The sequence below is a fragment of the Crocuta crocuta genome, unplaced genomic scaffold, assembly GCF_008692635.1.
Source record: "Crocuta crocuta isolate KB4526 unplaced genomic scaffold, BGI_CrCroc_1.0 scaffold688, whole genome shotgun sequence".
Classification (NCBI taxonomy): Eukaryota; Metazoa; Chordata; class Mammalia; order Carnivora; family Hyaenidae; genus Crocuta; species Crocuta crocuta.
In genome coordinates, this window is record NW_027530550.1 from 1,330,511 (window position 1) to 1,392,436 (window position 61,926).

The window sequence follows — 61,926 nt, forward strand, 5'->3', positions numbered from 1 at the left end:
CTAGTGGCCAAAACCAGAATAGAAGAGAAAATAAGAAATTGATGAGAAGAAGCTAAAGAAGGGAATACAAAGGACTGGAGAAAGAGTGAGAAACGGATTTGCCAGAGAGTTCTTGAAAAGTTTTTTTCTGGGTAGGAAATATAGATCTCCTCCATCCAAGTGCATCAATTCTTACCAGTTTTTGAGAATGATCAAAGTAAATCTTTGTGCTAATTCTAGTAACTTTTTAGATAGGAGGGTTATTTATAGTATGTGTACTCACTTATAGGTTTTAGATCTCAAGGGTTTTTTTTTTTCCATGTGGCCATCGAAGACTGACCATGAGAAGTCAGATTGCATGTATGTATACATTTCATCTGCTCTATAGATCATGACATTGTTGAAAGCAGGATCTTTTTCTGACTCATTATTTTTTTTAATGTCAATTTATTTTGAAAGGAAGATAGAGAGACAGAGAATCCCAAACAGGCTCCACACTGGCAGCACAGAGCCTGACATGGGGTTCCAACTCATGAACTGTGAGATCATGACATGAGCCACTATCAAGAGATGAATGCTTAATAGACTGAGCCACCCAAGTGCCCCTTCCTGACTCTCTATTACATATTTGTTCTACAGGGTTACCATAGGACTTAGACATAGGTTTTCAATGCTCATTTTAAGAAATAGAAAGTGAACAGAGAAGAAATGCAATAGGATGAATGAGAAGGGAAGGCAAGAAGGAACAAACAAGATGAGAAGGAAAGAAGAGGCAAAATTGTATCTTCCGTTTCTTCCTAGAGCCAAATGCAGGCAGATTTTGCACACTGCTCACAGTTTTGGTATGTTGCCCTTGCTCCAGGGGTACCATGCTCATTTTCCCGCATTTACAAAAGAAAATCAAGCCTGTTACATGTTTCATTTCAATTTCTTTTCAACGAGTCTAACTATCCCATTAATTCTATTTTTTACTTGAAAGTTTGGCTCCTTAATCACACAGCTGTTTCGCACCAACCCCACAGTGATTTCACTCACACATACTCGCTATCTCTCTTGCTGGGGTCACATTCCTGCTATGAGGCTCTTTTGGCAACTGGGGAGTAGAGCCAGTTTCCAAGTGGAATCTGTTTCTGGGCCAAGTTTTCAGACGAGTACATATATTTCTGGCTAAGTACCATCTTTAAAAATATCTAATTTTTTAAAAATCTTGACTCCCAAAAGAGAACCCAGAAATGAAAGGAGCTTCAAAGTTTTACAGAATGATGGTTGACTTGTTGATTGACCTAAAGAGATCAGGTTTGATTCCCATAGGTTCTAGTCCTGGCTAATCATTTGATTTCAGCCATTTATGAAATGGAGCTCACTCCCTTAATTTTCCACTGCCTTTATACTTTTAGTACCTCGTATAGTGTCTGGTACCTAGGTCCTCAGTAATTGCTAAGTGAATGAAAAATATGCATCAATGAAAAACTGTCTTTCCTACCTTACAGTGATTTTTATGACAGTAAAGAGAAAATATAGCTCTGGTTTTATTTGAAAACTCAGAAGAATTTTAAAAGGTGGGCAAGTTATTTTTATTATAACTCATACACTCTCAACTTTAAAAGTAGTAATTATGTATATCTTGTGTAGGCAATTTGCTTGCCTTCTATCATAAGAAGTTAGTACTGAAAGGAGATGAAAGGATAGTTGGTTCAACCTCATTTCTTTTACAAATGAGAAAACTGAGGTCTAGCAATGGGAAATAGTCTAGCTCAAAGCTAGACCCTGTGTGTGTGTGTCTGTGTGTGTGTGTGTGTGTGTGCGCGCGTGCACCAAAATCATATAGTTGGTTACTAACCAAATCGATTAGCTTAACTTAATGACGGGTTTTGTAAAACACTGATTTTCTCTCTAGATGCAAATTTCTTCCTTTTGTGGATTTTTTTAGTATCAGCATCAAACTAGACTCCTCAAACATCTTGACTCCTTTGGGGATGGGAAAAGGTCTGCAGAAGAGTGAGTGGACAAAGTCCCAAAGTCCTTCTGTTGCTTTGCTCAATTATGTTAAGGACTTCTTCCCCCAGCAGTAGGTCTGCTAACTTTGCCTTAAGTGAACTGTGGTTAAATTTCCCTTTTCTGTGAAAGAAGTCCAGGCAGGAAATGTTTGCTAAGGGAATGAGTAAGAAAGGAGATATGGACAATTGAGTGTCTGCTATGGTCTACAAGCCATGTGAGATAGCACTGAGTAGGACCCATCGACCTGTCCTCGAGAGCTCAAAGTCTCATGGGGCAGATTGACACATACACAGAAGAGGTAACTGAAAGAGTGTGTGTCAAAGGGTTTGGTAAAGTCGCACAAGTGATGCTCTGGAAACGTACAGGGAGGGATTCACCCATTCACAGAAGCTGAGGGTTGAGCAGTAAAGGGAAGCAATTAGCAAAGGTCTAATGCAAAATTGTATGCTCAGGAAGTGAGGCAACAGTGTTACCAACAGCTAGGCTCAGAGGCAAAGAAGAATACAACTATGTAACTTCTAATGAAATCCTCTGTCACCACATCTGGCCTCTTAGAGCTCTGTTCTCCAGATGGAGTTTCTTACAAAATCTGTGACACTCTTTCATGGTACAAGGGGCTGTGGGATTCCTTGAAATTGCATGTCTGATATAAGTGAGAGAGAGGAAGAGATATATAAAGATCCCAATAGTCTGATGCTCACATGAGCATTCTCTGACAGCATTCTACTTGAAAAAAAAAACTAAAGCATTCTCAATCTTCCATTTGATGGGAATCATAGTCCATGATGTGATGCCAGCTCTCACAGAAATATGCATAGGCTTCTCATAAGCCAGGATATGAAATGTCAAGGGAAGAGGGCTTTACTGGATAGATTTAAACACGTGTATGGGTTTTATTTATTCTTGACCGACTTTGTTGGAGATATTTGGATGCCTGTATTTGACTCGAATCCTCTTCACTTATCCTTTAATACACATTGATTAGCATGTCTACTGTGTGCCAAGCCTCTGCCTTGGTCTTGTTAAGGAAGGTTGATAGCCTCTATTCCTCAGATGCTCGAGGTACAGTAGAAGAAGTAAGTAAGACAAGTTACTACAACACTATTATAGAAAAGTCTAATAAGACTAGATAGGGTAATTACAATGGTATTTACATAGGGCTCAGTGGGCAAATGAGAGAGTACATAGGAGTAATAATCTTAGGCAAAGATTTGTAGTAAGAAATGACTGGCTTTATTTGGAAAAACATGTAGGTGGATTGTAGTGAAGAATTAGGTAAAACGAGGGGGAATTAACTTGGAGAAATATTGGAAATACTGCTTTATGTGTTGAGAAAAATACCTCCACTAGGGGCGCTGGGGTGGATCAGTTCCTTAACCATCTGACTTCCCTCAGGTCATGATCTCATGGTGTCTGAGTTCTAGCCCTATATCAGGCTCTGTCAGCACAGAGCCAATTTGGATCCTCTGTCCCCCTCTTTCTCTGCCCCTCCCCCACTCATGCATGCTCTCTCTTTCTCTCTAAAATAAACATTTTAAAAAAAGAAAATCTTCACTTAATTTAATGATCAATGAGAAAAAAAAAGCATGGTATAAATATGCCAAAAATTTTCAGGTTTATTTTGTTTTGCTTTTTTTTTTTTAGATGCTAGGGTATGTATTTTTAATCTTGTTCTTTTTCCTACATTTTAAATATTTTATAAATTTTCTTAAGAGAACTTGTGTTTGGTCTATAAAAAATACATATTACACAGATGATAGATTAGATGCTGGTGAAGGCTTCTGAAGGCCATGTATGTGAGAGATGTTAGGGAAATGGAAGAGAGAAAACTAGTCAGATATATTACTCTGACTTTAAATAATTAGAATAAAAAACTAGGATCTCTTCAAGTAAACAAGTTATTATTGATAGAAAATGATGAATCATTTTGGGGGGAAGAAATACATGAATATGATTACTGAGAATACAGCCTTCATCAAAACTGCCCCCAGCTGATGTGCATATTTTTGATGTCCAAGTCAAAAGATGGAAGTAATTCAGCAAATCCACACAGGAGCCATATCTAAATGACAAGCGTCTGATTCTAAAGCTTAAGTGCAGTTATTATGCAAAAATGACCTTTATGCTTTCAAATATGGTAATTCTATATAAATGACACTCCTTTCCAGATTTAGTTATAAGTAAATATTTTCTAATGTAAACCCAAGCCCAAAATCAAACCAAGATATCCCATCTAAATTAAATTGCTCTATTGTTCTTTTTTTAAAGGATTTCTGTTTACTTCAAAGAACCTTTTCTTTTCCCTCAATTTTGAACAGAGAACGCCTTTGTTACATCTGACTGAACTCCTCTGACAAAATTCTCCAGGCAATTGCTCTACTGTCTCTGAATTTACGTGTTTCAGAGGAGAAGTCTGAGGCCAGCAATAGTTTTCTTACTAATTTTGCCTCAATAAATGCAGGATATTGTCTTCTCTATAGTAAATATTGGAAGGGTTTCTCTAGGAATGCATTAATTCTTTTAAATTTATTGGTTCATTTCTTTAAATCTGCATATCTAGTTTTTGTCCAGTTCTGGAAATACACTCGGAATTATTTGTGCCAGCATTTTCCCAATACTTAAGTGGTTTTATTTCACCATTAGGGATGTTAATTGTAGGTTTTTCTGAAGCACTTTATCAAACAATTTTTCTTCTTTATCAAATCACTGAGGATTATCATTAATGGATGCTCAATTTTTTCTGCATATATTGAGATGTTAGGATTTTTCTTCTTTATCCTATTGGATTTTGTCACTTATTTTTTCCTAATGTAGAACCATTCTTGTAAAAAGTTCTTTCTAAATAGTTTCCTAAATTTATTGACTGAATTTTTTTTAGAATTATTACATTTACGTTCTTGAAGGACTTTAATTGGTCATTTTCTTTTTCTTGTAATGATCTATTCAAATTTAGCATCTGGGTGGTTATGCTGTTCTTGTAAAAAAAAAAAAAAAAAAAAGAGTTGGGAAGAATCCCCTTCTCTATTTTCTAAAGAAACACTAGGTAGGGTTGCTATTATTCCTTAAATTTCTGATTGAATTCACTATTCAGCCACCCACATTTTCATTCTTCCTAGGAAGGTTCTTGGCTACAAATACAATTCCTTTAAAAGAAACACAGTTTTTCAGGTTTCCTGTGGTGTAGTTTGGTATTTTTGTTTTTAAAGGAATTGGATTAAGAAAACACATTCTCTACTTTGGACCATCTTATACTAAACTTGAGGAATACTGGAGAAATAATCCTTTCCTAAAATAACTCATAATTTTCCAGGGAAAAGGGAGAATTATTTCTGAGAGAAATATTGTTTTTCAGAGGATTCAAAAGTAAAACATGACTAGGGGTGCCTAAGTGTCTCAGTCCAGTAAGTGCCTGACTCTTGATCTCAGCTCAGGTCATGATCTCACAGTTTGAGTTTCAGCCTGCTTGGGATTCTGGCTCTCCATCTCTTTCTGTCCCTCCCCTGCTTTGTCTCTCTCTCTCTCTCTCTCTCTCTCTCTCTCTCTCTCTCTCTCAAAATAGATAAGAAACTTAACAACAACAAAGTAAAACCTGAGCCAGTTTAGGTCCTGCCACCACAAATACATGGTCCAGCACAAAGCCAATGATGGTCTTGCTTTATTTCGACATCCCTACATCACACCTAGAATGCTGTATTTGTTTCAGGGTGCCCTACATTAAGACAAACATCTTCTAAGTTGGTAACATGAATATTCAAATCTGATAATGAAAGCAAAGCAGAAAAAGTCATTCAGTGGCAAGGCCAGCATTGCAGATGAAGTCAACAGTGTTGCAGACACCTGGCGCATACCCTGTCTTAAAAGGCTAGTCTAGCTGATTATTGTCAATTTCATCAAGATAAGCAAGAAATTGGATTATCACAAAAATTTTGGCCTCTAAGGGAGGAGGGGAAGACTGTAATGGAGACTCTGTCTTTGAGCAACCAATTAGAGGAAGGTGAAAAGCACACAAAAATATACTTTAGGAGAACAACAACTAAGATTTCTATTTCAGAAGGGATAATCTAGAGGGAGTATAATATCTGGATTTAAATATTTGTAAGACCATAAAGTCAGAGGAGGATCTCAAGTATTCTGCATTGGGCATCAGCAGATAAACAGAATACTAGAAATGATAATGAGCACATATATAGCATTACTCTGTGCCAGAGGCTTCAGAACATTTATGACACTGGTGGTTATTTGTATGACTTTATGTTTGAGAAAAGTCAAACAATTAATATTTATATAATTTACTCCAAATAACAGTGTCTAGATGGAAGAGTTGAGATTTGCTGGTGATACCTCCCAAAGGCTCCCAAGACCTGATTGTGTACATCTCTCCCCAATCCTGTACTTAGCAAGGTCATGCTGATAGCCTGAAATTAAACATGAGGGAAATATTTATACCACAGTGTTGCCAGACACAAAAAGTCAACCCCTTCCCTATAGCTTTAACTCGGTTAAGGTTGTTGATCATGTAGCTAACCAGCACTGATTTCATCTACAGAACCTACTCTAAGGTTTGTACTCTTAACTGCTATCTGATGTAGGAATTGCAGACACCCCAAAGTAAGGAAAACTTTTTTTAACAGTAGGTTTCTATTCCCAAAGTAGAGGATGTCTTAGCTATCTCTAACACTGGGATAATCAAACAGAGAGTAGGCAACCACAATTTAGGGCCAAAGCAGAAAATATTAAAGTATCAGGTTGCAATTCCAATGGTTGTAATTCTTCATTCTACAACTGTATACCTTTCTTCATGCACTTTTGAGATATTAAGAGTCTACCACAATGGCATAAATGCCAGCATTAATTTAGATTGGAATACTGTATGGTAAATCAAATTTTAGCTGGTTAAGTTTGAGCCAATATTAAAGTTTAACTTCACAAACATTATTAAAAACTACATTTTGGAAAGTCGAGAAACAACTCTAAAATCTTTGAAGTCTCAACTCAGAAAGCTGACTCATAAACCAAATTAAAAATTTCCTAAAAATGCCATCCAAAGTCTAGAAGGGTCATTTTATTTTTGGGGTGTATATTTGAAAGCAGCATGACATTTTCTTAGAGTCTTGTTTTATGTTGTAAAATATTGAACTAAAATTGAAGTTAAGGTTAACATATTTTAGAGCTCATTCTTTTAAAAAGGAATATATGTCAATTTTGGCCTTTTGTGCAAAATCAAAGCCCCAGAGTACGGAGATAATGTTGTTTAATAAAGGCTAATTTAAATTCATCATGTGCTCAATGCATTCACACAGGAGGGGGTTTAGGGTAAAGGGAAATTTAACAAAAAGTTCCTCTAATCATAATGTAATGAATAACTAGTATTTTTTTTTGAAAATAAGGGAGCATTAGGGCGAACTACAAAACGTTCTTTGATTGCTATTGTTTCATACTGGTAAAATTCTGGTTTTGGCCAGGGGGTGAACTGAGGTCATTTTAAGAACAGTGCCTTTTGATGGGCACCACCAGTGATAAATGCACTTCAACCTTGCTCTTTCCTACTTGAAGTATCTCCAGGTTAGTACATTGAACGTTATTTCACTACTGACCTTGGCCATTCTGATTTGTAGGCAACTGACTGCAGTCATTAGCAGCCGCCTCACAAATCTGCTTTCTCCTTGTGTTTTCTAAGGATAAGTGTGTCTCTATTCATTATGTCACTTGTCATTTATTTTCTTGCACTGAATATATTGTAAGAATCAGGTTTGACAGGATCATAGATGAACTTTGTCACTTAAAAAGTAGCTTTCGATTATCTGCATACTTTCCAAAAGATCTTTTTTTGGATTTTCTTTTTAAATTTTTACATGTTGTAAACAAGTTTGGTGCTAAAAATGATGTGTTTTTTTTCTTTTTCTCAATATGTGCAGAGCAAAGAGAAGCAGCAGCATATGAAGAAGGGAATGGAAAAAGGAAGAAAAGGAGGCATATAAAATATAAATAAAATAAGTGCATATTTGCTAAGTACTATGCTAACTGATTTAATATACGTTTTCCATTTTTATCTTCTTGGCAACTTTTTTTTCTCTGTTCTCCCAGATTTTTTGTGTATAGGTTATACCTCAATAAATTCTAACTTGTTAATGTATACAATTTGGTAAATTTGGACAGATGTATAAATGTATGTTATCATCATCAAAATTGTGTTAATAAATGTATTTATCATCTCCAAAAGATTTCCTGTATCCCTTATTTTAAAAGGAGAGGGGTGATAAGAACACTTAACAAGAGCCCTATTCTTTCAACAAACTTTTAAGCTCACTGTACCTTACTGTTCAATATAAGCATTATGTGATACAGCAAATCTCTGGAACTTACTCATCTAATATAAATTTATACCCATACTATTATTTTCCTAGTAATCACCAGTCTATAGTTTACTGTCTACTTCTGTATCTTTAATAATTGTTGATGCCTCACTAAAGAGGAATTATTCATAATCATTCATCCCTCTGTGACTGACTGACTTCACTTTTCATAATGTCTTACAGGTTCACCCATGTAGTAACAATGGTAAGATTCCCTTATTTTTTAAGGCTAAATATCCTCAGGGTGCCTGGGTGGCTCAGTGGGTTGAGCAGTGGACTTTGGCCCAGGTCATGATCTCACAGTCCATGAGTTTGAGTTCCACGTCTGGCTGAGTGCTAACAACTCTGAGCCTGGAGCCTGCTTCAGATTTTGTGTCCCCCCCTCTCTCTGCCCCTCCTCCTCCTATTCTGTCTCTGTCTCTCGAAAATAAACTTTAAAATTTTTTTTAAACAAAGTGAATATTTCCCTGATGATGAGGGACGCTGAGCATCATTTCATGTGTCTGTTGGCTATCTGGCTGTCCTCTTTGCAGAAGTGTCTGTTCCTATCTTCTGCCCATTTCTTCACTGGATTGTTTGTTCTTCGGGCGTGAAGTTCGGGGAGTTTTTTATAGATTTTGAATACTAGCCCTTTATCTGATATGTCATTTGCAACTATCTTTTCCCATTCCATCGGTTGCCTGTTAGTTGTATTGATTGTTTCCTTTGCCATGCAGAAGCTTTTTATCTTCATGAGGTCCCAGCAGTTCATTTTTGCTCTTGATTTCCTTGCCTTTGGGGATGTGTCAAGTGAGAAGTTGCTGCGGTGGAGGTCAAGGAGGTTGTTTCCTGCTTTCTCCTCTAGGGTTTCCTGTCTCACATTCAGGTCCTTTATCCATTTTGAGTTTATTTTTGTGTTATGGTGTGAGAAAATGATCTCGATATCACCTCATGCTGATGAGAGTGGCTAAAATCAACAAATCAGAACACTCTAGATGCTGGAGAGGATGTGAAGAAACAGGCACCCTCCTACACTGTTGGTGGGAATGTAAACTGGTGCAGCCCCTCTGGAAAACAGTGTGGAGGTTCCTCAAAAAATTAACAATAGAACTCCCCTATGACCCGGGAATAGCACTCCTAGGAATTTACCCAAGGGATACAGGAGTGCTGATGCATAGGAGCACATGTACCCCAATGTACATAGCAGCACTCTCAACAATAGCCAAAACATGGAAAGAGCCTAAGTGTCCATCAACGGATGATTGGATCAAGAAGATGTGGTTTATCTATGCAATGGAATACTACATGGCAATGAGAAAGAATGAAATCTGGCCATGTGTAGCAACATGGATGGACCTTGAGGGTGCTATGCTGAGCGAAGTAAGTTAGGCAGGGAAGGACAGATACCATATGTTTGCATGTATAGGTGGATAAGGAAGAACTTAATGGAGGACCATGGGGGAGAAGAAGAGGAAAAATAGTTGGGGAGAGGGAGGGAAGCAAACCATGAGAGACTCTTGAATGTTGGGAACAAACTGAGGGCTGATGGTGGTGGGAGAGGAGAAAGGATTTGATGGGCATGGAACAGAGCACTTGTTGGGATGAGCACTGGGTGTTAAATGGAAACCAAGTTGACAATAAACTATTTAAGAAAAAGAAGTGAATATAACTCTATACACATACACACATAATTATATATATGTGTGTATGTAAATATATATATATATGTTACACGGTCTTTATTCATCTCTTGATAGACATTTGGGTTGTTTTCACATCCTGGCTCTTTTGATTAAAGCTTCAGTGAACATGGGATACAGATGTGTCTTTGAGGAACTGATTCCAACTCCTTTGGGTGTATAGCCAGAAGTGGGACAGGTGGATCATGTACTAGTTCTATTTTCAAGTTTTGGGTGCACTTCCATATTATTTCCTGTAACAACTGTACCATTTTACATTCTCACCCAAAGTGTAGAAGTGTTTCTGCTCCTCTTCAACCTGATCAACTACTTATCTTTTCCCTTGACGGTTAGTGACGTTCAGGGTCTTCCCACATAACTGCTGGCCATTTGTATGTTTTCTTTGAAGAAATATGTACTCTCAGAAATGTAGCATGTGCCTATTGTTGTAGTCATTTCTGGGATAACAACAGTGAGATTCAAAGGAGCCAAGGGATTTGCCAGTGTTACACAGTCAACACTGAGCATTAGAAACTAATCATTTAACAACACTTAACAGTTGCATGTGCTAAAAATGAAATTTCTATCTTTAGTTTTAAAAAAGTTTGAACTTTCACAATTGATTTGTAAAGAAAATCATATGATAAATTTGCCTTTTAAAGAATGTTAACAATATTGTGCACACACTGCCCACTTTCATCTTCCATCAAAACAAACAAAAACTAAGCCTGTTTTAGAGTAAATCCGAATGTCATTTTCAATTTGCAGTCTTAAATTTCAAGTGGGCTCACACGTATATTTGCTATATATAAAGTATGAAACATACCACCGTAGCAGTCTACATTAATATAGAGAACACATGAGGGAAAAATTCAATTAAGCCAGAAATATACTTATTACCCAGAAAACTGTCAAAAAATATCCTCAGGCCTGATAGTTACAAGAGAACAGTCCTACTTCCATGGCCCAGATTAAGTCTTTATCTCTTCTTTCCTTGAAGGTGATCCTCACAAAAATTTTTCTTCTAGTCTTTATGCTTGATAGCTTTATCCCCTATCTTTCTTTACCCAAAATCTGTTGTGCAGTAGGTAGGACAGAGTTTCCTTCCCTTCCTGTACACATTCTGCTGATGTGCTGTAGCAGTAAGCAGCCTACCGCACTTGTGCTGGCCCTGTCCTAGGCTTCAATATAACTCACTCTAGAGGTAGAGACTGGAAGTAAACGAAAACAGAGAAATAACAAACAAAAATTATTTAAGTGGTCCTTAACTTTTTTCAAGCGTGAGTTGTATGTGTACTGCTTATGTATTGTAGTGACATCCTCTAAATGTTTCAAATACTGTATTTGCTACAGTAAACTGAATACATCATATGAGAACTTTCAAAGAACAGTAGGTCAAAGATCCTTTTAGTCTGCCACCTGACGGTACTGCCTGCCACCCAGCAGTTTGGGTTAGCCTATCCTATATGGATATATTTTTTCCACATCAGCAGAACTTTCCTGCAATTAATCAACAGTTTATTACACTTTAGCCTTGTTACTTAAAATGGAGTAAGAAATAAGACCAATTATGACACCATTCATAAAAAAGGGTTAGGTTTCATGGACAAGAAGCATTTGACGTCTTAATAAAAACTTATTGCATGCCTACAATGATGAATTCAGTCACCATATATTCATGTAAAGAGACCAAGTAAATGAAATGAAAGGATTCAGGATTATTATAGTCATTTGGCTCTCTAGGATGATATAAGGTGTTTATTGCCCAACTTTTCTAATTCTAGCTCTTATGTAAAGTTTTTCATAATTTTTTAAATATTACCAATAAAAAAAAACTAAAAATTTCCAATATATAAACACTTGAAGCCCCTTTATCTATGTGGTCAATTCCTATTCCTAAGGGTGAGATTAATCAAAGCTATCTTCCATTTAACACAGGAATGTTAGAGAGCATTCCTATAGTAATGGCTGCTCTAGAAACAGTAACACTGATAATCAAGAGGATAAGGCAACAATGATAATAATGATAGCAATAAATATTAATACTAAAAAAAAAGCTTTCAGAGAGAGACTTAGGTGAATTAACCAATTTAATCCTCACCATAACACTATTAGGTAAGTAATGCTTATAGCTCAATTTTGCAAATGGGGAGAGAGCTGACATTACCTAGTATTTCTACAACTTAACGTCACATAACTAGTAATACCTTAAGTTATACTTACGTTTATGTCAACCTAAAATCAAAGTTTCAATGGCATATTCTTGTAGAACACAAGGTTTTCACATCACCATTGCCACCATCATTCATACTGTCATCCTCACATCTTGGTATCCCTGATATCTAATCCTCTCCTTTTTAAGAGGTTTATCACCTTTTTAAAAATAATACATATTTATGTATATAATGGATATTATATATAATACATATGACATAAGTAATAGAAAGATACAAAGACAGAAAGTATACATAGAGCTTGAAGAATTTTCACATAGTAGTAACATCCAGGTAGCCACACCCCATACTCAAAGCCAGAATTCAAGAAGCCTCCCTTTTGTATCCCTTCCTCATTACTTGTCCTCCCTTAGCTGGAAGGTAATCACTAATCTGACTCCATCATCAACTGGTAAATTTTGTTTGTTCTTGAAATTTATATAAATAGAACCATGGCTTATGTAGCCTTTAAAATTTTTGTTAATTTGGTTTATTTTGCTTGATATCATACTTGTGAAATTCTTAAAAGCTGGCACATAGCCCTAGTTGATTCCTTTTCCCTATTATATATTCTTTCATTATACAAATGAGCCCCTTTTTTGTTTAATTTCCTCATTGGATTTGGATTGACATGTGGGTTGTTTTACAATGTTTTTGACTCTTTTATATTTATTTTTGAGAGAGACAGAGAGACAGAGAGAGGCAGAGACAGAGATAGGGTGAGTGGGGGATAGGCAGACACAGAATGCGAAGCAGGCTCCAGGCTCTGAGCTGCCAGTACAGAACCCGATGCGGGGCTTAAACTCATGAACCGTGAGATCATGACCTGAGCAGAAGTTGGATGCTCAACAGACTGAGCCACGCAGGTGCCCCGGTTTTTGACTCTTAATGTCAGTAATCCCACAGTATTTGCTGCAGGTACCTTCCAGGGCACATTACTATAGTTTTCTTGGATTTATAGTCAGAAATAGAAATATTGGTCAGAAAACATGCAGAAATGAAACATTTGCAGCTCTTGCCAAACAAGTGTCCAACGTCTTTGTATGAGTCTATACTCCCACCTGCACTGTATCAAAGTACTAATTGATTTAGATCCTTATCAACTTATTACTGTGGGTCATTTTAATTTTAGCCTTTTTAAGTATTTCCTCTGGGTTTGCCACATGGTTAGACAGTAGATTACTACAACTGGGGGGAAAACAAGATTTTATTAAAATTTTCAGTTTTAGTGGTTTTAGTGGTTTTAGTGGTCTTGGTGGTCAGGCAGCCAAATCCAAGTAGAACAAACTATAGTTTGTGGACACTGTAGTGCATTTCTAAGCATCTTGAATTGGATAAAGCATGGAACAAAAACCTAAGGATAAAATATCACAGTAAACATCTTGAGAGTGAGAAGCTTAATGACCTGCACTTCCTAAGTCTTGTCTGACCATGTAAACTGAAGTTATTTTTTTCTCAGAAGACCCCTGTATCTCTTAAAGGGGTAACAGAATTGTGGAATTATATGGGAAACTGGTCCCCTAGCTCTCATTTAACATGAAAGAAATTTAAATCCAAGGTCATTTTTGCATCACAAAATCCAACAGCAGTCTCCATCAAATTCAACGAAATACGTAAAATCTCAAGGTTTTTCACTACTTTACAGCACCTTCGTCGGTCTAGCCATGCATCTGTATTTTACTCGAAGAAAACTGTATTCATTGGAAGACTTAAAAAGACCACATTTTCATTTATGGGTTTCATGAAAGCAGAACTTAGCTTACAATATTTAATGTTGGTGGGGCACCTGGGTGGTTCAATTGGTTAAGCATCCAACTTTGGCTCAGGTGATGATCGCACAACTCATGAGTTCTGGACCCACATTGGACTCTGTGATGACAGCTCTGAGCCTAGAGCCTACTTCAGATTCTGTCTCAGCTCTCTCTGCCCCTCCCCTACTCACTCTCTGTCTCTCTCTCTCAAATATAAATTAAAACATTGAAGAAATTTTTAAATAAAATATTGAGTGTTGGACTTGCAAGCTGATTATAAACAAGACCCGCATGGTCTTTTCCTCAACACTTTTTCTTGTTATGGATTTTACCAGTCTTCATTCAGCCAAGTTTCGACAATATTTGATGACTTAATGTTAGTCTTTTTTAGTAAAGTCTGTGGTTGTTTTTCATCTTTATTTATCACCAATATGTAAAATTCCACAGTTGAATTTCTCTTTTTATCTTTCACCATAAATTCTATAGCTTTTTTATGGTGCCCAACTATTTGGCCTTTAATTTCCTTTGCTGGAATTGTGCCATTTTATAGATTTCTACCCTTGGGTGAATCTAGGATTCAAGAAGCCTTTTATCTCTTACTCGAATCCCACAATATTCTCTAACATTTATTTTCAGATTGGTTTTCCATGTCAGTAAACAAAACAGAGATGACAATTTGAGAAATAAATTAAAAGGACAAGCAATCCATTTTTAGTTTCTGGAGATATTTTGTGTCGAAGTCACAGGCTTCCATTATTCAAGACAAATTAAGATTTATAAAATAGCATTCTATCTAAATGTATGGGCATAATGTTGGCAACTGTGGATTTATGAAATAAAAGAGATGTATTTTCCTTTGGCTCCTAGCAAGGCTGTTTAAATGACAATAAACTGGAATTATCATTTAAAAAGATCTCTTATTTTCCTGTAAAATGACAGCAGCTACCAAAAAAATTTTTTTCTAGCATTGAGAAAAATGATCCATCATTATGGATATATTGAGAATTTTTTTTTTTTTACCTAAGCTAATGAAGGTAACCCTTTTATGTTATAAAAGACTGGTTTTTAAATATCTTTTTACATATAGTTTTTTACATTAAGGTCTATTACATGGATTCATAATTTCAAAAGTATAAAGACTATTTTGCTTAAAAACATAACACACAAAGAGTTTAATAGGCTTTCTCCAAAGTTTAATTTTGAGTTGGTTTGAAAATTAAATCTCAACACTGAACTACTGTATTTAATTGGTTTCCTTTTCAGTTTTAGATTTATACCAGGTGATCAAATGGTCTCACTTCATGCAAAAATAGGAAATTTTTATGTGTAAAAGGGTAACTAACTATAAAACTTTACTCACAGCTTCTTGTTCATGATTTTCCTACCTTTAGAGAAATATGTAATTAATTCATGTTTAATTGTCCCACTTTCTATATAGACCCTATTACTTTCCTCTTATTTAGAAGCCTGCTTTTTATTAAGGTGGCATTAAGACAATTTTGTAAGTACTCCTTGATACTGTATCATAGAAAACACTTTTCTCTCATCTATGTTTTATATACTTTCATCAGAGTCTCTAAATGATAATCTTTGGATAAATTCAGTCTTTCTGTATTCTTGTTAGTAACCACACCCAAACCTGGAAGCAATGTAGTCTGTTTGACCATATTGTGTCAAATACTCTCTAGGAACTAAAGTTCTGAATCAGTTTTAGGCCAATCCAAAAGCCCCTATCAGCACTAGTTTTTGATAAAATTGCTATCAGCTAAAATCAACACTTTTTATTATTTGCTTCTTTTCCTCATTCATTTCTCTATTACCTTGAAACTACCAGATTGTTCCAGCACACATGTATTTTACTCTATTAAATTTTATTGCTGATTTCTGACTCATTATTTTAGTACACTATCAAGATAGTTTTGGATACTGATTTTATCAGAATCCGAAATATAACCATTCCCCACCCCCTCCCCTCCATCTCTCAAACACTTATCGTCCACCTCTGGAATTACTTCTCATTCCACCTATTTTGCAGCCAAGCTCATCAATACTTATGGCATTTCTAAAACCACAACACCTCTTCTGAAGCATCTCTCAAAGTTCAACTGAAAATATATTCTGTGTTTCCCCAATTACAAGATATTAAAGTACATGTATGATTTAAAAATACAAATGTTTACAGTCTGAAATTTTGCTGCTCTATTCTATCCATTTTTGCCCTAATTCTTTTGATATACCATTCAAAATACATATATTATCAATTTTTTTATTTGTGCCTATGAGTATGTCAGAAAAAAGATGTATTTTATAGTAACACACTAATGTTTTTTTCTAAAACATTTTATTATTCCAATACAAGGATATAATTCTTTCAATTACTAATTACATTTTTTGTAATTGCCATATTCTGTAATTTATAAACGCCTAAATTTCAATTTGCAACAAATTCCTGAGATAGTAGGTTTTAAAATACATAGAAGTTCAAAGTGGCTTGTTGTTGTTTTAATGCACACAAAGAGAAAAGAAGTAAATGCTCTTTGGTTTTGTATTTGCATTTTGGTTTCAGAAACCAATATAATTTAGATTCTGCCTCTTTACTCTGTGTACAATTTGCTAGATCTGATTCATCTCCACTATCTAACCTGGGCTAATACCCACATCACATATTTCCTGTAGAGTCAGTATTTCCCTAACCAGTACCTTCTGAGATTCTTCTCTAGGTTTTTTGTTTGTTTGTTTTTTGTTTTTTGTTTTTGTTTTTGTTTTTTTTTTAAGTAAATCTACATTCTCCTTGCTCCTAGCTTTAGCAGGAAATGTCATTGCTTGAAGTGCATATCCCCTCCTGGTTTTCCTAGTAGTCACAAAGTCTATTTTTTTATTGAAGTTTGTTATTTTAGATCACATTAGGTCCTTAAAAAAAAATGAGCAGGAAGTACATGGAGTTCCCATATGTTCTCTGAGCTCCGACATACAGTTTCCTATTATTAACAACTTGCATTAGTGCACCACATTGTTTACACTTGATAGACCAATAGATACATTATTATCAACTAAAGTCCATACTTTATATTAGGATTACCACTTTGTGTTGTACAGATCTAAGGGTTTTTGATAAATGCAAAATACTATGTCTTCAGCATTAGACGATTATACAGAATAATTTTAGTGTCCTAAAAATCCTTTTCTCCACCTCATAATCCCCCTCTCCTGGTAATCTCTGAGCTTTTACTATACAGTTTTGCCTTTCCCAGCTTTTTAGATCTTTGAATCATATCATATGCAGTCTTCTCAGATTGGCATCTTAGCAGTAAGTTTTAAATTTCCTCCATGTCTTTTTATGGCTTGATAGCTCATTTCTTTTTATCAATGAATAATATTACATTGTATGATTTAAGTCATTTTTGTATTCACCTATTGAAAAACATCATGGTTGTTTCTAAGTCTTGGTAAATATGCCTAAGGCTGCTATAAACATTCATGTGCAGATTTTTGAATTTACATGCTTTCAACTCATCTGGATAAATACCTAGTTGATAGGTCTTAATGTTAAGACTGTGTTTAATTTTGTAATAAATTTCCAAATTGTCCTCTAAGGTAGCTTACCATTTTTTATTCCCACCAGCAATGAGTAAGAATTCCTATTCTCCACATTCCCAGTAGCATTTAATGTTAGGGTTTAAGATTGTAGCCATTCTTATAACACTGTCTTATTTGCTGTTTTAATTTGCAATTTCCTAATGACAGAGGATATTGAGCATCTTTTTATATGCGTATTTGCTGTCTGTATCTTCTTTGGTCATGTACCTGTTTAGATCTTTGTCCCTTTTAAAGTTGGCTAATTTGCTTTCTTACAGACCTGCAAATAGCTTTAAAATACAAATTTAAGGTAAAGCCCTTTCTTAAGCACACTCCCACCAGTGGTACTTTTCTGTTTTTCTTTGAAAAGCTCTTTCAATTCTATACATAATTCTATTAAAATGCATTAATAACTGCAATTATTTGCTTATACTTTTGCCTCCCTCATAGATGATTATAAAGTCTACCAGAAGAGTAGTAGATCTGTATTCCCAGCTAGGTACATTTCCAGGTAAAAAAGCGACATTCAATAAATGATTCCGAGTGGGTATCACTACTGAATTCAGCAAAAGCAGGCTCCATAGTTAGTTGTCTAAAAAGACACTGTCCCAAACATATGGTAAAATTCCCTGTTTCTAAAACAGAATGTAACAACTGATGGTTTTGTAGGAAGAAGAAGAAAACATCTGACACATCTGTCAGCCTTTTAAAAAATATTTGATTCTTTGTTACCATTTCATCCCCTACTTTTGTTGTTTTTGTTTAGAGAAAGTGCACATGTGCACACATGTGGCAAGGAGTGGGGACAAAGGAAGAGAGAATCTTAAGCAGACTCCATGACCAGCACAGAGCCCAATCTAGGGCTCCATGTCACAATCCTGAGATCATGAACTGTATGGAAATCAAGAGTCAGACACTTAACCAACTGAGCCACCCAGGTTTCTCCATCCTCTGATTTCCTAACAGTAGCAATACCGAAGAGTTAGACTTTGGCTGTATCATTTGGAAAAAAGAAATCAATTTCTTTTAAGCTGAGCTTTTACTAAGGATCAGGAAAAAGGAAGGTGTAAGCACTTATTGATCAGTTCCAGCTGGTCAGTAATGGATTGTAATGGAAAGATATGAAGAAAGTGGTAGAACATTTTGACCTTCTTAAGTAGATCCAATTCAAGAAAGAAATCACTAATATGATCATTAGTTTACTTCAGAGAGTTAGATATAATTTTGAGCAGTGGGAAAATGAAGGTGCATTTAATAATATCTGGTACAACTGAGAATGTGTATACTTTTTCTGACTCCAAATTCACTTCTAGGCATTCACTCTTTGTTGGATCCCATACAAGACTACAAGTAACCATATATGTTATTTTTAATTGAAAAATACAAGAGGGGTGCCTGGATGTCTCAGCCAGTTTAATGTCCGAGTCCTGGATCAGCTCACGTCATGATCTCAAGGTTGTGGGATTGAGCTCTACCGTGGGCTCCACAGTGAGCATTCAGTGTATTTAAGATTCTTTCTCTCTTTCCCTCTGCCCCTCTCCCTCTGTTCTCTCTCTAAAAAAATAAAAATACAAATAAAATTTAAAAAAGAAAAATACAAATAATAATATAAATGACCACCAATATGTTTACATGACAGAATGCTATACTCGAGAGGAGTTAATGAAGGAAGGAAGGGAGGGAGGACCAATATGAATAGATCTTGAAACAATGCTAGGTAAAAATTCAAGTTGCAAAATTAAATTACATGAGGTAATTTATATAAATTATCAATATGTTTTGTTTATATATGAATATGTATTTTAAAAATTATTAATATAATGTTATTAAGAGGTTACTAAAAATTTACTGGCAAGATATAAGCCCTACTTAAATTACCATTCCTCTGTGAAAATGTGACTGAGGGATACTTAAAAGGAAACTATCTCTAATTTTGTATGCTATTAAATATTCTGAAGCTAACATTACCAAATATTAAGATTTTGACAAGAATAGGCATTGCTCTATCTTTGTCTATATTTAATTATGAATTTTGTTTTCATTGTAAGTATAAATACATAGGGAGACTTCTTTTTCTTCTAATATATATTCAATGTCATAGGCTGTAAAACCTATTTAGGAAACAGAATAAATAGCACACTTTTTGGAATCCCCTCCATGAAAAGTGAGTGGCTATTAAAGTTGTCAAGACCAGCCCAAGGGAAGGAAGGAGTAACTTGTAGCCAAGCAGAAGATAGCAAACGCCCAATGATGAGATATGGTACAATGGGTCTTATTACATATGGAACATCGGGCAAAGAGCCTTACCTGATTAGTTCTCTTTCTTTCCTCCTGCAAAATTATGGATATAAACATATGCATCTTTTATATATTTTTCTTTTTTTTTTTAAATTTTATTTATTTCTAGGAGAGAGAGAGAGACAGCGTGAGCAGGGGAGGGTCAGAGAGAGAGGGAGTCACAGGCTGAAACAGGGTCCAGGCTCTGAGCTGGCAGTCAGCACAGAGCCCGACGCGGGGCTCGAACCCCCGAACCGCGAGATCATGACCTGAGCGAAAGTCGGACGCTTAACCGACTAAGCCACCCGGGCGCCCCTATATTTTTCTCTTTAAAATATAAGGGTCTTCTGAATATGTTCTATATGGTGTTTTACCAATCCTCTCCATTTTTAAAAATGTTTGTACTATTATGTAAGAACAGCAAGAAAAATTGTTATGATTTAAATAATTGCTTGCTACTCAAAAGCCATTCCCTTTCTCTTTCTTTCTCAAGCATGACCAATGACCTGATAATGGCCAATGAGAGGTGAAGGAGTATCTTTTGGGAGGTAGGCTCTTCTGGGAGGACCTACCATTGTGACCAAGACATGAGCAGGCAACCAAGACTCTCCCCTCTCTTCCTATGGTGGACACCGTTATATGATACACAGTTCATGGAGCTATACAGCAGAGCCATTTTGTGACATGCAGTAGCAAGCTGGAGCATGAAATGTTAGCTCACTAACATGGTCTGTGTTCAGTGCCTACAGGCTTATGCTGTTAGGTCATCAATTGTCTTTATTTCTTGAGTTATTGTTACTCTTCTACTCACATCTTAATGGTTCTACAGATGTTCTCTTAGTTCATTCCATTGAAGCACACTGTTTTCCACCATGTTTTCTTAGTTGAACTGGCCCATACTTTGATATGTCTTCCTATTACTAGATGTTTCAGGCCAGAAAATTAAACAAATTAAAAACACTGGTTTTCTAAGATATTAAATTAAAATAATACGGCCTAACTACCTCACACTATTCAAACTCAGATGAAGAAAAAAATTATTTGTGATAATCCTTGGTACAGAATTATCTCTTAATAGAGTTGAAGTATCCATATCCTTCTAACAATGAGTAGGAAATGTCTAAGGTTAATTCATGGTAGTGGAAGAAGACATCTGTGGGCATGAGTAGCAACAGGCTGATAGTGGTATGAGAGGGCAAAACTAAAAGGGAGACAAATAAAAAGACAACAAAAACAGAGGTCTAGAGCTACCAGCTTTTTAAGGGGAACTATGAAGCAGTCAATGTTTCTCCCATGCCAAGACCGTCTGTTTTTTGAAGCTCTAAGAGCAATTATGCACATTTTCTTTGACCCAACTAGTTAGTTGTAATAAACCCAGGTAATTTAAACTCTGCGTCTCTCTTTCCATTCGTAAAATAGTAGTAACAATGCTTATATCAAAGGAATAATTGAAAGAAAATTAGAGAAACAGAGCATTTAGATTGTTGTATTGAAGACACTCAACAATAGTTTCCTTATTACATTTTTGGTGCACTCAAGCATACACTTTTTACTTTGGATTCCTTTGAGCTTGTTAAGAGATTGGAGGAGAAATGAGAAGTAAATAAAATGCACACACATTCTGAACAAAGACTCAGATAAGATATGATGCTATTCTCTTCCTTACTAAAGTCTGCCTTTTTGAGTGCAACTAGTTATTCCACCTCTGCTACCATAAGGTGTTCCTTGATCCTTCTACTCAGAAATAGCAGCTCTCCAGCCTGACACCACCTTAAACATAAAAAAAAGTACTCTTCCACATACTACTATACATTATAATCATTTTACTCATGACCTTTAAAAAAAAGTACTTTTCCACATACTGTGTGATATAATTATTGACATTTTTTCCCTTAAAGAGAAAAATCAGATTAATATCTTCATCATTTTCAAGCTTTCTCATATATAGCCTGAATTGTGCACTACTGGAAATTTCATCATATATGCGTGAAAATGTGAATATATATGCATAAACTAACTTGGTGATAATAACTATATTGCATTGAAGAACTTAAAAGTTCAAGGCACTGTGCCAAGTGCTTAAATATCTTGTGCAATGTATTATTCAAGAGATAATGGTTTGGTATCCCAAACCATTATTATACTCATTTTACAGAAGAGGAAATAAAGTTGTAAAGTGTCTAGAATAGACATTCTGGAAACTCAGTGAGGATAAGCCATTTTCCCACAGTCACACAGCCAGGACATCAATCTGTCATTTGAGTATTTCTCTTTGAAGCTATCAGAAAATCCAATTTAAATCATCTTACTTAAAATAAATTTATTGGCTCATGTGACTAAATGTTGAGAGGTCAGTCTTGGGGATAATTTCAGACAAAGTTTCATGGTATGGGCTCTGGCATATTTTTCAGAAAGCATCCTGACTGCACCATACTATGAAAGGCTTCATCAGGATGGATGTCCCATGATAGCAAATAGCTGCTGGTATTCAGACCTCACATCGCATCCCACCCAATTCAGAGCTCAATCAATTGACTGTAGAAAAGCCTCTTCTAATTTATGAATATTAAGAAAGAAGCTTGTCTAGAAGTCCCAGAAAAATCTCTCCTTGTCCAGATTGGGATAGCTACTCATATTTGTAAACATCCAAGACAGCCTAGACCTCTGGCATAGAGTGGGACCAAACCCATCCACATCATTTCTAACATAAATTGGGCAAGAATAGAACTTCTGGAAAGACAATAGGGATACATTTCGTGGAAAAGGCCGATAAGAAGTAGGGATTGGATCATGTGAAATCAAAGCTGATATTCCTTAAAATTAGCCTCTGAGGCTCCAGGCATTATTATAGGAGATAAAGATAATTTCTCTTTTGGCTACCTAAACTATGCCCACTATGCGGGAATTTTCAGAGCCTTTAGGAGTATATATATGCACAAATATTGCTTCCAAATTCCTCTCTTTTCCAAAACCCTGCCCTTTCTCCCTAGGGCATATTGCCTCTTCTTTTCAGCCAAGCCATCCTTCAGCAATCTGGGCCGCATGAGTGCAGCTCAAATGTAATGCCAAACAAATCAACAGAATAGCTGTCAGGCCTTCACTGGAAACAATATTAGCCTTGTCTGTTCATACTGAGAGCAGAATGGAAGTGACACAAATAAAATGTAATGGGATAAAATATATTGCTCAACGTACAGTAACAAGGAACTATCAGTTGACATTTTTTTCTCTCCTCACATTTTGTCTGTGATTTCCAGTGTTAATCACATGCTTACAGCAGTGGTGAACACACAGTAGGAACACAGTAAGTGTATTCTTAATAGTGAATAAATAAGTGGTTGAATTAAATCAGATTCAATAAACCAGTTATGGAATTTATACTTAGAAATGCAGAATCTTAAAGTTGGAAAATAATCCTGGTCTAAAAGCCATCTGGGTCCATGTATTTTCCCCGAAAATGCATTCTTTCCACTGAGTTTCTGAGGTGTAGTTATTGTGCCCCTAGTTGAGTATCTCGGGAAAATTCATGATCACATGAATCACTTAATTCCAATAACATTAAGTGACAGTATTTGACAGTTTGAGGTTAAAGTGTAATATGGCTCTTGTGGCTTCCACCCATTGAACCCATGCAAGATGAACTACAGGAATTTGACAAGTATTAAGGTTATATCAACAGTATATATATCAATATATACTGCCTTTGGATGTCTCTATGACAAGAGAATTATATAATACAGTTTTAAATAAAAGCAGACGATGCCTTTAAATCTAGTTTTGTTTTGCTTCACATCGTTCTCTCTCAAACTGTATTTTCAAAATTTAAAAAAGAGATAAAAGCAAAAGGAATTGATAAGCATTGGGGGCTATCTATTATGTCCATGGTATTGTTTTGTGCATGTATTTCATGTACTCAAACTTTTTATCTTTGCAGTGTTATCATCAGGTAGGTGCTGCTATTAATTTCATCCTCAGAGGAAACAGATGTAGTAAATTTGAGTAATGTGGTCAAGGTCACACAGCAGGTAAGTTACAGAGTTGGAGCTTAAACCTATCTGGCACTTGTGTCTATCTGGCTAGAAAGTCCATGCCTTATACCTATACTCACCGCCTTCCAGCTATGTTTATCATTTCTTCCCTATACTGCATCAGAAAAACAAAAATCCAGAGATATTCTTGGCAAAAGATTCATTTGACAAAACACACATGCCATTGGTTCTTCTCTAACATTTAACATTTGTGATACTGTTTGCCTAACGAAGAGAAATGCTAAGACTCCAGACCAACTGTTTACTGAGCAGATTATTCTTGATGGCCTTCTGCTTAAAAGTTTAAAATTAAAAATAGAAGCCTCTTCACTATTTGTCCCCTGCCAAACTGTGTGGGAGCAGCAGCGCGGGCTGCAGTGTAAGGCTTCTGAGGCTTGCAGCTTAGCAATCCATCTTCCTTTGCCCCCAGTGTTAATATCCTCTCTCTTTTTCTTTCAGAACAGAAAATAGTAACTAATAGCTCTAATAGCTGCCCCTTTCATCACTTTAACTGCAAATAAACTCAGTTTTTCTTTCATCCTTCAGAATCTACAGACCATGGATGGCCACCTATGGCTGTATGGAGCCCTGAAACTGTTGCTTTGAGGGAATTACTGCAGTGCTTCCCCAAATATGTCTCACCACAAAAATGATAAATTGTAGTAAAGGAGCAAGGATGGGATCTTGGGAGACTATAAATATGTCCCTCCATTCTTCAGATGTACTTTGGGTTGATCGCCTTGAGGGAATGTGGTTGCAGTTGTATTATGTGTTGGGAGAAAATGAGAGTGCTCTTTTCTCTCCTGACAGAACTTGGAGAGTGGGAGGATTTTGCCTGGAAAAGAGGTGGAATAAAATAAATTATTTCCCTTTGTCTTGATCGGTTTAGCCACGGAGGAATGTATGCATTGGTGGAGGCATCATTGTTGGTCCTGTAGGCAAATATGTCAGTTTGTCATGTAAGCAGGAGATCATACTGGAAAGAGCACTAGATTTGGGGGAAGACAGAAATGGGTTCCATCTCTCCCCCTCCCACTTGTTGGCTGTGTGATCTAAGGCACATAATCAAGTTCTTGGAACCTTCCTTTTCCCCAACTGTCATATAGGGGTCCTGGCCTACCTTGTAGAATTCCATTGAGCATACAGTCACCAGATTGACCAAATAAAAACACAAAGCTCCTAATGAAACTCAATCTTCAGAAAAACAACAAATACAATTTTTTTTTTTCATGTAAGCAGGTCTCAAATATTGGATGGGACATACTTATACTAAAAACAATCTGTTGTTTATCTGAAGTTCAAATTTAAATGGGTGTCCTGTATTTTATCTGTCAACAACTCAATGCTTGCCACAGATTTGTTGCTACAACTCAATGCTTGACACAGATTTGTTGCTCAACAGAGCTTATTTCCTACGTTTTAGTTTCATGCTCCACATAAGGACTCATCGTTTAACCATCAAAATGAGTGAAAATTTAATTTTTTAAGTCACACATTAGCAGAGCATTATATGTTCTCTTTGATGAGAGTTAAGGAATTTCTGCCTCCTGCCATCTAAGAGTCAAGGTATGAAGATTGAATCTCTTTCAGTAACTAGGTTAGGAAACAAACTCAGTTTGGGGCGCCTGGGTGGCTTAGTCGGTTGAGCGTCCGACTTTCGCTTAGGTCATGATCTCGCGGTTCGTGGGTTCGAGCCCCGCGTCGGGCTCTGTGCTGACTGCCAGCTCAGAGCCTGGAGCCTGTTTCAGTCTGTGACTCCCTCTCTCTGACCCTCCCTTGCTCACGCTGTCTCTCTCTCTCTCTCTCTCCTAGAAATAAAATAAAACATTTAAAAAAAAAAAAAAAGGAAACAAACTCAGTTTGTCAACTAGAAAATACAGACTAGGATACTTGAGTTTATGTCACAACATTTTCTGTAGACATAGATATTTAATTTCTTACTTCATTTGATCAAACAAGAAGGAAGAAATAGCACAGGATAATTTTCCACTTCATAGTTGGAGAAATTAAGGCACTGATTAACAATTTACTCACAAAAATGCAGTCTGTCAATCAAAAGGTAGAAAGAAAATAAAATTAAAAGCCAATTCCCTGGATTCTAATGAAATTTTATTTTTGTATTTGACTTTACAGAATGAAGAGAGGAGCAACTATGACAATATGTAGAAGTATTTAGAAACCTTCAGGGGAAAAGACAGCAGTAAAATTGAAAATATTGTTATTATGTAGGTTTGTCACAAGTCTATTTTCCATTATTCCAATATTAAAATGAAGAGCAAGGGAGCTACATTTAAACAATATTTAAATTAGATTAATATGCTCAAAGGTTGGTTGTATAAAATGTAGTTCTAATTTTCATTTTACAGTGGAAGTAAATCCAGCCTTAAACTTGATGAAAAATATTCCGTTACTAAAAGTAACCATTTCTTCCTTTAAAAGATAATTATGAGAAACATTTATCTGTTTTTTAATGTTTGCTCAGTATATGTAACATATACTACAGTATGTGTACATTTGATTTACTCATTACCCCTGGGGAAGTTAATTGTAAGCCGTTTTAATGACTATTATATATAAAAAGGAGAATATCTAGAATTCTTAGTGGCCCTTAGATTTCAAGATATTCATGTTGTAAACCCAAAGGTGAAAAAAATAAAGAGCAGAGCAGAAGTAAATGACATAGAAAATTAAATAAATTAATAAACCAAGATGTCCCTTCTCACCATTTTTATTTAACATGGTACTAGAAGTCCTAACCACAGAAATCAGACCAGATAAAGAAGAGGCATTGATACTTGTAAAGAAGTTAAACTTTCACTATTTGCAGACACATCCTATTTACCAAAAGACTACGAGGAGTAACAAACAAATTTAGTAATGTGGCAGGATACAAAAATCCATATCTCAAAATTGGTAGCACTTCTATAAATGACAAGGAAGTCACAGAAAGAAAAATAGAGAAACACCACCAATTATAATTGTACCAAAAAGAATAAAATACCTAGAAATACATTTAACCAAAGAGATGAAAGACCCATACTCTGAAAACTATAAAACACTGATGAAAGAAACTGGCAATAACAGAAATAAAAAGATATTCTATGCTCATGGGTTGGAAGAATTAATTCTGTCAAAATGTCCATATTACCCAAAGGCATCTACAGATTCAATGCAATTCCTATCAAAATGCCAATAGTATTTTTCACTAAATTAAAAGAAATACTAAAATTTGTATGGAACCAGGGGAGACTCCAGATAGCCAGAGCAATCATGAGAAAGAACAACAAATCTGGAGATATCAGAATTCCAGATTTCAAGATCAAGTATCAAGCTGTAGTCATCAATACGGGAATGACACAAACATAAACACCTAGATCAATAGAACAGAATAGAAAACCCAGAAATAAACCTATAACTATATGGTTAATTAATCTATGACAAAAGAGGCAAGAATGTACAATGGGGAAAAGGCAGTTTTTTCAATAAATGATGCTGAGAAAACTGGACAGTTACATGTAAAAGAATGAAACTGGAACACTGTTGTACACCATGCACAAAAATAAACTCAAAATTGATTAAAGACTTAAATTTGAGACCTAAAACTATACAAGTCCTAGAAGAGAACATAGGCAGTAATTTTTCTGACCTGGCCTTAGCAACATTTTTCTACATACATCTCCTAAGGCAAAGGAAACAAAAGTAAAAATAAATTATTAGAACTACATCACAATAAAAAGCTTTTGCACAGCAAAGGAAACTGTCAACAAGAGACAACCCACTGAATGGGAAAAGCTATTTGCAATTTATGTATCTGATAAGAAGTTAATATCCACAATATATTACAATACATTACATACAATCCCATACCAAAAATACCCAAGCAATCCGAGTAAAAAATGAGAAGACCTGAATAGACATTTTTTTTCCAAAGAAGACATACAGATGATGAACAGACACATGAAAAGATGTTCAACATCACTAATCATCATGGAAATGCAAATCAAAACCATAATGTGAGGTTACACTTCTTAGAATGGCTACTATCAAGAAAGTAAGTGTTGAGAAGGATGCAGAGAAAAAAGAATCCCTGTGCACTGTTGATTAATGTAAATTGGTATGACCGCTGAAGAGAAAAGTATGAATATTTCTCAAAAAATTAAAAATGGAAATGCTTTATGATCTACTAATCCCACTAACATGACAACACTAACTCAAAAAGATATATGTGCTCCTATATATACTCCTATGTTTACTGCAGCACTATTTGCAATAGCCAAGACATGGAAGCAAACTAAGTGTCCATCAGCAGATGAATGGATAAAGAAAATCTGGAATAGTATATATACACAATGGAATATTACCTAGCCATAAAAATGGATAAGATCGTGTCATCTGAAAAAACATGGGTGGGCCTAGGCAGTATTATGCTAAGTGAAGTAAGTTAGACTGAGAAAGACAAATACCACATGATTTGACTCCATCATGAATGGAATCTTTAAAAAAAAAATAATAATAACGAAACAAAAACTATAAATACAGGGAACAAATTGATGGTTGCCAGAGTGGACCTAGATGGAGGTTGGGCAAAGTAAGTGAAGAGAAGACGGAGAACAAGGCCTCCAGTTGTGGAATGAGTAAGTCACGAGAATGAAAAGCAGAGCATAAGGAATACAGTCAATGATATTGTAACAGCAATGTAATGGGACAGATGGTAGCTATACTCATGGTGAACATAGCATAATGCATAAACTTGTCAAATTACTAAGCTGTAAACCTGAAAATAATTCTGTGTCAAAACTAAAATATATACACATATATATGTATGCTTTTGTTTTTGATATGAAGCTTGATACACATCCTCATTTGTATTCCATTTAATTTATTTTTATTTTTCCAAATCTAAAATAAATACTACTTTATTCTGGGAGTGGGTTTGTTTATCATATACTTTTTAAAAAAGGATGAGCAAGACAGAAACAATAGCTTTTAAGTGGCTTAGAATTAGTCTCTACTCATGTTCAAGAAAAATTGGATAGTTCTAAACATATAAGAATTTTATATACAGTAACTTTCAAGCATGCAATACAGTATTATTAACAGTCCTCATCCTCCCCCCCAAAAAAAGTTTTTTCTAACTATGTATGGGGATACATATTAACTAGACTTATCGTTGGGATCATTTGACAATGTAGATCAACCTTAAATCATTATGTTGTACACTTGAAATAAAATGTTGTAGGTCTATTATACTTTAATTAAAAAAAAAGATTTTGAGAAGCACCTGTGTGTCTTGGCCCGTTCAACGTGTGACTTTTGATTTCAGCTCAGGTCATCCATGATCCCAAGTTGAGGAATTGAGCCCCTAGCATGGAGCCTACTTAAGATTCTCCCCCTACCCCACTCCTGCTCTTTCTCTAAAATTAAAAAAAAGATTATGAAGAAATTTATCTTACATTGGAACTGGCATCATAAACTGAGATATTAACATATTGGTTATGTTCTCTCAGGTATCTGTAATAGTGCTTTTTAGCATCTGGGGAATGTCAGCCAGAATTTTTTTAAGGCAATGGGATAGTTAATGGTGAACTATTAATGCTAAATAATTGTTTTCATGTTTCCTTTTTTTCAATCTAAATATTTTACCTTTCTATTTTCCTAAAGGCAGTGTGAGGACCACAGGACGAAGTCTATAGATTTTATTTTGACTTATAGATATGATGATAAAAGTTTAGTCTCACAGCTTGCTGCCCACTCCTCTGACTGAATGCAGCCTACAGCAATGTTCAAAGACAGGTTATCCATAGCTGAATATAGTTTGATTTTAGTAAACATAGCCTACAGTTTAAACGTAATGAATTTAGGTCCAAGTTGCACATATTCCAATATGTAATATGTTTTCCAATTAATTTATTGCTTAAGACCTTTGTTTTTCTCCCTCAATCCTTAGGAAGTTAAACTCTGAATATACAATGGTCAATATACACTATACACATATTGATGAAATATTTAGCCTGGATGCAAATGTTATGACATTAATTCATCCAGAAAATAGCTTTCTTGAATATTCCATACCTGGCAGACACTGTTGTAAGAGCAAAGTCTACAACTGTCTCAACCTATGTCAGGTTGATGACTTAGGAATATAGATAATAAATATGCAAATTGCAAATAATGAAGCAGGTTACACTAAGTGCAAGATTCTATGAAATAATACAGCTAAGTATTAGGTAAGGCTTCTCTGATGAAGTAACATTTCATCTGAGACGCCAAAGAGTAAGAAATCAGCCAAGCAAAGAGTAGAAGGAAGCTTACTCTTCTCAGAAGAACCTGAGGACTAAGGTGCCTGGCAGAGGGTGTGGAACTAATCAAGAGGAGGCACAATCTTGCTGAACCTTACAGGCCTTTCAACTGAACTTTTGGAATCTCAATAGCAGGAGGATGACAGACTGACATAGCTTCTCTCTCTGCTGTGGGCAGAGAATGCACTGGAATCGGCAAGAATGGAGGCAGGAGAACCAATACAAAGGCTTATGGGAACCATATAATGATAGTGGAGATAAAGAAGAATGGATTGTTTGGGTATGTCGACATTCATTTTTCTCAATGGATTAGTGAGTAGCATAAATATCCTTTAGCCTCAGACAAGCCTTAAAATCATACCGAAAACTAAAAACATTTAAGAAACCCTCCAAGATGAATAGTCAGAGATGAAATTAATATTCTATCCTCTGCAAAGCCACCATAACCTCATATGGACAGAATGAGCCATTGCCTCTCCCTAGCACGTACTTCTGTATACCACTCTAGAACCACAAGTTAACATAATGATATGCTTTCATATTGGCCACCAAACAAGGCCTCCTAGTAATGCCTACACTCCCTCTGCCTTGTTCCATACAGAGGACCTCTCACCCAGCAGATTTTCAACATGTGTGAACAGGAGGAATCAATGAATGGTAGTCTCTATGTCAGGCAAGAATGAATGTGATTTAACATAGCTGTAACCAAACGAGTCATAGGAGATAGGGACTCACTCATCCCTGCAAACATCCTAAATTAGGATAAATACATTATTCCACAAAAGGAACCAAGCACCACAACAAAAACAGATGGGGCAATGGTCACTACCTTGACACTGGGAACTTGACAGAAGAGGGCGAGGAGGTATTTGTAATGCTCCAAATAAAATGACTAAAAAATTTCAAAGTGGGGTGCCTGAGTGGCTTAGTCAATTAAGTGTCCAACTTCAGCCCAGGTCATGATCTCACAGTCTGTTAGTTGAACCCCGTGTTGTTGGGCTCAGTGCTGACAGCAGAGCCTGGAATCTGCTTCAGACTATAGGTCTCCCACTCTCTCTGTCCCTACCCTATTCCTGCTCTCTAGCTCTCAAAAATAAACATTAAAAATTTTTTCATCAAAGTGATTGTTTAGAATTTTAAGGATAAAACAAACCAGATGATAGCAAAGTTATGCTGGATACAAAAGATATTCTGGAAAGTATTTTCTTTCTTGGCAATTTGTAGAATGTTCTTGGGTATTTGGAGTGATGCCTTTTAGGATTCCTATCAACTCACTCAAATTATAGAGATTAAGACTCAGAAAATACCCAAAATATAAAGAGCTAATAGCAATAATTTTCAGATAAAAGTTTGCTACTCCAAGTTATTTCTAAACAAGCAACCTATACATGGCCTTCATCGTACAACACAATGCCACTGTAGACACATAACGGCTTATGCTTTAAAAGCAGAAGTTCTCCATTCCCAGATAGCTAAAATGTAATCTTAAATTTCTTAATGAAAATTCGCATTTTAACTATCATCTCTAAAAATTTTTTTGAGGCATACAAGTCTTGTTATTTAATATTTAAATTCGACTTTACAGAATAAACAAAATTGAATGACTTAATCTGAAAGAGTCTATGCTATCAGCACAGAAAACAGTTTCCTTCTCGGTTATAAAATCCTTTAACATTTTTCCTACATATTATTAAGTTAAAAAAAAAGCAAGTTGCCATATTTAAGTAATTTCACAAGTACTTATTTGCAGACCATGAAAATATTAAGGAATTTAAGCTGCATTAATTGATGTACAAATATCAGTAGGTCCTTTAAAAATGACTGCTTAGTGGCCTCAATGGAAAAGAAGAGCTGGTTTGAAGTGAACAATTCAATTAAAAGTTGAGAATGCCTGAACTCTGCAGGGCCTGGGTGTGGTATATCCCATTCCAACACAACTGCTAAAATGACCTCTTTATTTTTTCAATTTTATTATTATTTATGTTTGAGAAAGAGAGAGAGATAGACAGAGAGAGAGACAGAGCACAAGCAGGGGAGGGTCAGAGAGAAAGGGAGACACGGAATCTGAAAGCAGTCTCCAGGCTTCCAGCTGTCAGCACAGAGCCCAACGCGGGGGCTCGATATCACTAACTGTGAGATCATGACCTGAGCCGAACTCAGACACTTAACTGACTGAGCCACCTAGAAGCTCCTGAAATGACCCTTTTATTCTCTGCTTGAGACACCACATTTCACCTCTTTAAAGAACCATCAATTACAGAATTAAACCCTCTGATTTTACCAGTGTTACGAGTGGCAGAGTATCTATGGGAAGTTAAATGATTATCATATGTAACTATTTTTTAAAAAAATATAATAATAATTTCTAATACTATATAGGATATATAAGGACTCCAAGACATTATCCTAAGACAAACTGCATCTATAACATACCATGCAGTTGTTATCTCTGTCCTTCAAAAACCTGGATAGAATGAGCAGGCAAAGTAAGTAGCCCAGAGATCATTTATAATCATTTCAGAAAAACATCAGGTAAATTTTAGGTTGTGCTAAGAACCAGTGATCTTCTTGAGCAGTTTAAGAATCGTATGGCAATGTGCACCAGTAAAACTTACACCAGAACATTAGTGGGCATGGAGAAGTGGTCAAAAACACAGCCCCAGATGCTCTTTGTGAACATTATTCTCACCAACAGAATGTTTCAGGGAGGCGCTGCATCACAACAGGGCATTCAACTCCAAGAAACCAGATTGTGGGGGCGCCTGGGTGACTTAGTCGGTCAAGCGTCCGACTTTCCCTCAGGTCATGATCTCGCGGTTCGTGGGTTCGAGCCCCGCGTCGGGCTCTGTGCTGACTGCCAGCTCAGAGCCTGGAGCCTGTTTCAGCCTGGGATTCCGTCTCTCTCTGACCCTCCCCTGCTCACGCTGTCTCTCTCTCTCTCTCTCTCTCTCTCCCTCCTAGAAATAAATAAAACATAGAAAGAAAGAGAGAAAGAGAGAGGAAAAGAGAGAGGAAGAGAGAGAGGAAGAGAGAGAGGAAGAGAGAGAGGAAGAGAGAGAGGAAGAGAGAGAGGAAGAGAGAAACCAGATTGTGTTTATTCACCACGATCCTCCACATCTAACCAACACTCTACAGATATGCTCTCTGTTTCTCCCTGGCCACTGCACCACCTCCTAAAATAGTTGGAGTTTTCCTTCCTGATCTATATTTCACAAGTTTCACAAGAAAGAGGTTTAGATATTTGTGCTAAGAACGAATTGCGACAACTTTATCTACCTACTTAGGATAAGATAGCTGCAGTGAAACTGCCTTTGCCCAAACAAACTTTTCTAAAAAGCCTCCTGAAAGAGACCTAGAGATTCTTTATGTAATCCCAAAATAATTGCATGTAGAAACTTACCAGAACACAACGAAACATCAAAACCTACTCCTACCATCTCTTTTGCTGAGGATCTGACTGTCAGGAGGCCCCCAGCCCTATGCAAACGCAAATGTAGGGGAGAATTTAGGACAATGCCGGTCACTCTAGTTGCAGCTGGGGCACAAAGGAAAGCAATTCACACGTGGCTCCTCCTCCCAGGTGTTTGTGGTCCCCATCCTTCATCCTTTATATTTTGCTCGACCATTTACATGCTATTTTTCCTCTAACAATCATTTCTTTCCTTTTTCCAATTTTTTAACAAAATTATCTTCTATAGACCTTCCTCTGACTTCTCCATCAACATTACTAATATCAATTAGGGTATAAATTAGGATCCATTCTCAAAAGACAAGGCCAGTATCACATAGTCAACAACCAGAGGCAGCGGAACTCATTTAGAATCAATAGCATCAAGCTATACCCGAGCAGGTATTAAATAGTAAGCCTGTCTGCAGAAAGGGGAAAAAAAAAAAGATATAAAAAGTGTGAAGGATCTGTTGAAACACAGTTGTAAGCATCATGCAGTAACTGTGAATGGCTGAGAAATCACAGGCGTTTAATAGACCTGCTGGGCACATCTAAAGAGAGGAATGGCTTTTTTCTTTGAACAAAGTAGTTGCCTATGTCTGCAAACACCATGAGGTCTGGGGGCTGGGACTGAAAACTTTTAATAAAAAAATAAAACCATTTAAAGTCTGTTTAAGATGAAGAAAAAAAACTATCTTTTATTGCTAATTTCAGCCACAAGTAATAACCATAGTAGTAACTGTAAGGAAAAGAGGAAATATAATCGCCATTAGTCACCGTTTTTATGAAAGCCACCTCATTACGCATTGAAAACATACATTTATCTAGGTGTTCTTTTCATATTAGTATTAAGTAAAACACTTCTATTCAAAGTGGTTGGTACAAACGGAAAAATCTGTTTTCTTATGTAATTGAAAGGCTTCAGGTATGGCTGATTCCAGGCCATCAGAACGCAGATGATTTTGCGCTCTCCTCTTGCATGGGGTTCCATCTAAGGAGAAACTTTCCCCTCATACTAAATGAAGCTACAAGCAACTTGGTATCAAACCTATCTTCTCATCAAGACCCAAAGACAGCTCCCGATGAGATGGTATGAAAGGTAGAGACCTCTTTTACTCAAAGGTTTTGCAATCAACTTCCAGTAGCCCTGACTGTCCTTTTTTGGGGGTCACTTGCCTACCTGACACTAAGCCAATTTCTTGCTGGGCCTGGCCTAGAGACTATGCCGCTTGACTCCTGTGGCATGAAGAGAAAAGTTGGGATGCTGCTCTGGGTTTGTGTGAATGATAACTAGATAGTTACGGATACCCTGTAGTCTCCCTATGGGGGAGAAATACAGAATGAGAAATACAGAACGAGGAATTTGGGACTTAGATTTGAAGGATGCCAAATGCAGAACAGAAGTCAATGTTTATGAAATACTTAAAAGTAAGTATTGCATAACAAGAAATTGCATAACACTCTTTTAGAAAGTACAGAGATAAAAGAAGAGTAACGAGAGCTTAAAAAACTAAAGAGAAAAATCCCCCACCAAGTTCTGTTTGTTTTCATGAGGTTATCAAGGACTGAGCCATATCCATATAGTATGACTCACTGTATTGGAGAGAAAAGGTAGATGCAAAAGCAATAAATGAATACTGCACATCTCACTCCTTACAGCAAACTTCCTGAATGTATCCATTTTATCAACATTTCAGAGGGGAGTAAATAGAAATGAGAAGCAATGTAAAGTCCCTAAATAAACCAACTAATAAGGGTAGAGTTAGAATAGGCATCTAGATTGGGTTAAATCTAAACCAATTTCCAAAGAAAACCCCACCAAGATCCATATCCTACTGAACGAAGTATTGACATTTAGCTAAAGAGTTTGCATCAAACGGTCTTCCAAATAGATTTTCAAAATCATGACAAAGTTCTCAGGGGGAAGTCACCAGCAAAAAATGCACAAGTGCTTCGATATGTTCATCCTGCTTGTGAAAACATTTATAACTAAGACAGAAAAGGTAACAATCTCCCACCTGAGGTGAAAAAGATTACTGGTTAGCAGTCAGTGATATGTTTGTATTTGTGCAGATCGACATACTGGTTTAAAGATGTAGAAAAAGCCTAAGCATTTTTCAAATAGAGTTCATATTTAAGAGGGACAGAAACCCAATTTGCCCCAAAATACAGTAAATGGAGATCAAAAATTTGAATGCTGAAAAACTGAACCCTCTTGGAAATACCAGGAATGTAATTATTTAGAATGTGATTCTTGTTGCCTCATACTGTACAGTATTCAGTACTTTCTCCCCTCCCCATGTTTTCTGTGGCTAATGTGAGGGAATATTTAAAGTGTAAAAAATAACCTTATTTTTTTCTATCCCTGATGGTGTTACCATATGGCTTTAGCATTTGGTTCCATCCTTTCCACCCTCCTACTATTTATTTATTTTAATCACTACTCTTGATTAGTAAAAAGAAGGTCTTTGAAAGTCTATTCCTGGCTATATTCTCACTCACAGTTTGGCCTCAACTCATTTAATTTCCCTTAGCTGCAGAGACTGCCATCTTTAAATGAGCATAATGTTACTCACCAGTTGAATGAAATCCTTAAAAATGATAGTTCCTTATATTTTAAGAGAGTTTCTATTATCTACGGATTGTTATTTTTTCCTCCCCAAGATCCAAAACCATCTGTGCCTTCTCATTTATGACCAAGACTTTTTTGAGTTTTGAATTTGCTTAGAGCTGACAAAACACAACATCTGGATTTCAATTCAAGGAGGAAGGCTCATTTGAAAGCTTTTTAATGCCCCTGGACCACAATGAGATCAAATTGAGGAACATTTTTTTATGAGTTGAGTGCAAATGAATTAGAAACATGTGGATTAAATTTCTCTTAAACCTCAAAGGGAATTTAAATATTAAGGAAAAGTGCTTTGCAAACTGCTTCTTGGCTTCTGCCAAAGTCAGAACACTAGAAAAAAGAGTTGGTGATATCTGCTGAATCCAAATGTACCCAGCAGTTTCTTCTCTGGTGTATAAGGACATTTTAATCCTTGAGTAAAAGGGAATATAACTAAAGATTTGCAAGTTCCATATCCAATAATGCTTCATTGTCAGTCTCAAATAAGCATAGTGCTACAAGTCAGTCTTTTTTTTTTTTATAGCTCCTTGTTTTGTGTTAACAGTATCATAGAATGAGTGAATGACATAATTATACTGATGTAACAGAAAAACCGTTTAGTCATGTTATGTGTTTTATTTCAGACATCAGAGAAACTGGGTAATAGGTACTTGTTTCAAATTTGTGAGTACCTAAGTCTTTTCCTTAAGCCCATGGCTTTTTTTTTTTTTAGGTTATAAAATCTTTTCTCATTAATAGAAAATCATCCACTGGGGGCGCTGGTGTGTATCCACAGGTAAGCACCTTGGTCTCTCAAGCACTAATTTCATATCCAATATTGTGAAAACAACATGCATGCCTTTGGGTAGGTTGGGGTGTAGGAATGTTTAAAAGCTGTGCTCCTAGTACTTCAGTTCCCTACATCTGATCCTGGGGCCCCTGTGCATACAGATGAAGTAATTCTTCTATTACTTGCAAGGCAACTGCCATGACCGTGGACCTGAGTAAAGTCCCCTTAAATGACAGCTCTGAAGAGGGCAGGCTGAGGCGAGCAGTCATCGGTGCAGGAGCTGCCATTTCCCCCCCATTTCCTGAGTTGGAAGCAGCTTAAAATGATCCTTTGCTGGTAGCCACAAAGTCTGGCAGTGACGAGGAGTAATTCTCCCCTTCTGCCCTTTCCTCAGAATGCCTTGATCTACTCTTATCCTGAGGGTAACCAATGTCATGACATGTCTGCAGCCTTTCTTATCACCGCTGCTAATAACAAATTCCCGCCTGGAGACAGCACCATGAGCACAATTTTAAACAGTCTCTTCTGGCACAAAATGATTTTGTAATGCAGATTCTGTCATTGAGGCAAATACTCACAAATGTGCCAGCGATAACTCCAGAAGTCACTTGACAACATTAAGATAAAACCTTATTACTGACAACTCTTTTTCCCCTCCCACTACATCTTACATTTTAACATTAGACCTTCAGAGACATCTTAGTCCTTCTACTCAAGGAGAAGGCTCAAGAATGCAGTTGTTAATTTGAAAAGAGAAGTACCACAGACACAAATGTTCTCTAAGAAAACCAAGAGACCTAGGGAGTTGGGGTTGGAAAGGGGGCAGTCAAAACAAACACTCCCAAATGATACTAACAAAAATGAGAGGAAGCCTCAGAAGATGTGCTTTGTGAATAATAAGGCTGATATTTTTAAATTGTTTAAAATATTTACTTGACAGAGTATGTGCAGGGGAGGGGCAAGAGAGAGGGAGACACAATCTGAAGCAGGCTCCAGGCTCTGAGCTGTCAGCACAGAGCCCGACATGTGGTTCAAATGCACCATATGTGAGATCATGACCTGACCAGAAGTCTGATGCTTAACCAAATGAGACATCCAGGCCCCCCAATAAAGCTGATATTTAATATACTAGAGTAAAATGTACAAACAGACTTGGTAACCCTCTGCCTCACCTGAAGAAAATATGCCAAGACAAAAATCTGCAGGTTCACAGCCTTCCACTTATCCATGGTAGAAAGTACTATAGGAAAAAGTGTACAATAGCCCCATTCAAATGACAAATCTAACAAGGTAACTGCTCCCGTAAAAAAGTGGTTTTCCACCATTTGCTTAAGTCCCATCTTTAACACTACATAATGAGTCTATAAGGTTTCGTGTGTGTGTGTGCACGCGCTCACATTTTAGAGTTGGCAAACATTTTTCTGCAAGTGATTATTAACCAATGACAAAATGAACAAGTAAGCAATGAATGACTATCAATGGGGACATTAAAATAATTCCTAAAAATCAGCCACACACCATCTTTTGTCCCCAGTACGGAGTATTACAGATAACTAATATAATTTAATTATTAAAAGCATCACTTATTCAAATTATGAAGTAAAATGTTAGTATTACAATGCTGGAATCAGAGAAAGACTATTTGTTGGCATGATTCCAAAACCTGTATCAACATAAGGCTCTCATTTACTCATTCCCTCAATGAACAACCATTTTTTAAAGTATTTTTTAAGGTTTATTTATTTGGAGAGAGAGACAGACAGACAGAGACAACAAGTACAGGAGGAGAAGAGAGAGGAAAAGAGAATCCCAAGCAGGTTCTGCCATGTCAGCAGAAAGCCCAATTCAGGGCTCGTACCCACAACCCGTGAGATTATGATTTGAGCTGAAACCAAGAGTTGGACGCCTAACCAACTGAGCCACCCAGGCACTCCTGGACAACCATTGTTTAAAGGCCCAATGAGTTGGAAGAACACATGCATGAAGAAGACACAGTCTACACTGGCAGAATCATAGGAGAGGCACTATCCAACTTTTATTGGCCACTAATTACAGCAGCCACTGGCTTACCACTTTATATGTTGCCTGATTATTACAACAATTCTACAAGGAAGGTACTATTAATAGTCTTGATTTACAGCTGAGAAAACTGAGGCCTACATAGATTAAATAGCTTACCCAACATCACCCAAGTACGAGTGATCAGAGATAGGATCTGAATAAAAACTATCTCCAGAACTCACAATTACCATGCCTTAGTGCCTTGGTGACAGATCGAAAATAGGTCACTTGTTTTTAATACATTGAGCTAAACCCCAGAAAATAAAGATGACCAAACATCTTAGTGCAACTGCCTTCACTACACTGTTAGAAAGCTTCTTTCCGGCATCTCATTTAAAGGTGTAATTTCCTGTGCAGGGTGGCCTGTTGGTGGCATGGGTTGTGCGGTTATGAGGAGTCTTGGAGGGACACGGTTGTGTAGATTGTTCTGGACTCATACATAATTACAGTGATGTAAGGCTCAAGCTTCTCTTCAATGCACCCCACCCTTGCCTCCAGATATGCGGCTGGTCAATTTACCAACTGTGGCGATTATTTGACATACCTTTTTTTATACTTAAAATAATCATTTTGCTTGCAATATTGTTGTTATCTGGATTTTTTTTGTTTCTTAGGCCTTTAATAGGGCATCTTCTCTGGTCTGAGACCCCAAGCAAAATCACATACTAATGAGTGTTGTCTCTTTCTTCCTAGTACCCATTCTAACACTTTGTAGAGAAAGCATGATCTATTTACACTTTCCAGATTCTTTTTAACTCAACCTGCACAAAGAGGAAACAAAAAAATAGTAATAATAACAATAAAGGAGGAAGAATTACTTTTCAGGATTTATTCATCAAGTTCCTAATAGCAAAGGACAGATTGATCATTGAAGATTACATTTTATATGCATTCAGCAAATGCTAAGCATTCTTTAGAACCCAATGAGATAGAATCTCTTCCGTGAAGACTTCCGTGATAATTCCCGCATATCCACTAGTGATGGTCACTCTTCAGACTTCCATACGCTATAATGCTCACACCCCTCAGTCATCTGTTAGCTATCTTTCAGATCAGCCTGCCAACTCTTTGGAGGCGATGGAGGAGTCTTACTTACCCTTACCCTCCTTGTTCTACCTCAAGGATCTGGCAAGTTATGCAGCTCAAGAAATGATTGTTTAAATTATGGAGGTAAATCAGTGTCCTGTAGACCCGGTTTTAAAAAGTGTTTCAAAAGGTTTTTCCAAATTTTCTATTTGTGATGCATGGAGGTTTGAAGGAAAAGCACAAATAGGAAAACTTAAAAAATAAATAAATAAAATTGGATCCTCTTTGTTGATTATAATCTACCTCCCAGATATCCTGCAACGTGTTTCAAGGGCCAATTCCTTTTACTCTCCCAGCAACCTCAAGCAAAGACAACTTTTATTCCACACACCTTATAAAACAGGATACAGAGATGCTGAGATTACAGGCCTTGTCTAAGAAAGGATAGTCAACTCAGAAGCTGTGGGACACAATTTCAAGTAAAGCAGCCTTGCCACCAAATCCATACTCTCAGCTATTATTTATACCTCCTCCCTGGCAAATAGTGACACTTTGGGTGTCTAAACCCAGTTGAAGGGAATGAAATGAAGCCAAGGCCAGGCTCACTCAACAAGGACTTAAACAACAATGGAGGTAGGAAAGGATAGATGTAATGGGATACCCACAAACCAGAAACGAGACCTGCAAGCTTAGGGTAGAACCCATCAAAAATCCCTCCTTTATTGCAAGGAACATTCACTATGCAGCTCTGTGTTCCACGTCAGTACTAGCCCCTGACACAATGCCAAATGAGACTCAGCCCAAGCCCTGGAGGGTCTCACAATTTAATAGGCTTTAACTCCAGAGTGCCACTGTACAATATGCTGGCCACTTGCTACATATGGCTACTTAATTTAAATTGTAATTAAAATCAAATAAAACTAAAAATTCTGTTCCTCCATCCCTCTCATCACATTTCAAATGCTCAAAAGCCTCATGAGGCTAGCTGTCCGTCTATTCAGAACAGGGCAGATATACAGTATTTTATGCATTGCAGAAAGTTTTATTGGACACAATTGCTCTAACAACTAATCTTGTTCTTAAAGCAGGGAGAAAAAATGTCAGCTATGCCTCTTTGAGAAGGATATTTAACCTCTCTCTACCTCAGTTTCTTATTTTGTTATCAGTAAAAGGCAAATAATTATAATGGTTGCATTTGAGAGCCATTGTAAAAATTATTTTAGCTAGTTCATGTCAACATTTAGCACCTTAGTCTACATGTACTCTTAATATTGGGTTTTAAAGTTATTGTCATAGATATATTTGTATCTTGCAAAACATGGAATTTGGTTATGCTATAAGCCCTGAAAGATTAGAATCTCCTTTCCAATTTACAGATGAGAACACTTAATTCCCTGAGAACTTACCCACATAAATCAGATTCACCTGAATCGGACAAACACACCATTCATGCCCAACACTTGTGTTCATTTATATACCGAATATAGGTTATAACATATATGATAGAGTAAGAAAAAAATCTTTATAAGTAAAGGAAGGAAAACATACGTGATGAATAATAATTTGAGAAGAAAGCAAACTAGAAAGGGACACCATTTAAGTTACCTACAGAATCAAGAGTTAGTGAAATTGGGCTTAACTGTAACAGGTAATTCAAATATTTCACCTTCCATACCTTTTCAACTCCATTGGTAGTTAATAGGCTGGTTTCATCCAGCACATAAACATAAGATTGCATTTTGGTGTCTCAGATAGATTCTTCTCAATGGAAAGCTCCTATGGATATATTTTTGTAAGTAGCTAGCTAGCTAACTAGGCTAAGTAAAGTTTTGCATTTACAACTATTCTGCTACCACAACTATTATACTTACATTATTCATGCAAGTAAAATTCTGTTTGATCCTCATAGAAAAGTAGGCACTATTCTAATGCTGATAGCCAACCTTCTCACATGCCTAATAATGAAAACAGTGAGGAATTATTGTTTATTTATTCTATTCCTGCAACTTTCAATTCCTATCATATAAAATGCATATAGAAACAACAACAAAAGCAAAAACAATTAGCTTACAGATATGCTTGATTTTGCTCTTTGTTAAATATGCTAACACCAGTACATTATTCAATCTTCTTGAGGCTCCATATTCATACTGGGATAATTCCAACTACTTCTCTATTTTTAGCAAGAATTAAACTAGGTGATTAAATACAAAGCACTCAATACACTGCACATCTTCTATCACTTATTAACTCAAATTGTGAGGGATGGTATAAAATGGGACCATGAACACAAAAATCATGTAAATTTAATGGTACAGTCTCTTATTTGCAAGTGAGGAACTGAAGACCACAAGTGTGCAACAGCATGTCCAAGCTCAAAGCTGCCCAAATGATACCTGGTAAAACTGACCATTAATACCTAACTATGCCACATAACATCCATTGTCTGCAAAATAGTACTACATGTTTCTATGAGGCAATATTTTTTAAAAAGTTAATGTAATGCTGAAAATAGGATATATAAATTCTAAGTGTCTTCAGACAAGGAATGAAAAAAATGGAAAATAATTCTACATCCTGATGACTCTCAATTTTTATCTTTAGCCTGGATCTCCACCCTGGACTCAGCTTGGATCCAAATATTTCCATGACATCAAGGCATAAGTATCTAAATGTAACCTAAAATTTAATATTCCCCAAATCAGTCTTCCATTTTCAACTTCCACTTGCATGCTCATTTTCTCTACTTGGAAATTCTATCCTACACAGTTGAGCAACATAGTTATCTATGACTTTCCTCTTTCTCTTACACCCCATAATTCATCACATCAAAACAGACCAAGAATCCCATCACTCCTAACTTTTTAACTCATCTACCCTATTTCTCTTTAATCTGTTCTCTGCACAGATCCAGAATGATTCTCCAACTCATTGAAAGGAAAAAATAACACTCAAAAAATAAGCTGTAGGACCACCTGTTCTCTGAATACTTACTGTCCTTTTATTAACTCTCTAGTCTCAATAATAGGACTGACCCCTGCTCACTTAACTATACACTCCTATCTTCTACATTCTACCAACAATAGAGGCATGATCCTACCCCAAGGCTATCCATTTCTTGTTTCTTCTGCCTGAATACACTCTTCATGGTTATCCATTAAAGTCACAATTTACACCTTCTTCAAATCTTTGTTCATTCTTTCTCTTGGAGCGTTTCCCTTACCACCTAATTTAAAATTGCAATTCTTTCTACTGATATACAAACTCCTTTTTCCTCTTTATAGATCCTTCATAGAGATTTCCCTCTGAGGAGTAAGATAGGAAAGGACAGAATTTATTTCTTCTTCTCTATCTCCTCCTATCATCTCCTTGTGAGCTCAAATTTTTGTTTTGTTAACTTCTTTATCTACAATGCCTAGATTAATGGCTCAAGAATTATGTGTGTTTAATAAATATTTGTTGAATGAATGAGTTGATTAATAAATACACAAGGCCAAAGGTTGTTAAAGTGGTAGAATGTTACTTTCCCTATTTTTCTTTTTATATGAGCAATAATAGTTTGTATTTTCAATGTCATGGTTTCCTATAGATTTTTGAATTTCCATCACAGTGCCTGCCTATATTTCATTTCTGTTTCCTTATTTTGATTTTGGGAGCTCTGCTTTTGGCAAGCACTGTAAGAATCTAAAAGTGTCCATTGTTTGAAAACAAACATTTAATGACAAATATAATAATAGTTCATGATTTACTAGTAGTGGTAGTACCATCAGTAGAGCAATCTTTCTCTGGGGGCCTCTTATAAATTTTGGACTATGACTTATCTTTTATTTGTGTTGGTTTACTGAACACTCAGAAAAATCATATGAAATGATCACTACTGACAGAGATGGAAAGTGATGTGCAAAGATCTTAGGTAACTGGCTCATGGTTACAGAATTAATAATTGAGAAGTTGCAATGTTCATGCTGCCAAGTTGTTATCTATAAAGTTCGCAGCATCCGTATGTCCAAACATTCAAGTACAATATATTGGAAATGATTTAATTTGCTCAATATCTACTTGTTAACATCATCAACTATCTTAAGGACTGAACATAATCAAAAGGATTGCAGTTTTCCTATATACTTACTATACAGCAAAGATTTAAAAATAACTCACAACTCTAACGTGAACTCCCCTTTCTGAGCTAACAGGATCTTATTCTTTGCCTGCATGCATTTGCTGCTGCTGCTGCTAAAGGTCTTGTAGGATAAGCGTGTGACTCTTTACACAGCCTGACTTTCTTTCTGAAGAAAGGTCCTGCTGCCTTGAAAAGGACTCCTAATCACTCTGTTACCTTTCCTTAGATATGTTTGCTGGACTCCTTGGGGAGGCTTTGAAATTCTGACACTTCGTATAAGTGCAGAGTGTTTGCCAAAAAGTATTCTTTGTTGGGGAAGCGGAGAATTTTTTTTATTTACTTATGGACACAGCATGGTTTATAACCTCCCAGAGTGAGGAAATGGAAAAGGGAAATGGCAGAAACAAAAATCGAAACCAGCTAGTTGGTAAAATAATTTTAGTTTGTACAAAAGGAGATAGGGAAACTCGGAGACATTAAACTCCTTCAGAAGTAATCAAAATAGCTTAAGTGGAAATGATATTTATTTAGCACCTACTGTGTGCCAAACCTTGTATAAACTATTTGTGTAGGTTTTATAGCAGGTCTGCAACAAACCACTGTGTCCATATTTTTCTTTTTTTTTAGGGTAGGAGCATGGTGTTTAAAGGGTTTAAATACTTATTCAAAATCAAGTTCCTACATGTGTCTTCATTTTCAAAATTGTGAGACTTCAGATTCAAGTCTAGGAATAGAAGTTAGGAGAATACTAATGGTAAGAGCACTATACTGGTGTGTAAACCACTCTTTCTCTCTTTTTGTCAAATATTCACTAGATTTCTCTTTTATGCCCTTCTTCTTCCCCTAATCATAGTACAGTTATATTTTTACAGCATTCTTGAGGGATAGGAAGCATTTTAAAAGGGACACTGGTAAAATCCTCCTCTTGATGACCAAATATGTAACATTTGTTTAGTAATGATTAATTTCCCATTAAAGTTCAATGTATCATGTGTACCATGCTCCAGTACTTTAAAATGTAAGCTAAGGTCAGGATGGAGTAGGGGCATCTGGGTGGCTCAATCAGTTGTGTCCAACTTCGGCCTAGATCATGATCTCATGGTTCGTGGGTTCTAGCTCCCAGGTTCCTGGAGTCTGCTTCGGATTCTGTGTCTACCTCTCTCTCGGCCCCAACCCCACTTGTGCTCTGTCTCTCTAAAATGAATAAACGTTAAATTTTTTTTCAAAAAGGTGGAGTAATAGGTGGCAGATCCATCATTAAAAACAATGAACAAAGTCAGTGAAATACTATTATTCCAACCATGCACATATGGTGGCACAGGACAGTGATGCCTGAGAAATATGAACTCTAGGGCTGTCCCCAGGTTACAGCCCTAATGAGAGATTACAAATGGCAATACTGACAAGGACCCCTTCAGAGCCTAGCAATGCCACGGAGCTGAGAAGAGGGAGATTGGAGCCAGGTGTGTGGTTTAAGCCGTAAAATTGAGATCCAATATTATGTGCTGCCTTTATATCAGGTGAAACCAAGAAGGCCTTACATGGTATAACCACAAGTCCACCTCCCAATTACGCTCCCATAGATGAGGTTCATCAGCCAAATAACCTTCCTTATCAAGAGAACTACTTCAGGCGGGGTGCCTGGGTGGCTTAGTCGGTTGAGCGTCCGACTTTCGCTTAGGTCATGATCTCGCGGTTCGTGGGTTCGGGCCCCGCGTCGGGCTCTGTGCTGACTGCCAGCTCAGAGCCTGGAGCCTGTTTCAGTCTGTGACTCCCTCTCTCTCTGACCCTCCCTGCTCACGCTGTCTCTCTCTCTCTCCTAGAAATAAATAAAACATTAAAAAAAAAAAAAAAAAGAGAACTACTTCAGGCTTACTGCCGAATGGTGGGTTTCATTCCCAGAAAAACACATGGAATTATCCAGCAAACCAATCACATTCTCTCATACGAACTGTGGGTCACCACACCCTCTCAATACTACAAAAACTACCTCCCATAGTCTCCAGTTGTTGACTGTTCCCAAGAGCCACCTCTATGAAGTCACATGTGACATGCTGTGCCCTCCTCCCCCAGCTGTGAATATATTTGACTAATGATACACATGGTTGTGATAAATCTCCTCTACCCAGTGTTGGCTAACATAGGCTTGGTTATCTTCCTAAGTCTAGCATGAAAATCTCTTAGTCACCAATGGGGTGCAGGCAAGGTAATTAAAGAGTGAGGCCCAGATGGGAAAAGTGTGCAGGTCAAAGCACTGGAAAGAAGTGATCATACACAGAAAGAAAGTACTGGAGATGTTAGAGCATTTCCTCAAATCTTTATGTCATCAATTGACAAACACACCTATAACCAAGACTATTTAAGGACAGGAAAAGATTCATGAAAGGAAAAACTTTATAATGCACACGAAGTCAGAGTACTTAGGAAAGTCAGTACTGGGGCAAAATGAGATGAAGTTTAGTGTAATCTAAGGCTACCAAACATGTTGCTTAAAAGAAAACTCCAAAGGACCGAGCTCTTTCCAAGTAACTTAAATGAGTTCCATGACAAAGCTCAAGAATATTTACAGATATACCAAAGTATCCAGCAGCAACAAAGTTAAAAGTCACAATATATGACATTCCATTAAAAGCTATTAGTTAGGCAAAGAATTGGTAGGTATCATCCTTAAAAATATTTTTTTAAAAAATCAGTAGAAACAGACCAAGAAACACCCAGATACAGGCCTATCACCTTTTATTGTACTTCACTAGTAACTACATATTTTACAGGTTGAAGGTTAAGGGCAAGCTGACATCAAGTAAGTCTGTTGGTACCATTTTTCCAACAGTGTTTTTTCACTTAAAGCCTCTGTCACATTTTGGCAATTCTCACAGTGTTTCAAACTTTTTTCATTATTATATCTGTTATGGTGATTTATGATCCATGATTATAACCTGCTGAATTTATAATGTATTTATGTTTATTTTATACCTCCAATTTTATCAACTATTTTAAGTTAATATTTAAATTTGTACACTGGTATTTTTAAGATCTAATGCTATTTTACACTCAATGGACTACCATATAGTATAAACATACTTTTTATATGCCCTGGGAAACCAAAAATTTCATTTGACTCACTTTACTGTGATATTCGCTTTACTGTGGTAGTCTGAAACTAAACTTGCAATACTTCCAATGTATGTTTTTAATAGAATGCCCAGGCAAGGACATTAGAAGTGTTTACGATTAAATTTATCTATAGTCAGGAAGAAAAGGAAATATGAAATATGTTAGCAACATGAATATACAAAATAAAACAAACTTCAAGATGTGAAAACAATAGTATCTGTCATGAAAAACACAATGGTTTTCATGGATAGCAGAATAGATGCTTCAGGACAAAGGACTTAGGAACCTGAAGACACACTAACAGAAACCATCCAAAATGCAATACAGACAGGCAAAAGGCAAGGAGAAAAAAAAAAAATAGGTCATCAGGGAGCTGTGGGATAACAAGTGGATTACTATATATGTAACTAGAGTCAACAGGAAACAAATCAAGGAAGGATAAAAAAAATAAACTAAAAATTAAATACATTTGAGAAAATAATGACTGAGTTTTTTCCAAATTCAATGAAAACTATAACCCCACAGATCCAACAAACTCAGTAAATCCCACGTACAACAAACAAGAAGAAAACAATGCAAAAGTACATCTTAAACCAACTGTTAAAGAAACTATGATAAAGGGGAAATCCTGCAAGTAGAGAAAAGCTGTAGGTTTTTAACAAAATAATGAAGAATGGAAAGATTTCTTTTAGGACACAATCTGAGCCAGAAGAGAATGGAACAACTCTAAAGAAAACAGTCTACCTAACAATTAACAGTATAGAGAAATAAGCCTTCAAAAATGAAGATGAAATATTTTCTTAGATCTATAAAGCTAAAAGAATTCACCACTAGCAAGCCTGCACTACAAGAAATGTTAAAGAAGTCCTTCATATAGAAGGGGCACCTGGGTGGCCCAGTCGGTTAAGTATCTGACTTTGGCTCAGGTCATGATCTCACGGTTCGTGGGTTCGAGCCTCATGTCAGGCTCTGTGCTGACATCTAGCTCAGAGCCTGGAGCCTGTTTCAGATTCTGTGTCTCCCTCTCTCTCTGACCCACCCCTGCTCATGCTGTCTCTCTCTCTCAGAAATAAGTAAGATATTAAAAAATTTAAAAAAAAGAAGTCCTTTATACAGAAGGAAAATGACCTAAAAGGGAAACGTGCATCCACACAAAGCAATTAAGAGCACCAGAGATTATAAAACATGGGTAATTATAACATTTCCTCTTTTTAATCTCCATAAAATTTAATGTGTATTATAAAAAATAATGACCGTGAATTGTAAGGCTTATAGCCTATTTAGAAGTTAAATACATAACAGTGTTACCAAGGCCAATGGGGGAAGGGGACATGAGAATACAAGTACACATCGTCATATATTGAGTTATAATCTAAAAATGCACAATGAGAAATAATGGAGACTTCTCTGAAGAACCCAAGAGCATACTGACAGGCCTTCCATTCTGAAAAAATTTGATGTAAATAAATCATGCTTATATTAGATTATAATCCATTAATTAAATTAGGACTCCATGAATCCATATGATACAATAGACAAAAAAATTTATGGAAGAGAAAGCTCTTAATTTTACCCCTAAATTTTATACTTTCCTGATGTATATGGCAGATTTTTCCCCAGTCATATACATGGATGGTGTTCTGTAAACCTTGCCTAAATTCTACTTTGTTATAAATTGGTAAGCTAGCTCAATGAGATCAAAGACTCATTAAATTATACCAACAGCATACTTGGTTGAAGGCATGAAAGAAAACTTTATATTTGGAATTTTTCTTGTTATTGCTTTTGTTGATTTAGAAACAATTTTATTTTTTTATTTGCTTATATAGTTCTTGTAACTTTTTGCTATCTGTGAAAATTCTGTTTTCATGATATGTCTGGCCCAGTTTTGAAATCCAAGGGAAAAAAGGGTATGATTTTGATAACCATATCTCAACTGACTCTTTAAACTTTTAAAATGAGGCTGCGTGTTCAGCATTAGTACTGAATTTAACTTGGAATTTTTGAATCCAGAAATAATTGCTTATGTGTAAAACTGCCTGACATATGTGCACTTCCCGCCCCATAAATGAGAGAGATCATGTTTAGTTCTTCTCAACAATAAAATTAACTAGTACTCTCTTAAGACAAGCTACAGAGGGGTACCTGCGGGGCTCAGTTCGTTAAGCACCCAGCTCTTGATTTTGGCTCAGGTCCTGATCTCACAGAAGGTTCCCAACTTTGAACCTCACAGTTAGGCTCTGACTCAGCTTGGGATTCAAGCTCTCCCTCTCTGCCCTTCCTCTGCGCTCTCTCACACACACTCTCACCCTCAAAATAAATAAGCTTAAAAAAAAAAAAAAAGACTAGCTACAGAAATAAGATAGAAAACATTTTTTAGTCTCTTTATATCTTGATAACACATATAATGCAAAAATGGCCATTCCAGTAAAATTTAACAAAAACTTTGAACATTACACCCTTATACTGGGCATATAATTAGTTTCAGGTATGCAGATTTTTGAAAATAGATACAAACTCTGAGGGAGACAGAACTTAGTTTCCTTCCTTCCATCTGTCCTATTTACGGAGTGTCAAATATGTGCCAGTAACTACTCTACATTCAAAATATAAACTTACAATCAAGTTTTGAGGAGCCTGAAATTAAGTCCTCCATTAAGAGCAACCTCGGGCTGCACGAAGCTCCAGTTCCAGGAAAAGCTTCAGCTGAAGCCACCCTCGGATCAGCCAATCAGAAGAAATGTGTAACATTCCTGTGGTCTGAGTCAGGACTGGGAACTGGAGGTAGTTACTCTGTACAAACTAGCCTATCACTCACCGCTTGCCTAAACCCCACATAGGCCCTTTGAGCTCACCTTATAATTGGTTATTTTCAAAGGAGTCTCAAAGGTCATGACTGGGTCCTGCCAAAAGTAATGGACACCTCACAGATACTGAATGGTCAAAACTGTTACCATGGGGACTGTACAATTATGATTGGTGCTTATGTGATGATGCTATACATACAACATGTGCACGGTAACACCCCCATCCTTTACCCCATTAAAACCCTGCTCGCTATTGTTCGGAGCTTCACCCTGCTGCCTCTGCGCCGGTTAATGGGTGAGCCCCTGCTCGAGCTTGTAATAAAGACCCTTATGTACTTGCATCAGTGTCAGCTCCTTGGAGGTCTATGGTCCCACCTTAAATAAAAAGTCTGATAACATTTTTTTGCCTGATTTGAATATGGGTTATTTTTCTTATATCTATAAAAATTGCTAAGTATAATCTAGGTATGAAGACTAACAATAGTTTTATTAAAGTAATTTGGAATGACCGTTGGTAGAAGTTTTTAAAAATATAGGTTCTAGGGGTGCCTGGGTGGCTCTGTGGGTTGAGCAGCCGACTTTGGCTCAGGTCATATCTCATGGTTTGGGAGTTTGAGCCACGCATTGGGCTCTGTGCTGAAAGCTAACTCAGAGCCCGGAGCTTGCATCGGATTCTAGGTCTCTCTCTCTCTCTCTCTCTCTCTGCCCCTCCCCTCATTACACTCTCTCTCTGTCTCTCTCAAAAATAAACATTAAAAAAAAGTTCTGGTATTTATTTACAGAGACCTCTTAGACATACCTTAGAAAATTTTCTTCAGATGATAAAAACGTCAATGGGATCCTTAAAAAGAACACAGAGATCTTTATTGCCTCAGGACAAGAAATTACCTGATTTTCTCCCTAGATGTATTTTAAGATGAAATGGCAGAGGATAAAGACATATTTTTGTCTCAACAAAGAGTCTGAGCATTTCCAAGTTTAAAAATTTATTACAGGTAGTGATCACAAAATAACCCTGTAACTTTATGATAAATGAAAGAAAAAACATTTTTAGTTTTTTTAAATAATTTAATATCCCCTCCACCAACACACACATATCTATATTTTCAGTGTTTTAAGTTTGGTTTTTTTTTTTAAACAGAGTGAATGAACAAGACCATTAACTTAATCACAATAGTCAATACACTACTAGCATGAAAGCACTCAACTTTTCCAGATAAAATCATCATCACAGACCTGGATAATCCTCACCTTGCTCCTATAAAAATTTAAGCTTCTAGGGTGCCTGGGTGGCTCAGTCAGTTAAACATCTGACTTTGGCTCAGGTCACGGTTCATGGGTTCGAGCCGAACATCAGGTTCTGTGCTGACAGCTGGGAGCCTGGAGCCTGCTTTGGATTCTGTATCTCCCCACTCTCTGCCACCCCCCCCCCTTGTGCTCACTCTCTCTCTCTCAAAAGAACATTAAAATTTGTTTTTAAAAAATTAAAGCCTTCTAAGCCAAATATGATTGGAGCTACTTGGTTATTGCCGAGTAAATATGGTATCAAAATCTTAAACATACAATTAAAGGTAAGAACAACCAAAATACAAGTAATCCAAAAGCCTCATGCATATCTCCAGGATCATTTCAAAAAGGATTAAGGTTAAAAACACACAAACGGAAGGAAAAGTATTTAAATATCAAACTCCACCAAGTAACATGTGATATATTTAAAAAGATGAGATAACAGGTGCTGGGAGCCGCACTGGCCTCGCTGGATGACAATCACAGTGAGGAAATGGTAGCGTTTGCACAGCTCCTGCCAGGAGAAACAGAAAACTGGAATCTCCTTCTGCTACTACTGGCTCACGTTGGAAATGAGGCTGTTGGTATTGACCAGGCCTCACAATATTCCAGATCAGACCGATATTCCCCCCACAGATTGCTCATAAGGAAAGGCATGTCCCTGCCTTTTCCAAAGAGATTTCAGATGAAAACATTGTGGATGATTGTTCAAAGGTTCTTCCTAAGGACCTTGCAGATCCAAGACTTAGATAATAAAGGGGGCTTGAGTCTGGCCCTGAGACCAAGAGCCTAATTTAGAGTTAAGTGCAGATATCCACCCCCACCCACTTGTTTTTGCTTGGAACACTGGCCGCCCCTTCCCAAGGCATTTGTTCTCAAGTATTTGGAGTGACTTATTCTGTCCTTGAATATGCTGATTGCTCCCTGTCAAGGAACCTATTGAGGAACTACTTCTTTTGTGATTATGGGAGCAAAGGTGTCTCCTGAGAGACCTGTTTGACACCGCCCTCCCCGCCCCCCACAGAAAAGTAACTTCACCCTTTTATGCTAAAAACATTGTCTGATATGCTAAAGATACCTTCTTTCCCATAGGAAAAGCATCTAAATCACCTATCTCACTATTGATAAAGGTTATGCAGAAGTCTACTACAAACCTAGGTTCTGGGAAATTCTTACCTATCAAAGAAGTCGGTTATCAGAAATTGTTGTCTAAGGCAACTGCCACTTCTGTGCCATCCCCCCAACACTTAATTTTAAAATAAAGTTGAGCCCCAGCCAGGGCGGAGAAGCCTGCCCAGTGACCAGAAAGACTCTCGGGCCTCTCTCACCCCTCCCTCGCTGACATCGTCCATCCTTCAGGGACCCCTGGACCCCAGCCAGAGCCAGCCTCTGACAAACAGGGGCACCTGGGTGGCTCAGTCGGTTCAGTGTTTCATTCTGGATTTCAGCTCAGGTCATGATTTCACGGTTTGTGAGAGACTGAACCCCACATTGGGGGGGGGGTGGCTGTCAGAGGGGAGTCTGCTTGGGATTCTCTTGCCTCTCTGCCCTTCCCCCCACTCATGCGTGCACGTACTCTCTCAAAATAAACAAACATTTGAGGCACCTGAGTAACTCCACAATTTGAGCATCCAACTTCAGCTCATGTCATGATCTCTTGGTTCTGGAGTTCAAGTCTCTCTATCAGCCTCTGCACTGACAGCTTGGAGCCTGGAGCCCGCTTTCGATTCTGTGTCTGCCCCTCTCTGCCCCTCCTCTACTTGTTCTTGCATGTGCTCACTCATAAAAATACATATACATCTAAATAAACATTTTAGAAGGCTTTAAAAATAGATAAAAACCACAATTTTAAAAGGTACTTGCCCCTTATTTACTAATATAGAAAACCATCCAAGGTGTGAATAGTCCATTCACTTCTGGAACCCAGCAAATTCTTTTTGATTCTTTTGTTAATAGTAGCATCAACTTCAAAAAGCCTCATGCATTTAGATATTTGAGCCACCAGCAAGGCCAGGATGACTATGATATGCATACATAAAACCTGACATGTGCAGGAGGTGAGAGCCCCACTCACATTTTCCCACCTAACAAAATAGGCCAAGGGACAAGGGAGGAGACCAATGGACCCACGAAGGCCAGAGCAAAACACATGAGAAATGTACTTGAAACCCAGAATTACAGAAGACCCATGCTTGCTTGGCATAGTCCTAAGGTTGTGCTTTCAATAATGAAGACAGAATCATCCAGATCAAGTATTCCTAGGTGTGATTATCACATCAGCATCCCACTGAGCATTATGAGGCTGTGTGCAATAGATAGATGAGCAGACTTTGTGTATGTGTGCATATATTCGGCCTACAGTGAGGAGTTAGGAAGGACATCTGAATTTCAGTGGTTGGTCAGGTGAATCCTTTGACCTAGCTAATGTTAATAACTCCATTTCTGTCCGGAGCTTTTATATTTGCTGTACTCTCTGAAACAACCTTTGTCCCAGATTTTTATTAGAGTCTCTCAGGCCTCATTTCACCTATTTTCTGTCACCAACCTATCACCATTCCCACCCCCCAAATACTCTACCACAGGACTATTTCATTGAATTTATAGTAATCATCACCAGGTAAAAATACCTCAAAAAGAACTGCCTTCCCTGCTGAACTGACCTGCCCTCACTTATAATGTAACTTCTTTGACAGCAGGGATTTTTATGAATAGACGCTCTATACTCAACTCCTATTAGGTGACCAATAAATGCTTATTGAACCCTATCAACCAGAATTTAGGACAGGTTTTATTACAAAGTAACTGCTTCCATATATAACTGAAAAGATTTACTGAGATCCAATTTGTTCAAATGTATAATGAGAGCCAGGAGTGTTTTACTCTAAGCTAACTGTAAATATAATTAATAGACTACGTGGAGGTGTATAGCAGGTTCCGAAATGATTATCTAGTTCTTTCTCGATAAGAAATTGAGAAGAACCATAAGCCAGTGTACTTCAGAAAGTAGTGTCCAGATCCTAGAATGAATCAATTGTGCTGGTTGGGTCTTTTTGTTGTTGTTGGTTTTTGACAGAGAGAGAGAGCACAAAAATGAACGTGACAGAGAGAGAGGGAGACAGAATCCCAAGCACACTCTGCAGAGAGTTGTGCCCAATGCAGGGTTAGAATCCAAAATCTGGGAGAGCATGACCCGAGTCAAGATTAAGAGTCAGAAGCTTGGGGCGCCTGGGTGGCTTAGTCAGTTAAGCGTCCGACTTTCGCTTAGGTCATGATCTCGTGGTTAGTGGGTTCGAGCCCCATGTCGGGCTCTGTGCTGACTGCCAGCTCAGAGCCTGGAGCCTGTTTCAGTCTGTGACTCCCTCTCTCTCTGACCCTCCCCTGCTCATGCTGTCTCTCTCGCTCTCTCTCCTAGAAATAAATAAAACATTAAAAAAAATTTAAAACCCACAAGACCTATCTTGAGATGAGACACCAATGAAAAGCACTTTTACTTTTTCAGGTAATGCCTGAATGTTTTTATTGGGACACGGATTGTCATGGTGATGGAGGACAGGTGTCATTCGTGAGGAGATGGAAAAATAACTTAAGCGAAAGTTCTGTGGAGCTAGGACTGAAACATCATACTGATAGTCCTATTTTGCTGTTTTCCAACACTGCAAGGGTTGTGAGGAATGGCTGATTATATACTTACAAGTTGGGAGGAAGTTAGGGAAAGTCTAAGCCTCTAAGGAATTTGCAAGTAAGGTTTCAAGGACCTTGAGGGGCTAGCTGATTTTAGAATAAAGTCATTTACTACTGTCTAGTAAAACCTTAGTGTTCAGACCCTTCACATGTGTATCAGTGGGTCATATGCTTGGACACTGACTGCTAAGGTCTATTTGGGGGGGGGCGGTGGAGGATGGGGGAGATAAAGGAGGTCTTCAAAGCGATTTTCATGTGTTAAAGGAGACTTAACAGGACCTGGAGGGTGGGCTTATGTCAAACTACGGTTGCCATATGCCCCTAACAAAGTATTAACATTGAGGAAGATGGGTCCTTTAGGAAGATCATGGGCTGTAAGCTTTAGGAAGATTTATTTTTTCTATTTCTTTTGCCTTTGTTATCCCTATCACCACCCATATATAAAAGAATAGTTAATGCAGGTTTAAAAAAGTGTAGGGCCTTCACCCAACCATGCTGGCACCCTGCTCTACGGCTTCCAGCCTCCAGAACGTTCCTGGGTTCAAGATAGCGAGGTAGAGAGATCATGAACTCATCATATCCCACAGACAAACCAAATCTGCATGTACATAAGAAACCCCTGCCTCTGAAAAAACTAAAAGCTTGTCTGAGCAACTCCTGCATATCCAGTGAAAGAAGGAAAGAAGAAGGAACACACAGAAGCAGGAAGGAGAGTCTGAGGTGCAATCTCACCATCAAATGCCCCTCTCCCCCAGCCTCACTTGGTGTCCACAGCCATGTACACTAGGGGGAGGGGGCCCTCACCTAAGGCAGGGGTGCCCAAAACATCTAACTTTAAAAACCAGGACGGCTCCAGAGCTCGAGAACCACAAGACTACAAAAAACCCAGAACGGTGGACTTACATGCTCCAGGGCTCAGCAGAGATACCAGTTCCAGAAGTGCCGGGACTTTCTGTGAAACATCCTCACTTGCTAATCAGAAAGCGTTATTCTGAGGGAGCGGGTGGGTTACATTCACACACATTTAAAGGCCGCTGACCTGCAGGCTGCTCCCGCTCTGCATGGCTCCAGCAGCGTCTGACCACCGTCTTTATTTTGAAGTCTAGGCCTCTCCCCCCGCCAGGTGCCATCCATCATCTACAGGTGTTGGAATTCCTTCCACAATAAGATCTTCCTTAGCTGATAGGCTGAGTGTTACCCCTACTAAATCTCAAAGGAAGACCCCCTCTTACTGGACTCAAAGTTTTGAGGCCTCACGGACTGTTGTTAAAACTATCTGCATTCTTAAGTCTAAATGGACTGAGGAAAAGATTTAAATATTTATAAAAATCTTTAGAAATTAGTTTCTATATGTTCTGGAAGAATATAGTTTGCTGGCATTTTATTTTTATCTATTTAGGTTTTTAAATTTTTTATAGTTTATACATTTTTGAGAGAGAGACAGAGCACGCAAGCAGGGGGAGGCAGAGAAAGAGAGGGAGACACAGAAACTGAAGCAAGCTCCAGGTTCAAAGTTGTCAGCACAAAACCCAGAGATCTTGACCTGAGCCGAAGTTGGAGGCTTAACTACCTGAGCCATCCAGGTGCCCCTTATTTATTTAGGCTTTTTTTTTTTTTTTTTTTTTGAGAGGACAGTGAGAGAGCACAAGCGAGGGAGGGATAAACATGGTGGGGTGGAGACAGAGGATCTGAAGCAGACTCCACACCAACAGCAGAGAACCTGATGTAGGGCTTAAATTCACGAACCAAACCGTGAGATCATGACCTGAGCCAAAGCTGAACTCTTAACCTTCTGGGCCACCCAGGCGCCCCAAGAGAGAGAATCTTAAACAGGTTCCATGCTCAGTGCAGAGAGTGAGGCAGGGCTAGATCCCATGACCCTGCATTCAGGGCTTAAGCCAAAATCAAGAATCAGATATCAACCAGCTGAGCCTCCCAGGAGCCCCAATAGTTGGTGTGGTATTTTAAGTCTAAATGTAGAAACTGTGTAAGAGTGTAAGCACAGGTCTTTGCATTTTTCTGGCTCACTTGATCATCTTGGAAAGCCCCACAAAATGTTTTCCAAAATGTTCTAGAGATTTGTATGACCAGATCGTTATTCTCATCACTTTGAGAAACGCCTGGCCTTGTTGGTGGAGCAGTCTCTTGTGCCCGTTGGTTAGCACTTGATATGATTCCTGAGATGTGAGACCCTTCTGGCTCCCTCAGCCTCTTCCAGTCCAGAACTGCCCAGTGTTCTCTGTGGCTGCTGCCAGTGACTTGATCTAAGAAGATTCCTCTGAGGCAGGAGTTCCTATTTTTCCAAAATGCAAATTTGTTACACTGAAAATTGTTAAATAAAATATTTTGTGCTCTCAAAAAAAAAAATGCCTTAAGATGCTGGGCACAACATGCAGCCTCCCTATCCTGGCCCACCCACCCCTGCACTGACCCCAGTTCTGCCCTCTTCCTACTATTGCCCTCCTCCAATTTGTCTTCTGTTCCATTCTATTTGGCCCACCTCTGTCCCCACACCTACTTCCCCTTGCCCTACCCCAAGTTTCCAAGTGCCTTTGACACTGTTCTCTCTACCATAAGGTTCATGGTGGCCACCATGTCCATCTAGCATCCAGTATATTTCAACCCTGTCTGAAGAGCTTCTACATCGGGTTGATCAGTTCCACCCAGATCAAAAGCCTAAAGCTGGAAGTGCTGAGCAAACTAGTTAATGAAACTAGAATCCTTACTGTCCTACAAAAACGCCAGACTTATATTCACAGCATGGTCAGGAACTTTAGGGCATCATGATCCAAGCCATTGGACACGTACAGCTAACACAGGATGGGCGTGTGGCACCTGCCTCAATGGCCTGATGCAGCTACTGTTTCACTGTGATGCGCTATTCATCACAGAGTCCGTGGTCATCATTAAGAAGCTGCTGCAGATGCAGCCAGTACAGCATAAGAGTTCATAAGTTGGCAGAGCTCATGGGAAACATCTAGGTGCTCATGGCTTGCGCCAGGATCCTGTGGCTCATTGATGAGTAGTGTGAGCATGTCTCCAGTATTCACCTGATGTCCTGGGAAAAACGGCCAAGTCCTTCACAGCAGAGCAGGACATCATCAAACTGCAGGTCATCAACCTGGCAGCCAAACTCTAGCTGACCAACCCTAAACAGAATAAGCTGTTGACCCAGTATATACTAAGTCTGGCCAAGTCCCACCAAAACCATGATATCTGTGACCTACCACACTTGACCTGGCAGTTTATCCTCTCTTTAGAGCAGGGTGGAGCCCTTGGCCACCATGCAAAGGAGCTCCGCCTGGCACCCGAAGCAGCCCCAGGCTTGGAGTCATCCTTCAAATACCAGACCACTTCCAGCCGGGCTCGCTATCCCACTTCTAAATCCAAGGCCACAGGCTACCAAGAGCTTCCGGACTGGCCAGAAGAAGCTCCAGAAACATCCACATGCAACATGGAGGTACCTGAATGGACCAGGTGTTCAATCTGGCAGAAGAGGAAGGAGAGGAAGAGGAGTCAGGCCCCACAGAGTCCACAGGTTGGCACCCAGAGTCCGAGAGTGAATCAGCAAGAGCAGCAGTGAGAGCAGCTGAAGAATCCACCATTGGCTCCAATTGTGAAAACCAAGAGGAAGGTGAGGAGAAAGGGAGAAGGAGTGAGAGTGAACACAGTGAGGAGGAAAATGAGAAGGCGAAGATGAAGAAGGTGCCGTAGGGACAAGGAGAGGGTTTGTCTTCAGGGAAGGACAGAAATTCCAGCTGTAGCTCATCAGTTTGAGAAGACATTGGAGCCTGAGGAGCATCAGGGGAAACTGCTTCCTGAAAGGAAGAAGAAACAAAACAAAACCCTCCCTGTGGAACAAGTACCCCTACAGCCAAAGAAAAGTCTTTGTTTGATCTAGAGGACTTCTCCCTCCTCGTGTCCAGCCTCTGTTCCTCCCACAATTGTATCTACCAGTCTGGCTGCTGACCTGGAGGGCCTGACATTCACAAGCAAACAAAAAAGATCCTGATGCCCTTGCTGCTGAGTCCAGTGTCGGGGTTGGGAGGCAGGGGCTGCTGCACCTTGTAACTGGTGAGGGCATCCAGCCTTTCTCCCTGGGGCCCCCACATGGTATCTGTGCACACCCACTTTTCCAACAGCTCCAATGCCCCCATCAGGGGCCTGCAAGTGGGCACCCCCAAACTGCCTGCAGGCATCAGCATCCTGAAATTGAGTCCCTAGCACTCAAAGAATCTGTAACTGCTGTAATGGGCAATAATTTCTGTGACTTAGCCTAGGTGCTCAACTTCCAGCTATGAATCCAAACCTGACAGTTCCACATCCACTGCAGAGCAGAGGGCCCCTGTATGTGTTCACGATTGAGAAGGAGTTCAAGAAGGTATAGCTGATGGACATGAATGAGATCACAGAGAAGATCAAACTGCCAGACACCTGTCGGAGTGACCACAGTGTGGTACAGAAAGTGACTGCCACTGCCAACCTTGATTGTGTCCCTTGTCAGACATATGACAAGTACGGGTTTGAAGGAAGGATGCTGACCAGTGGGAGCCTGGTCCTGCTGACCCTGGACACCCTGCTCACCGGAGCTGCCACTGAGTGAGAAGGTGGTGACTGGCACAGTGCTGGGGATGGACATGGTACGCCCTCTGAACCACTAATTCCCAGATTTCAGAAATGAGATTAGCAAAATCTCAGTATTTTCGTAATATATTTTATAACATATATACTTGATGGATAATATCTAGATTTATTGTGATCATTTTGCAGTATATATAAATATCAAATCATTTTGCTGTATATCTGAAACTAGTATAATGTATGTCAATTACAGCTCAATAAAAAAATACATGCATAAAATAAAATGTGTATTTCTGAGCTAGAGTCCAGGAACACCAAATCAGAATATGTGGGGTTGAGCCTAGAAATCTTCCTTTAAAAAGTATCCAAGATGATTTTAAAGCAGCATAAACGTTAAAAAAAAAAAAGTTGATGGCATGCTTTAGATACATCTTTTGTTTCACCAGTGCACCCTCTCTATCCTGGGCTTTTCCATACTGGACCAGCCCTTTGGAAGGGATTCTAGTAAACTGGCACTGAGGCACCAGAAAAAAATTACCAAAAAGGTAAATAACTGATATCTCTGGAGCCTGTTCATTCTACAGGAGCAATCAAATGAGCATCTACTAAGACACAATTCTTGAGAGGCAATTCTCCAAACTCAAAGAAGAGTCAGATTTCTAACCTTAAGGAATTTACAATCTGAGAGGAGACAATGCTACACATAAAAGTTATGTGAGGAAAAAAGAAAATACAATCACATTAGTTACTTGAGTAATTATCTTGACCTTTACATCTACTTCAACTATAGAGGTTGAAACCCTGAATGGTCTTCTAACCTCCACACCAGGATTTTCCATCAAATATCCCAAATACATAACCATAATGAAGACTTGACTTTTTAGACTCTTGTCGAGAAATTTCTTTTGGTTTACTCTATTTATAACAGACTGTAAGCTAGAATTCAAGGGTGTATCTTTTTTCAAATATTCTGGATTATTTTCTCAAATTACAATCAGAAATCCAATAACTTTCAAATCTTCTACTACTTTTATAGTCAAAAGTAATACTTGACATTTGTTATTTTTTCATTCATTCATTCATTCATTCATCCAAAGTAGTAAACCCAGAGTAATCTATACTCTGGGATACTAAAGATTGTTAAAACTTAGTCCCTATTCTCATGATCCACAGCCTGAGAGATATGGCAAATACATAAGTGATCATATGCCCTACTTTTAGAATATATATACATATATTATACATATATTATACCACTGTCTGATTCACTGTTGGACCCTGGTTGCCTTCTGTGGAATCTTTGAAGTTTGAGTCCTCTTCTTCTCTCTCCTCTTCCTCCAGAGTGAATACTTGGTCCATTCAGGTACACATTCCTTGGAGACTATACATATATGGATACACATTCCATGGAGACTATACATATATGGAATATAACTTGTCCCCTTGCTTGGCAGATAATGATTTTTGAATGCATGGAAATGAGTGAAATTACTACATAGAAAGTAGTTCTATATAAGTTAGGTAGAGAGGGAGCTCATATTTTAAGCCAGCAGGGATATGGGTAGGTGACAGATAAGGCAAAGAATCTTATTTTAGCAATGCAGAAGTAAAGGACCTGTAATGATCTACTCAGTGAAGAATGTGCTCCTTAAATAGTCACTATCTGACATGCTTTTTCCATTTGACAACTAGATTAACTGTGACACAATAGGATTTAGGGCATGGGGAGGGAAGGAAGAAGAGCTCGCAACATAGAATAGAAACAGGGCTAGGGAACGGGGTTGCCTTGCCCCACCAAGTGGAGGTATGTCATTTGTGAATGAAAGCACCCATCAAAGAATTTCCAGCGTGAAATCCTGGGATGCCTTCGTTTGTCATCCAGGCTCCTTCTCCTAGCTGTGGCAGGAGTCTCAGATGCTAATTGCCACCATAAGTACCTAGATTTACACAGTGAACACTATGACATAATCCTGGATGAAGACAAGGAGATTGGGGAAGACAGATCTCTTCAGTCCTGCTGTGAGAGTAGAGAAAAGCAAACCCAAAGCTAACTTGACAAGTTTCCCTTTAATTGATTTAAATTAGGAATTCCTCCAACATCCAAACTGTTTTCTAATTAAGTTCGATATGAATGATGGCCCATATTGTAGGTGGTTGAAAGGTGAGTTTTCTAAAATAATAATGAATTAGGGATGTAGTCTAGCTTCGTGGAGGTGTAATCCACGCTATTCAGATAACATCTTTCAACATGGATGGATGGGGGGGGGGGGG

The 61,926-nt window shown here is 37.8% G+C and overlaps 1 pseudogene; it reads left to right on the forward strand.

The window, feature by feature from the left end:
• Positions 1-40,020: 40,020 nt before the first annotated feature.
• LOC144234528 (AP-3 complex subunit beta-2 pseudogene) lies at positions 40,021-59,735 on the forward strand (annotated as a pseudogene).
• The last annotated feature ends 2,191 nt before the right edge of the window (positions 59,736-61,926 follow it).